A 70,799-nucleotide genomic window follows, 5' to 3' on the forward strand; every position below is an offset into this window, starting at 1 on the left:
CTATGAAAGAAAAACATGACAGAAGTTACATTTAACATGTCAGCTGTTCAACAAATGCTGTTTTCAGAATGAATTTACATTTACAAGGCAGTCTAGCACTCAGGTTGGTCATTTTAGATTAACTGAATTAACATACAGTAAGTGATTCAGAGCAAAATTAAATTCATTATGCATGTAAGACAATGAAGAATACAACTGAGTTATCAGAACTAATCAAATATCATAAAGGCATTAATGTATTAATAATAATACATTAAAAATACTATAAAAAAAATAGCTATGTATTTCACATAACGCAGTCATTGGCTGAAACCCACAGAAGAAGTCAACAAGTCCAATATCAAGTCTATAGCTACACCTCTTCACAACTGTCTACAGCTAAACCTCCTTACTTTCCATGAAAGCAAGGCCGAAGTAGAAATGCTCGATCAGGCTGGTGTGGGCAACCACCAAGTCAAAGACATCACCCACCCTTGACTTGATGTCACACTTCACTAAAATGGAGAGTCCGCTGGGCATGATGACACTCAGGTCTCTCTGAGTTGCACATGCCTTGCCTTTCTTAAACCACATGGAAAGAAAAAGAATCATTCACAGGCGCTGTTCCATTATCATTTTCCAACTATTATTGAAAAGCAGTCTGAAAATTGTGGGACATTTATTATTATTATTATTATTATTATTATTATTATTATTATTATTATTATATTCTAACTTCATTGCTCAAAATTTAACTAAACTTTCAAATAAGACCTGAAAGGTTTTGAAAATCAGCTCGGTAATACTACATTTGGTTTTTCTAGGGAAGTCACAGAATGTGTGTTTTTGGTGCATTTTTGTATTTGCAGACTCAGATTGGTCTTGAACTAGAAAAGATGAACAGAAAACAATATATTTCTGTGACACTCCAGAAAAGATTCCTAGATGGATCCCCTGGAAAAATGCATAACAAGGTTATTCAAAGGTGAGTAGCTCATAAGGACATTTCTTGACATTCACAGAATTTTACAACATCTGTACAGTAAATCTCAGTCTGTATTCCTGCCACCAACCCATCCTAGTACCACTGAGATCTGCATCTAGACCTACTGTCTATGGTGACTGTGTTAAGTGAGAAAAAAAGATGTGGTTCCTTTTGTCACAAGGAGTCATGACAGCAGTGAAACCGCTCATGTAACCTGCCCGTTTCCATGGAAACCATTACACTTCTTTATTCTATCTCTCAAAACACAATTTAATTGTCCTCCAGCAAACACAAAGCTCATCACAGCTAATTTAGCTGAGCCGGCAAAGCTACATGGCAAGAGGAACAGCAATCGCAACTTAACACTGCTTTACCGCTAAACTAATTTCTTAAGGATACCGGGAAACATTGCAATGCAAAAATACAGCATGTCGTTGTGGCAGCTGCTGGTTGAACACCGTGGCAATAACAGGTTCTATGTTGCTGTATCATAGAAGTTAATAAATGGATGTGAGTGGATTATTTCACTGTTTTGCTGTGCGAATTAGGTTTTAGTAAAGGGGCAAAGGGATACTGTGAATTGGGTTCAGGTGAGGGTTGAAGCACATTCCATGTTACCACAATGGAAGTAGGCATCTCCAGTGTGATCTGGGGCTCCCCCAGAATACGGATGAACTCAGGTCCCAAATTCTGCAGACACAGAACATGACAGAGAAAGGCAGCAATTACTAAGTGACTCTGAGTGGGCATCTCTCACTAAATAAAATGAGAGGCATTGCTCAAAACCCTGATTCTGAAGAGCTCCAATCACAGAAATAGGGGTAAACATGGCATATTCAGGCACAACAAACAATTTACTATAACAGAATATAATGACTACAGGAAGAGAAGAGATTTAATTAAAACATGCTTATTAACACACATTCTCTGTATACAACGATTGGCAGTACCTTGATCTGGGGACTGACACTGGTTCCTGGGAGGTGGGAGGATCTTGGGTTACCATGGCGAGGGACAGATAAGTATAAGCTTTGGGTTCGACAGCTGTATTCATTGTCTCTATGTAGTGGCTCACAAGGCATTCTGGGTAGGGAAACAGTCATAAAACCTTGCCCTTGCATATTACAAGCAATCTGTAGTTACATTAACTTATCTGCTGTCAAGCAGCTGTATTGTATTAGGTTATATTTGCCATCATGTTGAAGGAAGGTTATTAGTAAGTCATTACTCTTTGAAGTTGTTGAGGAAATGGACCCAAAATCATCAAATTAAAGCTGTTCCTGGACCTTTGAAAAGCATAGAGTTCTGATCCTTCAGCAGGGAGCAACCTGTGCACACTTTTTTTTTTAAATATGTGAATATGCATTCGTTTTAATAGCATTTACTTTATATGGGAATGTAAAGAGCTGTTGATACAATGAAGGAATGGAAGAATTCAGCAAATGCTGTTAGCTGACACTGTCTCAAAGCTGTGCACCGTGCATGCATCCCGTTTTCACGGCAGGTCAGCCTGATGATGCTCTTTGCTGGAGACTATCTAGTCTGTTAACGTGGCTCCAATCCAGGATCACTGCCTGCGTTCCTGTGCCAGACCCCTGTATACTGTCCTTGACTCCAGCTTGGCAGACTAACACTGGGATTCTTGCCAGCCTGAATACCAGGAACTAGGCAGATGAATTAGTGTCCGTTTTTCAATGCCATTATGTACTTGCTCAGCAAAAGCCCACATCTAGACTGGCTCACATGTTTTAGACATCTGTTCCTCACTTAAATACCTTCCTTGAGGGAGTTCCTCCTTCATTTTAAACCTACATCCTCCTGGGCACAAACCCAACTCTGTAACCAGCATGTACCCTGTATTTACCTTCTGGGAGACAACTGGTGAATGGCGGGTGGTAAGCCCTTGCTGATGTGGGCCCAAACTGATGCAAGATGTGAATGTCCTGCCAAAAAAGAATTTACATAATTAAAATTTGGGAAGAACTTCATGGTAGCGTGACGGAACACCTAGAGAAGAAAAGGATGCTGAACAAATCCAATATGCTTCCAGGCAACACGGTGGTGCAGCAGGTAGCACTGATGTTTCATTCCATCTAGACTGTGTGGGTTTGATCCCTGAACAGTGTGTGTGAAGCTTTCGTGCTCGTCCTGTATTTGTGTGTGTTTCTTCCCGCAGTCCAAAGTGACATGTGTTTCATGTGAATGTGTGTAATTGCCCTGCAACAGACTGGTGTACCATCCAGAGAGTATCCTGACTGACCTAGTGCCCTGCGTCTCTTGAATAGGCTCTAGACCACCACAACCCTTCACCGTATAAGTGGTAACTGGAAGTGAATGGGTAAAATACTTCTTGGCAGCTCCCTTCTATCAGAAACTAAAATGTCCAGAAATTCGCTTTGACCTCATAGTTCTACCTTCCTTCCTATTTCCCATAGTACCCTTGAATGAATGATTGACAGTGGAACCTCTGTTGCCTTCCGGGCCATTTGAAAGCCAGCAGCACTAAGTAAGTAGAGAATAAGCAGAACAGGTATCTCAGCTGTGGAAGCCAGCTGGTTCATCTGGATTGACTTCACCTTTGTGCTGCATTATCTGCTCCTGCAGATGCAGCAGAACTCAGACACAAGACAGGTAAAGCAAATTTCCACCAAAAGGTCTCAGTGGCAAGCTCAGGAGGACATTCTGCAACAGCACGTCGTATCAGCGAAATGTCAATGGCAGCTCCAGGGCGCCAGACGCAACCACGTTCACGCGGACACTTTGGAAAAGAAATTTCTGGAATGTGGGCACCTGATGCAGGTGAAGAAGGTGACATCTTGGTTTGCGCTATTGCAATGCAATCAAAGGACCCGGATTTGAATCTCCTCCTGTTGTAGGACCCTTGAGCAAGGTACTTACCGTGAACTGACACAGTAAAAATTACCTAACTGTATAAATGTGTAAATGTCTGTAAGTAGCTCAGTGTACAAACCAAACATTGTAAGTCACTTTAGAGAAATATATCAGCTAAATGAGATTCTGAATGGAAGGTTTTTGCACCAGTGCACCTTAACACACGGCTGTAGGCATAGCCCTTCCATACTGATGGATGCACAGTCAGATGCAGAACAACACAGCATGCGGTGTGTAGGTCTTTCACCTTGCTTGGTCTCTGTGTCTGTTGACAATCCTGAGCTCTCCCCTGATCCACTGTTGGCATCACTGCACCCAGAGAGGGGCGTTCTTCTGTCTGCTGCCACAGAAGGACAACAGGATAAATCACAGAAGGTTGAATGCTACAGACACGGCCAGTTGCAGGTTGCTGTCTGCATTATTACTCCATTAATTTCTTCATTGCCGTATTAGTTTCCGCAAGTTGTCTCAAGCTGCCTGAGAAGAAATTAGGAAAAAGACATGTGGAGCAAGGCGGCCATGGGAGATGTTCCTCACCATGTAATCTGTCTCTGATCGCCTGACTGCGGTGGTTCAGATGGGAAGTGTCCTTCAACAAGGACACATGGTTCACCTGTAAAAGAACACAAGGAGTCACCGGCTTTCCTAGGAAGACCGGCATTAGTATTACTGTACGTTTTCAACCATTTAAATCATTAGGTGTCTCTTCAAAAGCTCTTATCCCTGAAAGGAGATTCGACGACTGAGCAATGTGCGGACAGGGCGGTTTTCGCTCATTGCTGCCAAGAAGCGGGTCTCCTTCTGAGAAAGGTGCAGAGCCCAGGGATTTGATGAACCAAGAGAGAGGAGCTATCAATATCCCGATCGCATTAATCCATTTCCCCTTCGGCGCTGCGGGAAACCTAAAGAGCGCAAGATCTGCCTGCCTATGCCCATGCAAAGTTCAGCGTTCGAGATAAGCCTATTATTATTATTATTATGATTATTATTATTATTATTATGCTATAGGAATCTCAGGTTCAAATTGCTCCACCCTGACACATTCTGATGGAAGTGCAACTCACAGCATCATGAAGGACCTCTTCCACCAGCTGGCTGATCACCCTGCTCGGGGGAAACAGCAATGCTGCCTTGTGGTGATGCTCACACATCTCGCGTACACGGAGCAGGTCGGCCCGCCGCAGGGCTGTGTCCTCGCACATGCTCAGTAGCAGCGAGTTCAGGTGTCCGCTGAGCTGGACAGGCTGCAGGGACGAGGAGGGTCAGACCCAGTCGTGGAAACGAATGATCCTTCATTTGCTGAGAAACTATGAATAAGCGAATGTGTAAACAAACGAACGACTATATACCTCGTTCTGTGGAAGCTGATAATCCACTGACCAGTACAGAGTCATTCCTAAGGAATATATAAGCACCTGAAGATAATAGAGAAATGATAAATAAATGTAATAAAAATAAGGACCTTGAAATGAAAATCACAGTAAAGTCAAATGGACACCGAGAAATGAGGAAGCCCTTTTTCTGGTTTTGGTTCATATTTGGGAAAATCTGTAGTCCGTGGATAAAACTTCTGTAAAAAATACGGGGTATTTGCCTTTGAACGTGCGATATGTGGAGTAGCTATATACAGAGAGGACAAAATCATTCCTCTTCGCACATCATGTCTGAGTTGTGACTTAACCGTGTGGATTATGGGATTAGCCTCAGTTGATTGTTTCCATCGTTTTGTTTGGAGTTGATTTTAAGATGCGATCCCACTTAAAGCACAGTCCTTCGCAATCCCCTTTCCATTACTTAAAATCTAATCTCCGTGCTGAGCCGAGAGGTAAGATGCTGGTGAAGAGGATATAAAAAGAATAAACCTAGAAAAAAATTAATTAATTAATATGAAAGACACAGCAAACAATGGATTTCTTAAAGGCAGCCCTTAATCACAATATTTCAATAAAATTGCAGAAATAGGTAGGGGAAATATTAGTCTACCTTTTCACTGGAATTTTTTGGCTTTGATTTATACACAGCATTTTTTAATAACGTATCGGTGGGATTTCGCTCTGACTTGGTGCTCAGTGCTGACTGGATGACTGCAGCTGAAAGCACAGCTCTGTTTCCGTTGCAGGACGTGAAGGCCTCACCTTCTCGACCGCTAGCCTCGTGGTGATGGCTCGGCCCTGCAGCACCTCCGGGGCGGTGAAGGAGCACATTTCCTCACTCCAGGCACAACTTCTGAAGGCCAGGCCCCCACTGGCAGAAAGCAGGAGGGACCCAGGGCTGATGAGGCTGCACATGTTGACTGCACCTGGGGGGGCAAGGTATATCACATACACCCACAGATATATGTCTGCGCATATATTCACACACAGTCAAACACACATGACAGCATAAAGGAAGGAAGCCACAATTTGTCAATAGCCAATCCCAAACAAGCTGAAGCAGTCTCAACCAATCACAATCAGTCTCAGACAATCTCATCTAGTCCCACCCAGACTCTATCCCAATCAATCCCAGCCAGCCCAAAAATCTGATCCAATCCTCATTAGTCTTAAACAACCACAACCAATGCCAACCTAAACAAATTTCAACCAATTACATTTACATTTATTTATTTAGCAGACGCTTTTCTCAAAAGCAATTTACAATGGATACTATGTAGTGTTACCAGCCTACGCACCTTATTCACCAAGGTGAATTACACTGCTAGATACACTACTTTCAATGGGTCACTCATTCATACATCCATACATCCCAACCAAGCATACAATTCCAGCCAATCCCACACAAATCTCAGCAAATCCCAGACAAACAATATTATTCAATCACACTCAGTCCCAATGAAACCCAGAAAACCTCTGCAAATCCCAAAAAAGTCCTTTACAATGTAATCCAGCCTCAATTTCCACCAATCTCAACCAATCATAACTAATCCCAAACTCAACTAAACAAACTAAATAAATAACCTCAAATAAATAACCTCTGTCAACTAATGTCAGCTAATTATAACAAATCCCAAACAACATAAATCTAAACCAATCCCAAACAGCTCTAGGCAATCAAGGCGATTCCTACCATTATTAAAAATGTATTACAATTATTATTATACAATATTTTGTTATTCTACGCTTACTGTATGTTTTTATCACCGACAACAGAAAGAGACTATTCTCAGGACCCCCTTAAAGCCCATACCTCAACACGAGTGAATGAGACCCGCGTGAGCAGTCACAAAGCAAGCAAACAACATATGGTGCCATATACAAATGCTAAGTGTTCATATGACCTCTATGGTTAAGGAATCATGATATAAGAGCTACCTTTGCAGGAGGTGTCCAGCAAGGACTCTACAGTGCCCAGCAGGAGGGACCACACCTCATCCTCATCCAGGGGGGCTCCCCTTGCTTCCAGCACCTCAGCCAGGGTCACAAAAGTGCTCATTCTGCAAGATGAGGGCAAAACTCTGAGACCGTGGCCGTAATGGGTTAGCCGACACAGTGCACCGAGAGCTTTCGTATAACAAAGGCATCATTCAGATTAAAGGAAGCTGTTCTTATAACGTAAAGGTTACCATAGTGAGTTCCACTCATAGCTTCTGCTATAGTACCTTCAAGCAAGTGCATAAGAAAATGACAAATTTATTTGAACAAAAACAGTGTGTCTTAAACATCTGCATTTGTAGTCACCAGCTCTGTTTTCCATGGGCCTGCATTCAAAGTACATTTATGACCTACTGTCCTGTAACAATCTGTTAACATGTTTTTCATGTCCTAGTGAAGCCTTGACAAACGATGATTCGCTATCAACGTACACAGCTGTACAGCTCAGTCTGAGCTTTCCTTCCTCACACCGGCATGTGCCCTGTGGGGCATGACCCCTGTGCTCTTGGTGAGTGCTCCACAACAACCAGCGCGCCTCCAACCCACAAGAACTCTTTGCAACCCAACAGACATCTGCATCTTATTCATAACTTACGTTCATCTTACATTCGTAAATTCCACATAATTATTAAAAAATAACGATTAAATTCTCCGATAGACATCCGTAGTTTAAGTATGCAGCACGGTTCATTCTGAAGTGACCGTGAACCTGCAATCTAAATTTTTCAGCCATTATAATCAAGTTATTTATAAACATCTATTCCAATATAAAAGGCATCTGGGAGGAATGTCCCAGTAAAACACCAGTACCACGGGGTGTAGTAACAGCGTACACATTCTTACCTTGCTGCATGGGACACCAGCAGGAGTGAGATGTAAGGACCTATACAATGTGTGGCAGCAGCATCCTTCACCTGTGTGCATCCAGGTACAGCAGCTCCATCGGTGTCACATGTAACTCCTCCAAGGGCGCTCGCTCTAGGTGCTCATGCAGTGTGTGCATTGTGTTGATCTCTGTTTTGTGTAAATTAGGCCTATTCTTAGAAAGCAGCCTTAAGAACTCAATTGGATTACGGGGGAAGTTTGACCAGCGTCATGACAGGGCTGGGGTCCAATAGGCAGGGCAGAGACGTCTGATTACCACTTAATCTCTGTCCACCTCCAAGTTAAACTTCAGCATCTAAGCCAGGGTTCCAATGATGTCACGCCTTCCATCTACACACAGGTGTGCACATACGCATTGAGTTAATTCATGGCTGAACACGAACACACGCATTTTACCTCCATTAATTATGCTTTTCCACCCAAGGATTTCTTTTCATCGTACAATTACACTATGGAGGTAAGACCGCAAATCCTCACCCTACAGCTATGCTTAATGCAATCTGATGGGCTGACATTTCTTACACAATACAGTTCAATGTTTTCTTAGTATAAAATATATTGAGCTTTGTGAATAGATGACAGGATCACAGAGACTCCTCAATGTACGTACTGTAAACCATCGTTGTGCGGACGGGACCATGTCGTTTGGACAAGGTGCATTGGCGGACACTTCACACTCCATTTCTGTGACAGGGGTGTTCTGCATACACTTTACACAGACATGTCTCACAATAAACACCTCTCTTGCTGTCCCCTGAGGGTCGGTATGTTGTGCGCAAAAAATTGCTTCTGTCCACCCACCATCCCACCCATCTGTCCATCATGATCAATAAATGTTTGTCCAATTCAGGGTCGCGATGACAAAACACTGCATATATAGCAAGAAATTACACGTTATACTTAAAATATACTGTTTATGCATTTACTAGACAATATAAGTATACTACATCCAGTTTCAATAACTGCTTATGCTGAGCAGAGCCACGGTGAACCAGAGGCTATCCTGGAAGCACTGGCTGCAAGGCTGTGGGGGCGACACCCTGGATGGGATACCAGTCCATCGAAGGGTAGCTAGCCATCAATTCACATACACACACACACACACTAAGGGGAATTTAGAGTTACTAATTAACATGAACTTTTTGTCTTTGGACTGTGGGAGGAAACCAGAGCACCCGTTGGAAACTCACAGAGACACGAGAACATGCAGACTCCACACAGACTGAACAGGGGTCAAACCCACATTCTCTCACACCACTCAGGTTCTGTGAGGCAGAAGCATTACTCTCTGTATCTCCGTGCTGCGCTTAGATAGGTATACTATTGCAACTATTACTAAGTAATGTATAGTCACAAAAAAAACATCAGAACAGATTTTCATTTAATGTTTCATGTAACTCAAGGTAATTAGCACAGACAAATGTAGTGATAAGTTCTGCTTGTCAATGGTGCCACAAGACCCGATGGATAGCTCTGCCAAATTTACATTAGTATGTTACATTTATTCATTTAGCAGATGCACTATATTTACTGACCCAACAAGCTTTTTTTGTCCCAGTTACAGATTCTGTAGGAGTTACATAAGTATAAACTTAAATAACACCGATGACATAAAAGCTTAAATATGTTTCTCAAAGTACACACACCCACACATTTTCTGAACCGCTTGTCCCATACGGGGTCGCGGGGAACCGGAGCCTACCCGGCAACATGGGGCGTAAGGCCGGAGGGGGAGTGGACACACCCAGGACGGGACGCCAGTCCGTCGCAAGGCACCCCAAGCGGAACTCGAACCCCAGACCCACTGGAGAGCAGGACCTGGTCCAACCCACTGCACCACTGCACCCCCTCTGTTTCTCAAAGTATTTCATCTAAATTTTATAACTTGCGATCTGTGAAGGATAATCACAGTATCCCTAATTAGCGCAGCAGTGCAACTACAAACGTCTACTAATGAACTGGCATCTTCAGGTTCAAATGTCACCTCCGTCCCTTACAGCTTGACCTTGAGCTTCTTCAGCTCAGTGGTAGTAAGCGCCTGTGTTACCCTGTGTTACAGGTGCTCTAGGAGCTTCCATTGTGCTCTGTGATCACAAATCTATGGTGTTACAGCAATGACTCAAAAATTGAAGGACAAATCTCTTGCCATCCTGTGTGGCCTTTTCTCCAAAGACTTCAGCACATTTGCTTCTTTGAAGGACACATTGATTAGAACATATAATTTTCAATAGACTGTCATTTACTTTAGTCATGCTTTTTTAAGCTGTACTTACCATAGAAATATTAACATGATTGCGCAGGGACACGTAACGCCAATGACATTTTCAAACGACTTGTCCACGAATTGTCCAGCGGAAAAGGGAACCGCTGGATTTGATATTGTAAACCCTTATTACATCTAACTATAGAAGCAAAAAAAAACAAAATCCTTTTCCACGTTACTGAATCATTTTTTTTTGGGGGGGGGGGGGGGGGGGGGCAGCATAAGTGATGCATAAGTACAGATTTTACTTTAATGCAATTATTGCTACTTTAATGGACTCCTTTGTGCAAGGGGACTTACAGTACAGTAACTATATGGTGAACTTTACAGCAATTTGCCCATTTATACAGCAAGGTAATTTTACTGCCAGGAATGAGTGGCCAGTGTGCGCTACATCACTCAGCTCCGGACGGGGGCGCTGAGAAACGACACAAAGTGTCGATGTCACGTCGGTGGGGGGGAACATTACGTGACGTGGAGCGCAACTCCTGCACAGAGCGACGAGGACCCGGGGGTGTGTACGGAGAAGGAGGGGGGGGGGGCTTGGAAGGGGGGTCGGATCCGCTGGATACAAAGTATCATTTTTTTTGAAGCGCCGTCTCGTGCGGAGTGTCGCGTGCAGCGCGAGGCTGGGAGCTGCTGTTGGACCGCGCGGACTAGTCGCGTTGACAGGTAGGTGAGTGATCTGCGCGTTTATTGTGTCCTTGTGATCCGTGTTATTGTTTGCAGTGCGGTGGGAAGCGGCGGGGGAGGGCCGAGGGGGGGGGATTTCACAACACAAGAGTGTGTGCTGCTCTTACTCGCCCGTTCCCGCAGGCTGCGGTGTGTTTCTTCAGCACACACACACACACACACACACACACACACACACTTATAATATGCTGCAACGTGCCGATTTGTTACCTTTTCAGTTCACATCGGCTACAGAAACAGCTACCGTTATAATATGCCACATCATGGCTAAAATAATTAATAATTTCGTTACAGAGGGGTTTAAATAAAAGCTTATACATCTGATTTTCAAATAAGTAGAGATATTAGAAGATTGTGTTTCACCTCATTGTCATTGATCAAAAGGCCAGTCGGACATATTTCACGATATGCCCACATCGTCTGTGGATCCTGCATAATCATTATATGTCCCGTTATTTACTGCAGGAGGTGGGGATGTTTTGGGGGATTCTGGGGTCTGACACTTTTCAACACACACTGATGTGAATAATATAAATAATGATATAATTGCACAGGTCCAAAAAGTCCAAAAGCAACACTGGATTTTCATTATATTAAACCGGCTGGTACTGGTACTGGTATCAAAGGAACCTCTGAATTCACCATCCATTCCTTCGCTAAATCTGTGTGTGTTTTTGGGTATGGAGGCATATGGGTGACATGCTTGTTAAGAAACTAATGTGCCAGGCGATGGGCTTGGATATATTCTTATTTTTTGTGCTTCTGTGTTTTTGCATTCCCATCCTGGATGTGTCCCCTCCCCCCTTCGGCCTTGCACCCTGCGTTGCCAGGTTCGGCTCCGGTTCGCCGCGACCCTGCTCGGGACAAGTGGATTCGGGCTCTGTCCGTGTGTGTGTGTGTGTGTGTGTGTGTGTGTGTGTGTGTGTGTCTGTGTTAATATCAAGTTCCTTTTTGTAGCACTGATGGCTGCAATGTGTATGAGGACTCAGCTATCCCACAAGGCCAAGCAGAAGAAACATCATCCTGGAAATTTACCTGATTCAGGCATCTGAATCTTGCTCTTTTTGAAAACGTTGTGTTTTCTCCTCCGATGAGTTGCAAACATTGGATACGGGGCCACGTTATATTACGCTGATAACCATGTTTATTACTCACCGAGTTTCTTTTTCGGTTTGCCATACTCAAGGTACATAGATCAAGGTACTTACCCTGAACTGACAACAAAAATTACCAAGCTGTATGAATGGATAAATCATTGTATGTAGCGTGGTGTATTAACCTCATACCCTAAATTGCTTTAAAAGAATGGTGTAATAAATGTAAATGCAAATTAAACATGCACCCAGTATGGTGTGTTTTTTCGAGAAAGGATGTCAGTATTATGTTTTGTGTGTTCCCATGTAGTGGTTTTAACTCCAACTGGGTTAGTGGAACGCTTTTCTAAGAAGCATGAATTTGACGGAACCTCGCGTTGAACTTTGTTTTTTAACTCATTCCGGCCATAGGTACGATGCCAAGTATTAACTGAGAATAATCATTCGCTCCCTTAACCAAATCTTGCTTACCGCGGCAGATGTGAGCCCCTTGCAGTCTTAACACGGCTGAAATTGTACACAGTGATTTAGGGTGATGGGTGTGATTGGAGCCCCTGTAGGGACTTCAACCCACAGCCTCCTGGGGTCAGGGATCAGTGTTTTAAACGCTTGACACCCTGCTTCCTTCACCCAAGTGCTGGCATAAAGAGGGGAGTCTGTAATGTGACACCGCTGATGAATATGGATGGTGGGGAAAGGGGTGCTGCCAACACAGAATAGCCTTTCCGGAATCTGTGTCTGTGCACCTTTGGCAACACCGCTCAGCCGAGGTGCATTGTGGGTAATATTTACTGCATCGGTGCCCAGAAACTGGTGAAGGTATTGTCAAGGGCAGTGAACTGCATTGCTTCACTTTTAGCCTTAAATTCTGCATAAGAGTAATCTTCTATATTTTGATTCTGCAGTCAGATTTTAATTAATTGTAAAGGCTTGTGAACTTAAGCAGACGGAACAAACGGACCTTGTGGCGGCTCTGTCATTCTGCATCTTGTGATCTTTTTCATAGTAAAGCTGCCGTTATTTTTTGTGTGGGACTCGGCAGCTGCCCTTCCCAGCATGCCTCGCTGATGTGTGTGTTTGAGGCATTATCCTATCGATGGGCAACAACCCACAGTCCTTTGTATCCACTGGTCATCATTTGCATAGTATACAGTATCACTGATACGCACACACACACCTGAGGGTTTGGTCATTTTAAATGTTACTGGGCTCCGGGTGTTTCTTGCACAGAATTGCTGCTCAATGAGCTTCTTTAATTGTTCCTGCCCCCATTTCTGGAGGCCTTATGACAAAGAGGTTCCCCCTCCTTTGTTTATCCCCCTCCTTCCTCAAAGGGATCTGGGCGGAGCTCTGGTGTGTTTCCCTGTGGGATTATGGCATAGCACTATCCAGAGGCTATCCAGGATTACTTTAATTAATCTCCTCTTTTCCATATGTTCTCCCCCTGGATTCTAATATGGAAGTTGTCATGATGGAACTTCATCTGAATAGTTTTTTTTTCCCATCTGAGAAATGTTTAAGAGAGCGTAGTGCTCTCCAAATTTATGCCGATGACATATCAATGCCTATTTATGGCGGCACGGAGGCACAATGAGAAGCGTTGCTGTCTCACAGCGCCTGGGTGGTGCGAGAAGACATGGATTCGGTCCCTCGTGTTTGGAGTTTGCATGTTCTCCCTGTGTCTGTGTGGCTTTCCTCCAGGTGCTCTGGTTTCCTCCCACAGTCCAAAGACATGCTGTTCAGGTAGATTGGTGACTCTAAAATCACCCATAGTGTGTGTGTGTGTGTGTGTGTGTGTGTGTGTGAGAGAGAGAGAGAGAGAGAGAGTGACAGAGGGAGTGTGTTCCACTGATGTATGTATGAGTGCCCCAGTGTAAGTAGTGTATCCAGCAGTGTAAGTCACCGTGGTGAATAAGGTGTGGCCTGATAACACTAGATAGTGTTCACTGAAAACCACTGTGGAAAAAAGCATCTGTTAAATATGTAAATGTATTTCATGCGCAGTATCCTACTGCTGTTCATTCACTGTAAGTAGTTTCTCTAGTTCTCACGCAGTATTACAGAGCTGAATATGGTGTTTTGCTTTATGCACGTCCGCAACAATGCGCAGTATGTGTGTCCAATAAGGCAGAATCACAGCGCACTGGACTTTTTTCTAAAATGTCATAGGCTTTAGCACATTTCAGACATTTCAAAGTCTTTCATCAGCTATATAACTTTGCTGCAATGCCCCTACTTGAGTTAAATCTCCTTCGACTACCACCCGTGATATCTTTCTCTGCTGAATTTATTATTAAATGATTTAATTGCTTAGCAGATACTTCTAATTCAAGTACCTTGCTAATGGGTACACATAGCACATAGTGTCCTACTGAAACTTTGTAGGTGAAGTTTTGATCATAGAAGTAGTTGTTATATATGTATATATACTGTATATATCTAGATACATACCATATATGGTCATGCTTCCTACATAAAATATTAAAATAAACACATCTAAATCTGAAATCTTTAAAAAACAACAAATAATTATGATTTACATGACTGATTCTTACCTGCTTAGTTTAACCAATGCAACTTGAGGTTTATGTATTTTTGTACCTGCACTACTTTTGTTTTTCATCTGCATGCATTATTTATTCTAAAGCATCACATGTAATTGGTTTTTACATACCTTTTATGTAAAATGAGAAATGTTCGACCTGATTAAATGAAAATTTTGTGGTAAACCTAAAGAACAAATGGGGTTCACGTAGTTTTAGTAAGCACTTTGTGTATATATATATATATATGTATATGCGCGCGCACACACACACACACACACAGTGTGGTCCAGAAGTGTGAGACTACTTGTGGAAATGCCTCTGTACCTCCAAGCTTTTCAAGAAGTACTTGAAGAGCAAAGAAGAGCAAGGAATATTGACTGTCATGGACTTTCCCCACAGTCACCTGGCCTCAACCCCATCGAATGTTCATGGGGTCATTTGCAGACCGAGGAAGCTGAGCATTCGATAACATCGCAAGATACTGGAACATTCTCAAATCAAGCTGGGACAGAATGCACCATTAGCTTTTCCAAAAACCTTTTCAGTGATTTCCAGCTTGAATACATTGCTGTCATTAAAGTAAAAGCGGAACATATGAAACACTAAGAAATTCTGAAATTCATGTAAATTCTTTCCAAAGATTCTACTTTTCACTTAAGTTGTTATGCTGATAACTCATACTGAGACATTTTGTATTGAATTACAAAATAATGCAGAACAGAAGCATTTCCACTGGTGGTCTCAGTCTCCTGGACCCCACTGTAAATATACATGTATATGTATGTATGTATACATGTCCAGAATTAACTGTGCTCTCATTTTTTTGTCTTTTAGATTTTTAGGAGAAAACTTCGTTTGGATGCCCAGAACATATAGCTCTTCTGTATTTCAGCATGAATCGAAATAAGCGAGAAAAGGAGTTCTACAGTTTGGACGTCGGTGACTCAACTTTTACCGTCTTGAAACGCTATCAGAACTTAAGGCCCATTGGCTCAGGGGCACAAGGAATTGTTTGGTAAGTAGTACGATGTGAGAATAATGAATCAATGTGAAGACAATTTCTTGTATGCTTTTGAAGACTAAATGAGAAAATCTGTATAGAAAGTAGAAATGACCTAAGCATGAAGTAAAACCTATCAATATTGATCTTAGAATACAGAGCAGTTGTATTTCTATGAATTATTTGTCTGATGTTATGAGATGCTGTACAAGACCCTACTATGATTTATTTTTCAGTTATCTTCAAAATACACCTTTAAGTCTTACAGTTTCTTAACCATTACTCTGCATGTTTGTCCTTTATATTTTGAATAATATAATGAGATGTTAGCCCAACTGGCCGTGCACAGCACGTATTATAGAATTGAATGTGTGACGCGGGCAGCTTTCTGTTTGTTTTCGTTCTTCAGCTCAGCGTACGACCACAACCTCGAGCGAAACGTGGCGATTAAAAAGCTCAGCCGTCCGTTCCAGAATCAGACCCATGCCAAGAGAGCGTACCGAGAGCTCGTGCTCATGAAGTGCGTCAACCACAAAAACGTAAGACCCTCCTGCTCGCTCCCTTCTGTGACACCTGGCTAATTCATCTCAAATTAAATTTGTTGTTCACCTTTTTTAAAATCTGTTTATTCCTTAATATCATCCATCGGGTTGTCCGGTGTTATAATTATGAATAAACAATAAAAATGACCATTTTTTTCTGCTTCCCCAGATAATTGGCTTATTGAATGTATTCACACCACAGAAAACCCTTGAGGAATTCCAAGATGTGTAAGTGTTGTATTTTCCTCAAAAATGACAAAAAAGCAGATTTTAAAGGCCTGTGAGAGTAAGGAACATGTTATTGCCACCATCTCCCCCCACACCCTACCACCACCAACCTTGTGCGCCACTAGGTACCTCGTGATGGAGTTGATGGATGCCAACCTCTGCCAGGTGATCCAGATGGAACTGGACCACGAGCGGTTGTCCTATCTGCTGTACCAGATGCTTTGTGGGATCAAGCATCTTCACTCAGCTGGGATCATCCACAGGGTAGGCTGTCTTCTCTCCCCTCTTCTTACTTCTCTCTATCAAAGTATGAAATTCAAAAGGGCGGAAGGGGCCTAAAATTTATCATCCATTTTGGCGCATGAAATATTTGTAAAGACCACTTTCTTTGTAGTCCTTCTGAATGTGTGATAAAGCCGTGGAAAATGCTATTTAACTGGCTCCGTTAGTAAAAGCACTAGAGAATTGCCGCAAGGAAGAATGAAAGAAAAGGCTGAGAGCACAGGATGCTAATTCTGGCTCCGGAGCTCGTAGTAGATTTGAAAGATGTCCGAAAGGTTTACTGTCAGCGACTCGCCGGCTGAATGACTCCACCTGAGAGCTTCTTCGGCTCTTGACTCTGCCTGTCAGGATCTGAAGCCCAGTAACATTGTGGTGAAGTCCGACTGCACCCTGAAGATCCTGGACTTTGGCTTGGCGAGGACAGCGGCCACAGGGCTTCTCATGACCCCCTACGTGGTGACGCGCTACTACCGTGCCCCCGAGGTCATCCTCGGGATGGGTTACCAAGCCAACGGTCGGTGGCCTGTGAGCTTCGGCATGCGCCATGTCCCACGCACCCCTAGCGTTATGCATGCTCAGTCCCCCAGGGTATCCCCACAGGTGCACGGACAAGGGGAGGTGGTGGTACTTGGGTTACCTGGGGTTCTCTTACCCATCACAGTTACCCAGGGTGATGCTTGTAGGCAAAGCCTGTGTGTTGAGGGAAGGTCAGGGATTCCCTGTTGAGCCCATTCACCCTCTCATTGAATTTCATTGATCTGTGAACAATTAAGAACAGAAAACACACATGAATGTTGCATATGCAGAGCCCTGACGACTATCTCATTCTTCTCAGCAACGAAAACATCTGTTGTATCAATAAATCCTCTTCGAAATCCTCCCTTCCACAGCCTCACTCACAGGCAGGCTTTGCTTATATGCTTAAGGGGTCATCGGTATGTGGAATCCTCAGGGTTACTCGGTAAATGCCCAAGGTTCTGCAGTCACGAAAGCATGCTCTCCTTCATGTGTTCGACACACACATTTTCTGCAAGAATGCTCTGCATGCGTGGATGCTGGACTTCACATTTCCAGACTGTTGAAATGCTTTGAATAGCTTGGAAAAATTTGGCCTCAGACTAAATTTAGATTTATGAAAAATAAGAGTTTTAAAAAAAAAATGCCTGGATTTTTAGATAAGCGTGAAACGCCCTAAACATTAGCGTCACTAAACTGAGACCGAAACATTTCCCGCTCACTTGTTGCTTTGCTTGTGTTCCCCTGCCCACCCCCCGCCTCTCCTGCCTCCTGCTGGCTCTCGCTCTTAGTGGACATTTGGTCTGTGGGCTGCATTATGGCAGAAATGGTTCGCCACAAAATCCTCTTTCCAGGAAGGGACTGTATCCTTGGGTTTCAGATTCCTCTTCTGTGATTTCGGATTGTCACCCATCTATGGAAGACTCTTTCTTGACCGATTCTGATGGGCAACAGTATTACAGCCACTAGTTTTGAGAGGAAATACATAAAGCAAGCAGTACAGGTTGCATTGCTCTAGGCATACAGCCAGCTTTCAGCTTTTCCTCTCTATGAGGTCTTACAGGCAGTAGTGCTTTGAACAGAGTTAACCCGAGGATAGCTCAATAGAGGCTTTTGAAATAAATTCTTCTGCATTTTTGACTTCCCAGGATAATTATGTAACTGTTCATGCTGCATAAATGCTTTTCCTTTTACCATCGTGAATTTTAAAATCTGCAGAATCCTTGCCTAATGTGGGTACAGCGACAATGGCTGCCTTGCACGGGGTTAGGGAACTGCTGTCGAGCACATTGTACCGCAAGTGGACAGCATTTTAAAGTTCCATCTGCTTGTTCATCCCATACTCCTCGTGGGAGAGATGGCACAAGGCCGTTTCACTGGACCGTTCACCGGGAAAAACTTTTTTAATAGCTGCAGCACACCGGTCAGCCGTTTCGGAAAAACATTTCCAGAAAAGTACTGCATGTACTCAAGAACAGGTAAATTTTGAGTAAAATGCTTGCAAGCTCTTGAACTGGTTTGCAAGTTCAGGGTGTGCATGCGGACAGTTTTCAGCATCGTAAGATGACCTGTTGTAAGCATGCGAAGACTTTCGATGCATTTCTGCCATCGCAAAACAGCCGCCGCAGGCCATCCGATGCCAGTGTCTCGGCTGTATGCTAAGATGAGTTGTAAACCGCTGCCGTTTGATGCTTGTCAAACTTGATAACCCCCTGAAAAGAAATCTCACTGAAATAATTTTATTTTCCCCACTCGACCTGTGGCTTGACACTGACAGGGTTTGCATGCCGGTCAAGTTCTGTGTTCACTAGGCACCCATCGCTGTTTGTCTGTTTTTTTTTTTTGTTATTATTTATTTTTGGTTTTTGGTTCTGCATGTTAATTCCATGTCATGTCATTTTTCAGTTGATGTCTGGTCTGTTGGCTGCATCATGGCAGAAATGGTCAGAGGTAGCGTGTTGTTTCCGGGCACCGATCGTATCCTTAACTTGTACTCCATAGTGTTTGTGTGTTTGCGTGTGTCTGGCCTCCTCACCTCCCCATCAATGTCCTTTATCAAATCTGAATCTGCACTAGCCGATTCTGTAATTCGCTTCCGGGGCAATACAGAAAAGAGTAACATAACAGAGGGTAATGGTAATAGACTTCTGCTGATGTGGTATACCTTATGGAGTACACCGATCTGTATCAGGATCAGTAGGTAGTGATGTTCGACAAAATTCCATGTATGTTAAATTATTTGGGATTGCAATTTTAGAAGATAAATACAGGTGGTCCCCGATTTACGATGGTTCGACTTACGATCTTTTCGACTTTACGGTGGTGAGCTGGCAATAGGCATTCAGTAGAAACCGTACTTCGAATTTTAATTTTTTCCCAGGCATGCGATATGCACCGAGATACTCTCTTGCGATGTTGGGCGGCGATCCCCCGAAGTGTATTAAATACATTTTCGACTTACGATATTTTCGAATTACGACGGGTCGCACGGAACGTAACCCCATCGTAAATCGGGGACCGCCTGCACACACGGTGAACTGTACATTCTTTAGAAGTGTGAAAAATCATGTGCTAAGCTCAGGTTTTGAAGCTCTTTATAACTATAGATAGGAGATAGTAAGAAAAGAGCCGTGGTGCATTGTATTAAATTATTAATGCTTAGTTTATTATTATTTGTTATTAAAGGATATTTAGCTTTCTGGGTGTTCTCATTGTAAGTCAGCTGCGTTATGGAGCATCTCAGGAATGAATAATCATGAACACGGCTAATGCTAATTTATTTAGCTGTTTTATGATGTATTTATTTGCTGGCTTGGCTCTATTAGGAGAAATAATGAGAATAGCAGTCTTTATTTTGCCGTTTATGGGTGTCTCCCATGTGCAGCGTTACCGCTCTCGTACTGTGGTACTGTGTCCTGCCACGAAAGAGACGGTGACTTGGTCACCGAGAGATGTGCACGCTTAACGCCTTTAGGCCCCTCTGAGGGCCTGCCCAGTGTGTTGTGCTTTTACTTACATGTTGGACCCTAGACATTGACCAGTGGAACAAGGTGATTGAGCAGCTGGGCACTCCGTCTCAGGAATTCCTCATGAAGCTCAACCAGTCGGTGCGAACCTATGTGGAGAACAGGCCACGTTACGCGGGCTACAGCTTCGAGAAGCTCTTCCCGGACGTGCTGTTTCCCCCAGACTCGGAGCACAGTAAGCTAAAAGGTGCGTGCGTGTTTTAAATAATCCTACCTGCTTAAAGATTTCTTTTTCTTTAGTCGGGGAAGGGGTTCGTTGTTTGGAGTCCATGTCTTTATTTGTTTTAAATCACTGCAGTGACCTGGCATCCTATTTAGGGTGTATTCTGCTTAGTTTAGCCCCCTGTATTTCTGGCATAAGCTCTGGACCACCTAAGTAGTTGTCGATAATGAGTGAGTAGGTTTTTAAATGCCAACATTTTTCTTGCAGCAAGCCAAGCTAGGGACCTCTTGTCCAAAATGCTGGTCATTGATGCATCCAAGCGGATATCTGTAGAGGAGGCCCTCCAGCACCCTTACATCAATGTGTGGTATGACCCGGCTGAGGTGGAAGCGGTAGGTAGTTCGGGGGTGACAAACCTTTCAGTGACACCAGTATGTGGTCCACCTTAGTTGACCACAGGTGACCTCACTCTTATATCCTTAGGCCATTGGTTACATCAGACTCATGGCCTGACCTGAGCATCACAGCCAGCCTCTTGAAAGAGGACATTCCCTCCACTTTAAAAATTGGAACAATTAATAGCATTTAAAGTGGAAGGTCCCACACAGCTAATGTGACTTGAATTACTGGTTCTGTTTTCCAGCCATTGCTTCTGTACTGCAATAAGTTTGAAAGATAGTCGTTCTGACCTTCATGGTGCCCTGGGTTTCAGAATGACCTATGACCTATTGAATCCTGTTTTTTTCTTGTAGCCCCCGCCACTCATTAGCGACCAGAAGCTGGAAGAGAGGGAGCACACGGTGGAGGAGTGGAAAGGTGCCCTTTTACCCTCCGACATTCTGGAGGCAAATCTGAAATGCACTCAGTACACTTGAGCACTCCTTCCTAGACTGACAGATTAAAGGAAGTTTTTCCATCATAAAACCAGATTCAGTTTTTCTGGTAGGATACTGCAGAAAAAACTCCCATCAGCAGTAGTGCTTTACCTCCATTTTTGTAATCATGGGAAAGACAAAAGATATAGGCAACCAATACTGTCATTTATACCGTATGGCTGCATGGCGGCACGGTGGCACAGCGAGTAGCGCTGCTGTCTCACAGTGCCTGGGTGGTGTGAGAGGGCGTGGCTTCGATCCTCGCTCAGCCTGTGTGGAGTTTGCATGTTCTCCCTATGCCTCCATGGGTTTCCTCTGAGTGCTCTGGTTTCCTCCCACAGTCAAAAGACATGCTGTTCAGGTTCACCCATAGTGTGTGAGTGACAGAGAGTGTGTGTGTTCCACTGATGTATGGATGAGTGACCCATTGTAAGTAGTGTAAGTCGCCTTGATGAATAAGGTGTGTGGGCTGATAACACTACACAGAATTCACTGGAAGTTGCTTTGTGTCTGCTAAATAAGTAAATGTAAATGAATTCTCAGACCAATATTGTGATCCAGTGTAAACACACCGATCTTGTCTCTTGCGATGACTTGCATATCACAGTGATTTGCTGTGATCTTGCTTGTCTTTTGTCGTCCGAGCAGAGCTCATATACAAGGAGGTCCTGGACTGGGAGGAGAGGACCAAGAGCAATGTGATCCGAGGACAGCCGACGCCGTTAGGTTAGTTAAATGGTTTTCCCTCAGCAGAGGCACAAATATGACTGGTTTTAGTGAATCTTGGTTACCGTGTTTGTAAGTCTGTTTCTCTGTTCATTGGGAGGCTGGCCTGGAGTTTGTGAGCTGGCTGTAATGTGTGGACTAGAATACAGGTGGTACTCGATTTGTGATGGGGTTGTTTCGCAAAACCCATTGTAAATCGAAAATATTGCTAAGTCGAAAATGCATTTAATACACCTAATACACACCTCTGCGTGACAGACCGGGAGATGCGGATCGCTGCCGCTGCCCAGCATCGCGAGAGAGTATCGCACCGCATATCGCTTGCCCGGGAAAAAAATCAAAATTCAAAATTCGAAGCGTGGTTTCTACTGAACATCTATCTCCAGCTCACCATCATAAAGTCGAAAAAATCGTAAACCGAACCATCGTAAATCAGGGGCCACCTGTATATCAAAGAAAGAGTCCTCTCTTTTTTCTAATTTGTGCAATTTCTCTTGGGATTACATTGATAGTGTCTCTCTCTCTGTCTGTCTGTAAGTAAGGTAGCCCTTGAGGGTTACCTTGGTTACTAAGTGTGCACGGGGCTGAGTTTAGTTGCAGATGTTTCAGCATCTTGCAAGATGACTTCATCAGTGCATTCGAAGTTATGAAAGAGGTAAGCGGTGCGTGCAGCGTGTTTAAATAGGTTATGGGTGACATTGATAGGTGGATGGTCGTGATTGGTAGATCGGTTACCTCTGACCTTGACCTTCCGCTTTTGACGCCGTGGGGATTCCTGGAAGTTCACATCCAGCTGGTTCTGGCGGGGATCCCCTGTGTGCATTCCTTACCTTGCGTACCTGATTGGACTGTAAGCTGCGTCACTGTCCGCATGACTCTTGATTGAGTTTGATCTGGAGAACAAGGCTTCCAGGAATTCCCTACTTCGTCTGCAGCTGGTCCCGGTGAGAATTTTCACGTTGTTCCAGTTGAAGGGATGCCCTGTGGTTTCTTCATGTACCAGTACGAGTGACAGCGAGTTGTGTTTCCTCTCTGCCAGCTGGTGTTCATGCATCGGCATCGGCGGTTTTCTGCTAGTTTGTCCCACATACTGACACAGTTGCTACATTGCATTTTCTAGGTCACGTTCCTCTTATCGAGCTCAGCGTTGGTTTACTCCTGGTTCGAGAGCGTGGTCCGCAGTGTTATCTGGTTTGTGAGCCAGCGGTATCCCATGTGGGCGGAGAAGCCAGGACGTAATCTCGGAGATGTTCCAGATGTAAGGCAATCGAATCTGCCGTATCTGTTGATATGTCTTCAGCCACTGGAGATTTGCCATGAGCACATCTTCTGACAAAGCTGCATGGGTAGCCGTTCAGTCTGAATATTTCATACAGGGGTTTCTGTTCAGTCCTCTCTGTCCAAGATCACAGTCACACACCCCTTATTAGCAGGGAGTATCATTACGCTACAGAGCGTGTGCAGGGCATCCTGTTCTTCAAATGAGACCGTGTTCAGTGGGCGGTTTTTTCTGATAGCTGGTATAACAGCCTGTTGGATCCTGGCAAATTTTCTGTCTGTCCGTCCATCTATTTGTCTGTCTGTATGTCTGTCTATACATGCAGAGTGGTGATAATGTGTTTGTAAGGATTGTGGATGAGGGTGTTTTTTCTAGAATCTTCTGTCATTCGTGGTGAGCGTTGATTTGCTGCTTGGATAGAGGTGTGTAAATACCTTTCAGGTTATTATCTTGCTGGCCACTGCAGCATCCCGAGAGGCCCTGGGTCCTTCTCACACCTACAGAGTGTGAAATTGAAGCAACTCAGAAATGTGTCTTTTGAGAGCTGGGTGTGGGGAAGGTGCTGGACTGCCATGTAGCTGGAGTGTAGATGCTGTCAGCACCTCCTATATATATATATATTTTCCCTGTCAGCACCTTCTATATAAGAGATCACGAACCCTTCAGGTGTGGTACATTTCTAATTTAATCCTTTGTTTCTCATAGCACAGGTGCCGCAGTGATCAATGGCTCCCAGCCCTCATCATCATCATCCTCGTCCGCCAATGATGTGTCCTCCATGTCCACCGATGCCACTCTTGCTTCTGACACGGACAACAGCCTGGAGGCCTCAGCTGGAGCCCTGGGCTGCTGCAGATGACTATCGCCTCGCATTGCTGCCCATCTTTCTCTTCTGTGGTATAGGGTATAGGCCAACCAAAAACAAACTTCCTTTGGGTTATTATTATTATTATTTTTATTATTATTAGTCTTATTTTAATTTATGGAAGGAATCTCAGAACTCAACAAGTTTAAGCACTGAATGTGACTATTTTAAATACAGTTTTGTGTTCTTATCTGCTATACCATGTTACTAAGTTAATTTGTAAAATGTTTTGATGAATATAAATATATTTTTAGGTTTCTTTTTTTAGTTTCCTTCTTTACCATATTTCAACCGATTGCACAGTCAAAAAAATGTTTATTGCATTAGCTTGCTGTATTTAACGCACACGTTTCTTTGGTAGACATCTGGAATACATTTGTCTATAATGCACCGACTTATTTTTGCTCATTACTGGTTCCTTGTAATAATTAAGAAAAAAAAAATGTTTTAAGCTGTTTTAAGGCAATTCAAGATTATACTTGGTTCCTAAGTCTACCGACAGTCTCTCAGGCAGTGTAATTCATAGATTCCTGTTTTTTTTGCTCTCTTAAGAGTCACTCTGTGTTCGCTTCAACTTCCTAAATGCTATGAGAGTGTGTCTTCACACAAAGCCATGGCAGGTCTGCTTTTGGGGTAACTGAGCTTTTTTCGAGCGGAACGTGGCCACATCTGCTATGTTCTTCAGAGGGATCTTGATCGGAGCTTTGGCAAGTTTCCTAGCCGAGTTTTGGAGCCGGGAGAATAGATATCCCTGAAAGCAGCGTGTGATCAGGAGGTGCTGGGCAGGGCTTTGTGACACGCTGTGATTCGCGTTTGAGCACCGTGCTGCGTGATGGACGAAGAAGTTGACGGTTCCTGCAGTTCGTGGTTCTGGACGGTGCTCCCGGCGCACGTCCTGCACGCTGCTGAGATGTGCAACACCACCCAGTTAGTTAAGGCTCAGTGTAACTAATGCTCGTATCAAACATAAAATCATAACTTTTTGTTTCCTCCGCAACATTTTGTAAAAATTTTATCGCCATCTTCCACTTGCAGGATGTTTACATTATAATAAGCGTGTACTGCTTTCCTTATCCGGTTACAACAGAAAATACGAGTTCCAGGGGAAGGAAGCTGCGGTCAGAGAAAGACGAGGCGGACAAAGCACAGGACAAAAATGCATGTACAAGTGTACTAGTGCACTGTAAATCCACTCTGTTCGGATAAAGCCGAATAAATGAAACAAGATGAATTGTCCGTTTAAAAAAACTAGCTATAATATATGCAATAAAGGCATTCTTTCAGAATTCATCATCATCATTATTGTTACAATTATTATTACTTCTAAGTGGAAAGTGCCTGTAGTTCTGATGCTTTTGTTCTTCAAGTTCTAGAGGGTAAAGAGTTCCTGGACAGGATTCCTACTGGTTTTGTGAAAAGAGCGTATATTTTCTCAGTCGTTGATAACTTTTTGAGGTGGCCCTCGTCAAAAGTGGAGTTCTCTATTTTTCTACTGTATTAATTTGCCCCAGTATTCAGAAAGGGATGTTCCGTTGGTGAAAAAAGTGTGGTTCGGACCGTTATGCGCGTGGTACTTTTGAACATTGTCATAAGCGGTTATTAATCACGGTTCTTCTCGTCAGTGTTATATCGCTAGTGGGATTTCACATTGCAGCGTTGAAACACACGTGGTTGGACAGCAGGTGGCGTAGTGGTTAGACCTTGTAATCCGATAATCTTGGCTTCCAATGCCTGCGCTTGCTCTAATACCCTTGATCAAGGTATTGACCCTTTATTGATAGAGTAAAAATGCCCCAGCTGAATGCGTAGGTAAATCAGTGTAAAGTTTTAGGTGCACAGACCTAACATTGTAGGGGGTTCATGGTATGAAGGGAAACGTGTCAGAGTATATGGGACTATTCTGAGTGTGGGAAGGTTGTTTGACAGATGTCTGCAGTGATTTACAGCAATTCAGCGCATTTGTTGTCCAGAGACGTGAGACAATTCCCCGTGCCGCAGTTTCGTGTCGTTAATTTTATTTGAAGTGCTCTTAATTTTCTCACTCTTCCATATCCCTCTGAAGAAGGTAACCAGGTTTTAGTTTAACTTGTTCTTTTTTGCTTTTCAATGGAAAATCTCAAAACTTGTAATAATCACAATTAAAGTAGGCTGAAGATCTACCTCACACTGCATTTCTGCAAGTTCTTGGATACCTTGGTGCCCATACGATTAAGTATAGAAATGTGAACTGCAATTTTCTTTTATTTATTTATTTTTAAAGCGTAATGCTGTCAGGGTTAGGAGACTTCATGTAAGTTTTCTTTCTGTTTTCGTTTTATACTTGTTTGTGTGCAATACCTTTTTGCATATTGTGCAAGCAGTAAACAGTGGATGTAGTCATGTAGATATCTGTATGAAGGCAATTTTTTGCTACTGTCAATACATGTTTATTTTTTCTCCTTTTTTTTATAAATTACAATTTTTTGTGACTTGGTGCAGTCATGATGTAGTCAGTCTTGCCAGCCATCAAAATCTGGAGCCATGAGACAGAGAGGCAATAACGTGCATGGTCAGATAGATTTTGATTATCAGGTGGTAAGGCCAAATTAATAATCATTAAAAATACAAACGGTTGCCTAAATGAGTAAATGTGGTGCTGGTTTCTAATGTTTGCTTGTGTAACCAGCCGTGCAGGTTTTATTTCAACAGCTCTTCTATGTGGGCAGTCGCTGCCCTGGACTACGAAAAGTGCACTATGTGACGGAGCGCCCTGGAGATCCAGTCCAGCAGTGCCAATGTTGAAATGTGATGCAAATAAACAACCGAATTTAATGCTCACACCAGCTGTCTTTGTGAGGTATATGTGGCGATTCGCTGTCTTTTCGTGCAAATGGTTACGGTAGCAGGCGACCGGAAGGAAGGCTATTTTTCACAATGCTGATTTAATTTCTAAACATATCCTAAGCCAATGATAGTACTAATTTGCTACAAAGTGCGTAGAAAAGGCAGTGTGGAAGCAAGTGCTGACCCAGCACTCGTAGTAATCACATATATATCTTCCGTTTTCTTCAATAAATAGCTGATCTACATGAATAAGACTTATAAGGTCAGGTTGTAATACATGCCGCACCCTGACCACGGATTCTGTTTGATAACCTTCTGCATGGAGCTTCGCTGATGAAATATAAGAAGGTATCGCATTCCTACTACTGGAATCTTTCAACACGCGTAAACATTCTGACAGACCTTCCTCCTCAACATAGCCGGGAAAAAGTGTCCATGAATTGAAGATTAACGTCATGCCAACGTGACTTGTTGTTCCTTGTTAATGACAGAATCCAGTTCGTACTCTGAGCCCTAAGTTGAGGTCCTGGCAAATAGTTGGTAAGAGCGTGAAGATGAACACGTCATGATCCAGTCTCATCGACCATCTATGGCCATCATCTCCTCTCAGCATTTACCAATAATGGTCGTAGACCCTGAAAAGCTCTACAGATTTAATTTATGACAAACACAAAATATTTGTGTGTTTTTTTTATTTGCCTCACAGTTATTCGCAATTGTAAATATAAATATTTTCAAAAATCCCATATTAAATCACAGGAATGAAAAAAAGTCCAGATTCCCAATGATAAAGTTCATGAGAGAATCAAAAAGATCTTGGGTTGGTTCTGGATCTGAGAACGTATCATTAAAAAATTAAACAAGTACTCTGAGTGGCACATTTTTCATGGCAACAAGTCATTTCGCTACATTAAAACTCGTCTTGACAGCAAATAAATAGGACATTGACAATGTGAAAAATCAGGTTTCTGTTTTAAAAGGAAAAAAAAAAAAAAAAAAACACATCCCCATGCAAGAACCCGTAAAGGCACAGTGTGACATGAACACTGTTTCTCTTTGATTCTTTGTGATTTCTGGAACGGAAGCCACTCTTTGCCTACTTTATACGCAGACAACAGGGCTAATATCAGATTCCAGATGCTTCTTCGGCAAAGTTACACTTTGGTATTGTATGGCCTTTGTGAGATCACAGAGGCCAGTTATTTAACATTGTTCAACAAATATATACTTTATATTTAAAGAGAAAAGCCTAATTTGGGCCTGATGACCAGAATGAACATGAAGCTGAGGATGCTGTTGCTATGACAACCCAACACGTAGTCCCCCACAGACCTCACCGAACACGCAGTCTGAAACGTGGCTCAGATGTGGCTCGTACGTGCGCTGTGACTGCAGGCGGGGTCCCCCAGGGTAGAGAAGAACCCCTCCATCTCACGCTCTAGCAGCTGGTTGCGGGTCTCTGCGTCCTGCCGCGCCCGCTCCGAATTACGCAGCTTGATCTCCAGGAGGCGCTGTCTCCGGCGCTCCAGCTCTGCCTCCCGTTCCAGCTGTTCCACCTGGGTGTGCAGCACTGCGCTCGCCTCCTCCAACCTGCCCGTGACAGCGCACCTCTCCATTACCCACACCGAAACAGGATGACTAACATTTACTTGAGGTCCTTTACCCCTTACTTAATGGACTAGGCTATACAGTTGGATGTTGAGTGCAAAATGAAAAATTCTGCAAATATCCAAGTGGTACTGGGCTGCTTTTAACTCACACAGGACACCAGCCAGGTTAATTTGAACACAGGTGATTGTTGGGTCGTTAACAGACCCCAGTCACGTGAGTCTCAAGTGGGCCCCCACCAGTCTTTTAGAACTAAAGAAGCCACTTGGATGAGTGGTAAAATGTCTTCAAGAAAACTCATGCAAGTCCAGTTGCCTTTATTTTAGCTTTGTTTTTAGATATACCATGACCTGGATAATTGAGAATCTTCACAGACAACTCACACTCTTGCATATTTGCATAAATCTGATTTTTAGTTTGGTTTTATTCCAGGGTCTTCTGTCACTATATTGTTGTGTGTGTGTAATTTTCTGCAGCATTCCATAAGGTTTGTATCTGCCTCTGTCTGTCTGTCTAAATAATAAAAGCTCAGTGAGGTACAACAGCTATCGTTTCCTGGGAGCAGCTATATTACCTTTTTCTAAGGCCCTTAACCACACATTCTTACATAAATATCCAGGAGCAAAAAGAGGTAAAGAATTAAACTGTACACAGAATAATTCATAATAAGTAAACATTAACAATGATATTTACATCTCATGAGCACGATATTGCGACATTTTTCCGACAGTAAGTCTAACGCACGTGGGCCGGTATGTTGGTGTCAGACCTTTTCTGCTCACAAACACAGATAAAGTAAATGTCACACTGGGCTTTGTGGATGAGACTCTCCAGAAGCAAAGCACTTCAGAAGAATGTCACCCGCTTTCCGGAGCTGTCAATCTGAAGGCCCTTTGCAAGGGGCAGTGGAAAGCGCGTTAAATGTCCCCGGCAATCTTTCCCTCTGCGACACGGCACTTACTTCTTAATCCTGGCCTCATAGCTCAGCTTCTGTTTCCTCAGCTCCTCCTGCAGCTCTTCAACCAGCCTGCTCAGGGCTTTCGAGCTCTCCTCCGTGTCGCTGGACCACACAGCAGCTTTGCTGCTATCATTGGAGCATCCTCCACCGCTCATGTGGATCTCCAAGGCGTCTTGCTCCAGAGGCTGACCCCGGGGCCTCATCCCCAGTCCCGGTTTATCGCCCTTCCTGCCGTTTGCTGCCGAGGGGTCGCTGCCGGAGTCGGGGACCGAAATCTCGCAGGACGAGGTGGACCAGGGCGTGCTGGTCACGCTGGGCACACTTAGGCTGGAGGAGGTCACGTTGTCGTACGTGGACAGTCTCTGCGAGGAGGCCGAGTCCCGGGCGGGCTCTCCCGAGGAGGTGCGCCTGTGGCCCCGCAGGGACGAGAGCCCGCTTATCAGCCAGCTCCCACCCGTCATGCCGGACACGTCCCCGGTGGAGCCACCCAGCTTGGCCCCAGTGCTCCTGAAGGAGCATTTCCAGGCAGGGAGGGACTTGACCTGCTTGCTGGGATTACCTTCGGGTCGAAAGGTGACTGTGGCTGGCGTGCCGACCTGGACGTCCAGCGACGATCCCCCACCCCCGGGGTCCTCTGGACCACTGGAAGAGCCCTTGCTTGTGGCACAGCCGCTTTGAAGATCCTCCTCGGAAATCCAGCACACCATGTTACGGGGCCCCAGGCTCCGTATTTCTGGCTGGGCCTCCTGGGCTTCCAGGCTCTCAGTGTCCTCACCAGTATACAGCCGCTCGTGTTCACTGATCAGCACGGTCATGAGGTGCTGCACCAGGGATGTTCCTGCATGGGAGACAGAAGCAGAGCTGGATTAGACAGCAGCAACTTGTTGTATAAAACCGTTGAAAGAGGAAACACACCTTCCATTATAGTTACAGGGTCCTCCATTCTTGGCCGCAGGATGTTTGGTCCAAACACAGTGGCAAGGTTCTGAACGCTCATTTTGTTCTCATTTGAATGCGTCTGAACTTCGTCGAGGAATCTGAAAAATCAAAAAGGAGCACGGCCATGTCCTCGAGCTACAGAGCGACTCCTAGGGGCATCCCCGGGATATGATATGAGTGCGGAGCAGCAAGGCGCACCTGCATATGTACTTAAGCAGGTTGTAGTTAGCCTGGGGAAGGGTCTTCACCTGCCTCCCCAGCTCCTGGATGCCCTGGTGGTTGTAGGCACAGATATAAGGAGCACATATTCAAAGCAGGAAGAGTTACACTTCAAAGTCTGGTCTGGGTGAGGAGGACATCCCCAGCCTAAAACATCCCTTAAAGTTCTGGACACTGGTGTATGATCATTATGTGGCGCTTGGCGCTGTCACGAGAACCAGACAGGACACTTCAAACCTTCATAGTCTGAACAATATATTTATCACGAGCATGGAGGTCAAGAGTCCAGCCTCATGTCCTCATTGCGGATGGTCCTTGCTGTTACAGGTCCCTGTCCAGAGACTGCTGTACTTTCCTGGGGGTTGTTGTCTCTATTATTGGACAGCAATGTTATTGGACCAAGAAGGGGACACCGCCCCAGGGAAGCCTCTGTCTTTCACCTACCTCTTCTCCATCCTTAGCCAGCAGCTGGGCGCAGGTGAGGAAGTCGTCGTACTTGGCAAAGGGCACCACGGGCTCCGGAAGTTCCCGCAGGTACAGCTTCAGCAGGGAGGCCACCGTGTGGACGTCCGTGTTGCTGCGCGCATGGAGGGGGTGCGGGGGACGGCAGGAGGTGCAAGAGCATGGCAGCCCAAATTAGACAACAGCCAACCATCTAGAGTAGAGAACAGTCCCACCCCCCCCGACCCCCGCCGGCTCCCACCACCGGTGTCTCGGCAGGAGGCCCCGGAGCAAACAAATCAAAATAGTCACATCTGTCACTAGAACAAGGACCGAAGCCAAACCTCCCGCATTCCTCACGCGTGTCCCAGCCAAAAACGGGCAGCACGTCCTGTGCTCTGCTCTGTCTGAGTGAAAATGAGCATCTAATAAACACAAGTACGCTTCACTTGGATATTTACACCCTGGCTCCTCATATTACAAACCGATGAGTTATGAGTTTTCAAAGGTGCACGCATTTTCCGCTTTGTGCATTAAATCATTAACCTCTCATCACTTATCTGCTTTAGTACTCATTATAATTGCATTTCCTTCACATATCTACAACTTCTGCTTGTTGTGGATTGAAGGAATGTGTTCGCACTGCCAGCCAACTGATGACAGTGAAGCATGCCCAAACAAAACAGGAGCATGGGGCCACCTTTATTCAACTCTCTTCCACAGTGTTTACAGCTCCGGTCTGCTGTCCAGAGTGTCGGAGATCATTAACAAGAGCAGAATGTTAAACACATTTACTGGATGAACTGGTCAACAAGCACTACTACACAGGAGTTTATGGAGAAGGGTTTTTTTTTTTTTAATTAATTTTAATTCAGCTCTAAGTTAATGAAAATATTGAAATGAAATGTGTTACAATTTTTTGGCTATGCTGAGATGGCCTGCGGTCCCATCCAGGGTGTACCCTGCATAGCCTAGTACCCTCTACCTTTGGGATAGGCTCTGGCGGTGCCACAATCCTGCTTGAGGATAAGCGGTTATTCATCTGAGTGAGTGAGTATTTTACATTTATTCATTTAGCAGATGCTTTTCTCCAAACCAACTTACAATGGATACTATGTAGTGTTATGAGCCCACACCCCTTATTCACCGTGGTGACTTACACTGCTAGATACACTACTTACACTGGGTCACTCATCCATACATCAGTGGAACACACTCTCTCTGGGACACTCACACACTTAGGGGAACCTGAACAGCATGTCTTTGGACTGTGGGAGGAAACCAGAGCACCTGAAGACTTACACTGCTAGATACACTACTTACACTGGCTCACTCACCCATACATCAGTGGAACACACTCTCTCTCTCTGTCACTCACACACCTTTTATAGCAATATACAAAGTTTTTACACAACTTACCCTACACCTACGTTGAAGGATTGGTTTTCATATCCTTTTATAGGTTGTGACTTAAAAGTAACTTAAAAGTGAATTTAGAGTTATGAAGAAACCGAGGCCCGAAGAGACTTGCAGTCCCAGCTGTCCCAGTTTGTAAGTGGAGAAGCAAGAGCGTAGATCTTACAGGGAATTAGAATTACAATTATCAACAGAATTAGCGTGAAACAGAGCAGTGGCGTGTTCCACCTCACGCACGCGGACTATTCGACGCTCACAACGGACCGAGGGGTCGATAATCATCTTTAAAAGAGACGCGCTGAGTTTCCAGTGCCCGGTCACCTGTCGAAAAGAGGTTTGTCTCCACAGTCGAAGGCCTCCTGGAGATCCTTGACCAGATTGGCCTGGCCCGGCATACGGAAGAGGCCCTCCTCGTGGAGACCGCGCTCCCTGATGAAGTCCACGCACTGCTCCACCAGGAGCGGCGCGAGCCGTGGGCCAAACTTCCTCTCGTACCGCACGGTGTCCTCGAGGCGCTGGCCGAATATCCCTGCGGGAGCACCGAGTGGACGTGTGGAGACAGTGCACTGGTTCAGGACACATTGTGGATGTTTAGCGCCTTGTCTCCAACATGGCAGATGCACAGAAGGTCATGATTCAGCTCTTCCGGAAGGGTCTCTCGTAATGACAGTAAATATATTCACCTTTATTCATTTAGCGTGTGCTTTTCTCCAGAGCAACGCGCAATTATTTACCCATTTATACAGCTGGCTAGTTTTACTGCAGCAATTTAAAGTAAGTACCTTGTTGAAGGATACTACTGGCTGGAGGTGGGACTCAAACCTGCGACCTTTGGAGCCAAAGACAGCAGCAGTAAGAGCTATTCTTGATTCTACCATGATGTACGTTAGACAAAAAGCACGAAACATCCTTATAAGACAGTATCATAATAAAAATAAGATATTAGGTTGCTCAAAACACAAAATTGTAGTAATATGCCTAAATAGGTAAGTAAAACTGTGAAGGAAAGGCGAGGCTGTAACATTTTAAAAGTTCAGGAGTCCCTACAAATCCCAAATAAATGCAAAAAAACGCCCAAGAGACCCCCCCCCCACCACCTCCCGGCTCCTCCTCCCCCCCCCTTCGACTCCCACCCCCTCCCGGAAATCCATCAGCGTCTCGACATTCGCCGGAGTGCCCCGAGCGCGCGCCGCGCTTCCTCCTACCCCGAGACTCCTCGCGACACACTCGCGTGGCGCAGTCGCAGGCTCCATACCGCGCGCAGCGGTCGCGGCGCTGCAACAGACACGAGCTGCACAGCAGCAGCGCGCGGACGTCCGGCACGAGACACATCTCGGGGCTTCCCCCCTTCGGAGGAGGGATCCGGGTCGGCAACGCGCCGTGACACATCTGTTCCCGCGAGCGCCCGGGCCGAGCCGTAATCACAGCTTCTCGAGGAACCAAATACTTAATTCATGAAAGGGCTCGTGCGGGCGAACGGGACGGGACGGGACAGGCACGTGCGGGCTTGTCCGCGCGGGCTCTGCAGCGAACGCAGCTGATTCGGAGCGGCGCTGCGCTACTAGTGCGCGCGCGCATAGACCTCCTGCAGCGCCGCACCGAGCCGCGCGACTCCCCGCGTGTCGCGCTCATCAGTACACTTCCTCGGCGCTGTACTGGGACATGAGTCTTACTGTGGAGGAGCGGCAGAACCGTGCGCCACGTCACGTGCCACGTTCAGTGGGGGGCCTGGGGGGGGGATCCACGACCAAAGTAACAGTCCACACCCACGATCGCTCGTAGTGCTTCACTCGTTACATGATTTTTTTTTTTTAAATTAAACTGTTTTTCATTTTTATTATTAAAATGAAAGTACAAAATTTGAGAAATATTTGTCTGTAGTTGCCAAAAGTAAAAAGATAAGTTCGATTATAATCAGGGACTGTAACTGATTTAAAATAATTTTTTTAAAAAACATTCTTGGGTTTTGTGCGTATATATGCAGTAGAGAATGTGTCACTTGCAATATAAATTTAAATTTCGATTTTTAAAAACTTTTCAAGGTAAGTTTCTTTTTCTTAGTCGTTCAAGAAAGTTGCTCACAGGGAAAAGTGAACTTTTATCTTTTATACTTTTAACTTTTTAAAAGTGAACTGTTATCAGTTTTTATGCATGAATGGTTCCAGAAGTGTGATCTGATATTCCTCTAAGTCATAATAATAAAGACTTAAAAAAAAAAAGAATGCACACAACATTTCACGCTGTCATATCTTTATTGAAAAAAATGGATAAAAACAATCATGTTCGTTGATAGAAAGAAAGTGAACTCTAGTGGAACTTCCTTTATTGGCAGTGACCTCAACCAAATGCTTTGTGTAGCTGCTGATGACACCTGCGCAGCAGTTTGCAGGATTTCGAACCATTCCTCTCTACAGAACTTTCAGTTCATGTATGTTTCTGGAACGTCTGGGTTGAATACCCTAATCCACATCACACCACAGCATTTAAATGGGACTGAGGTCAGGACTCTGACTTGGTCATTATTAAATACATAATTTCTTCTGTTTGAGACATTTTTGTCCAAAGCAACTGCCAATGAACACTTTGTAGTGTTATCAGCCCACACACTTCACTAAGGTGATTTACAATGGGTCACTCATCTGTACATCAGTGTAACACACTCTTGTCAGTCACACACTGCAGGGGAACCTAAATAGCAGGTCATTGGACTGTGGGAGGAAACCCACACAGAAAGGGGTAGAACATGCAAACTACACCGACTGAGCAAGGATCAAACCAATGTTCTCTCACACCACCCAGGTGCTGTGAGACAGCAGCACAACTCATTGTGCCACCATGCTGCTCTAGTCATAGTGCATGACCCAACTTCTTTTGGGTTTTAGGTCACAGACAGGTCCTTGACATTCTGCTGTAGAATTCCCTAATACAATTTTATTCATTGGTCTGTGCCGACTGCAAGCCATCTGGGCCCTGAGGCAGCAAAGCAGCCCCGCAACATTGTACTCCCTCCGCCACTTACCAAAACCGTTCTGAAACCTTTCATACGAGGAACAACTTCCCTGCTACAAGAAATGTTTCTAAAGTTCTATTAATTATTTTATTATACAGCTGCAATTTCTTTTAAGGGGAAAGAAATCACTTTCTCAAAGTTTGGATGTCTGCAAACATACAGGATAAACATATATAGCATCAGTATACCGCACTAGAGGAATGTAGACGGAAATAGATTTAATAACTTCCAATACCTAAGAACAGTGTCTTCCCCACTCTACTAGTTATTGTCTCTGTTATACCACGGTTGTTTTTGGCTGGCAGTATGAAATACCTTTGACACCCCTGGTTAAAAAATATCTGTTTGATAAAGACATGGAAAAGGAAACTGTTGTTGTATGTTGTTTGTTAAAGAAGACTCTCTTTTCATTAATATGACTTAGATGAAGATCAGATCACATTTGAGGAATCATTCATGCAAAAATCCAGATTGTTTCAAAGGTTCACAAATCTTTTGCTGTTTTTACTCTCTGACTGAAATGACTCCCTTTACATCATTTCCATAACCTCTAAGACGTATATACTGTAGAAATGGGAAATGTTCTCCTTGTAAGAAAATGCTTCGAAACAGCACTGAAGGGCAGGGCTGTAACACTTTGCGCTTTAAAAAAAGTGTTTCTCGGAGCTCTTCCATCAACACATGCAGTGAGAAACCTGTCGTAAGCCGAAGCCTTGTGGTTTACACCTTTAATAACCCAGTTGGACAGGATAACCCAGTTCCAGGACGTCCACTATAAATAACGTATTCATTGTAACAGAACACCTGTAACACCACACCACTTGTCTTTCTTGTACTGGGAAACCTTGAAGTATTTTTGCAAACCCTCTTAACCAGCAACTGAGGCTCCATGTTGTAATATAAATACGTTTTTATACGCAAACCCCCGCCTTTCCCATGTCTAACTATGTTATATAAATAACCCTCTGTGAGTTGCAAGTTTTATTTTAAAATGTAAATGTTTGTCATGGAGAATACTTGTATGCTTATTTGTGTTGAGAGTCCTTTTTTAAGAAACTTGGCATGCAATGTCTACAATGCTCTGAGTGATATATGTTGCCATGGATACAGGCCTATCTCTCTCTCTCTCGCTCTCTCTCTTTCTGTCTTTCTCCTACCCTGTCCAGCATGGCTTTTCGCTGTAGGTACCTCCTCCGAAGGGTGCCCAGATGACCCGGCGAATGGCTTTGACCCAGTCGTCCACCTCATTCTGCGAGTTGGCCATGAGGAGTATGGCTTCATGGCTGATGGCAGTCCGGTCCTTGTCCGCATTACCGCCTGCAAAATGGGGACAGTTGTTGAGAAGAACAAGATTCCATATGAACTAGGGCTATGCTGCACTCCGATATCAGCTCTTTATCTTTGTGACACTGCACTGAGAAATTTATAGCCCTGGCACTGCAGTTAGACAAACATCAAAACATTTATTTATTTATCTGATACTTTTCTCCAAAGCATACAACAAGGTTGGCCTGGTTGACCTTGACCTCTTTCCGTTATGCTAAAAGGCATTTATTTTGTTTATTTATAGGCAAAAAGGCCACACATTTGCTGTTATTTAGTTTAACTGTGATATAATTATAGCAGAGAATGAAAGCCATAGCACCACCCTTTGGCCCTTCAGGCCTGGTTGCTCCTGAGGTGCCACACACTGCTGCATGCATCTCTATATACCCCTGCACACACAGACACACAGTGGGTGAGGCTGCTTGTCCCACATGGGGTTGTGGTGAGCCAGGGCCTAACTTTGCAACACAGGGCGTAGGGCTGGAAGGGGAGAGGACACACCCAGGACAGGACGCCAGTCCATCGCAAGGCACCCCAAGCAGGACTCGAACCTCAGACCCGCCAGAGAGCAGGACCTGGCCAAGCCCCCCTGCACCACCATGCCCCCCTTTGTGTAGTCCTAGATGTGAGTTAATATTGTCTTAATTGAATCAACCTAAATACCCCCCTATATGTTTCAGATACAAGGGCCTTATGGGTAATGCTGCTGTTGTGATTTCCTCAGTTGCCCATGTGGCTGCAATGTGTGCTGAATTTAAAAGCCTGACAAAATGACTCCCTCACATTGAGTCTTGACAGGGACGAGGTGGTTAACCCTTTAAAGTAACATGGTACATGTGACTTTTTCAGTTTGCACAGGATGAAAACGGTTTGAGTAGAGTAGGGTCATGACAATGGCTACTGAAAATATTGACGGGGTGCCGTGATTAAGATGCTCTCTGTATGCACAAGCACATCGTTGCACATGTTTTATAACTCACAGGTCTCCTTTAAATGGTCATACCCGATATGCAAATTCCACAGCTCTAAAAGAGCAGATAATGGGAGTAATTTCGTTTGCACAGCAGCAGAAGCCAATTCAGTTTCAAGTCTTCAGACAAAAATGTGTTATGAATGTAATTTTTGGTGTCTGAAAGTAATTTTTTTTTACAGTATTTTCTTTGTAATTTAGCCCACGGGGTTGAAAAATAAGTCCAAAAAATGACAAAACAACTCTCAGTTCACAGGTGACCATGAATCAGTCCATATTAGCGTGAATATTCTTTATCCTCCGTCAACAAATCAATGTGCTATCAGGGTGAACAGGGGAATAATAATTACTGTACTGCAAAATAGGCAGATGGCCTGAGAACAACTGCCGCACTTCCGCTGGGATCGTGCATGGGATGTCTGCTTTGCAGGAACTGCTTTGAATCATTGCTTTGAAAGCGGCGGGGTCTGCGTCGCACGCATGAGAGAGGAAGGTCAGGGTTCTGCTAATTGACCTCAGTAGCTGAAACGACTGAATGGTGAATAAAGCCTTTTCAGAATAGCGGGGAGACGCAGGAACCCATAGAATGAAATCAACTCCCGCAATTTTCATATTGACAGAACACGGAGGAAATACAGTCACATATCTGATATTCTATATAACTCATCAGCTGATGCATTTCCAACAAAACGGCTTCTTTCTCAAACACCCTGTCCATGGGATTGATGTGGAATGGCTGCAGTGCCTGCGATTTGCTTGTACACCACCAGGTGGCATGACCATCTCTGTTTGCAGTTTGCCTTTAACCCTTCCAAACGTACACCGTCAGTGTTCGAACTGCAGTTGTGTGTTTTCTAAGTGCTGCAAAAAGCCAGCGCTTGTGTTAATGTTTCTTTCTATGCAGGATGAAGCATCCCTACAGCAACCACACATGAAGGTCACGTGGTCACGGCGCTTGAAATGCTATCTCCACCCTGGAAGTGTTATCACTCCCGACTAAGAGCCTGTAGGGGCCACATGAAGATCTGCTTTAGATCTGAGTGGTCTTCCTTTCTTCTCCCAGGAATGTGGGTTGGTGTTGCTTCTCTGCCCCCAGGACATCTGTATTGGTGGACCTGGGCCTTAGTGCACCTCTCTATGCCTTTCCACTTCAACTGTGCTGCACAGTGGAAGCATGAAGCATGTGAGAATGAGCCTCATCCTGCACATTGCGGTTTCACTGTTGTACTCAGGATGGCATACTATATATCCCCACATACTGTACAGGTAACTGTGTGGCATTGTGGGAGAGGGGCGTTTTTATCACATGGAGTGAGGTAAAGTCAGGACAGCAGGGGCCCGCTTGTCAGGTGAAGCCGCCCCTCCGGCATGCTGACATCATGCATGCTGGAGGGAGTGGATCATGTGTCATTTCAAGCTAGACTGCCCCCTTCTTCCCCTGTGTCTCTGTGCGTCCGAGGGCCCTCCGTTTGTTCTGTGACAGAGGGCCTATGAGTTATGGAGCGTGCCCTTTATAGAGGGCCAGGAAGGATACGCTGGTCCTGCGTGAGGGATCGAGTTCTGCCTCAGATCTGCTGTTTTAATGCTCCACGCGGTGCAATCCGATGCTGGTGACTTTGAAAAGGTGAGCCAAAAATGCGCCCTTGGGCCTGAGCTCCTTGAGCTGGGCAGCGCATAACTTTACCACGGTGCTCTCGAAGCGCTGCGGGAATGCTGTCACTTTGTCACAACGGTGCAACAAAACCGAAGATGTGCGCCCAGAACCTGCGAGAGTTTTATCAACGTCCTTGGTCTCTCCTACTTAACGATGGGGTGGGACGAGTCAAAATTATTTATGAGCGTTATCTTAAGACTGTCATATATTCAAGGCCATTTAATTAAGTGGAACTAAATCCAGGGACAGATGATATGGTATGACAGATGAGCTGTCACCTTGTCCTCTTTCCACTTTTCATGGTTGTCAAAGCTATGCATTGAAGAAGGAGAGCAGGAAAACAAAGGCTACAACTGCAGTGCTGGAGGAGACTTAAGGACAACATGGACCACTAAGAAACAAACAATGGAGCTTGGATGAAATGAAACCAGAACTTGCACTGGAAACACAAATGATGAGACTGAGGTTACCATGCTTTGGACACAACATTAGTCCGTAATGCCTGGAAAAGGTCTGGGAATGAGAAGAGTAGGATGACCAGCAATCAAGACTCAGTGACAAGTGAGTATGTTTCCAGCCTAAGGACTATTGAAAATATCCTCGGATGTTCATCAGTTGACTGCAGGTTGACTGCAAAAGTGTATTGTTGATAATATGTGAAGTGTCCTGAATGTTTGAGGACTTAAAACTCACTTAAAAAAATCACTTCTTGGAGCTTTCACTAACATGTGTGTGTTTAGCCACATGCTGAAGTCAACTTCTGTCAGTCTGATGGAGTCCTCTGAATGAACTCCAGATAAGTCCAACATTTTTATTTATTTAGCAGATGCTTTTCTCTAAAGTGACTTCCAATGAACTCTATGTAGTGTTATCAACCCACACACCTTATTCACCATGGTGACTTACGCTGCTAGATACACTACTTACACTGGGTCACTCATCCATACATCAATGGAACACACTCTCTCTGTGTCACTCATACACTATGGGGGAACCTGAACAGCAGTTCTTTGGACTGTGGGAGGAAACCCACACAGACAGAGGGAGAACATGCAAATTCCACACAGACTGAGAGGGGATCGAACCCATGTCCTCTCGCACCACCCAGGCGCTGAGAGACGGCAACACTACTTGCAGTGCCACCCGTTTGAAATGTTCTCAATTCTGTGCCTTTCCGATGTCAACCGAGTCACATTAAAACTAGTGAATCTGGGCAGTGTCTATAACTTGGAATCCAAGTGTCAAAGATGGAGAGGAATTGCCCAGTTGATGAGTTGCTAACAAGCTGATACCTCTTGTTACAAGCTTCCCTCAAAACAGTGGAAACACCTCATTATAAAACAACTGTCATGTAGACTGTTGATCCAGCTGCCAAGTGTCTCCAGCTGTGCTCCCTTCTTGGGTTTGCACATTTTAGAGAGCAGAGAAGAGAAGAAAAGCACGTTGCAAATGGTTAAATCAGGTAAAGAGGCCTGACAGTGTCAGTAATATGATTCAAGGGAATCCATCATGAGCGTTCTGAAAAATGAGCACTATTATTGAGTGGAGAGCAACGTTAGGCTGAAATTTTGAAGATTAAGCAGACCTGTGAAAACACATCTTTCTAGACTGTGCTGGTACCCCGGGAAGATCGCGGACAGGGTGCACTTCCAGAACTCTTCACGCGTCATTCACACTCATCGATGGAGAGTTTCAAAGGAAAGTGTCTTGTTGAGAACAGCCCTCGAGACATCAGATACACGTAAAAGCTGAATCCTGTCATGGCCTCCGGTGAAAGTAGAAAAAGGGTCTAACTGAACTTACTGGAGGGAAGGCAAGACGATGGAGGGACGGCACTCCATCCAAAGCAGCTCCAGGTCAATAGACAGATACCATAGAGTTAATAGACCTGAGGCTTCAGTTGAACCTAAAAAGTTAAGGAACCTGTGAAAGGTGCACTCAGATCAGTACAAAGTATACTACTCTACTCTATCTTTTTAAAATGATAAACATCTGTGTCTGTGATTTTTGTTCAGTTTGACAGCATTCAGAAAAACACAATATTGTGTCCAAAAGTACAATATTACGGCTTTTCATAGGATTCATAATTCATGGGTGGCACTCAAACACTACAGTATGCCGGCTCCATTTTTTCTTTTTTTTTTTGTCTTTTCAAAGCTGTTAAAGTTGTCATGGCAACAAAAATCAGACACCCCCCAAAACTCCAACCCTGCATCAAAGCCGAGAAACATGGGTTTGTTGCTTTCGTAAGTTTTGCCTGATTTATGGACATCTGCAAAGACTTGACAGTTTCAAGTATGAATGTTCCTCACATTTCCATGCCATATAATTAGACCAGGATGGCTCTGCATTACACAGCAGTATTTATGCCTGCGTGTTTTGCTGATCTCCAGTGGTTACCAGACAGACAGACAAACGGAGGTCCTCGGAAACAAGGATGGTAGACGCACTCTCTCTGGGGGGTAGATGGGTCATGCTGGTGGTGTGCTGATCTTGGAGGTTTTACAGCTGTTTGCTCATCACTGCTGTGGCAGTCTTCACGAAAACAGAGTATTTTGTTCACAATTTTATCTGAGTCTTTTTCAGGTTATTATTTTCTGCTCATTGCTTTTTTTGTTTCTTTGTGTGTGTATGTGATTTTTTTTTTTTTTTTTTTTAACACAAATCACTGCATAGGTTCTCTCATGGATTTTCCCTTACATCAGCTGACTCTGACAACAGGTTCCAGGGTTTGTGCCTCTGAGTTGGACTCGAGGCTACAAAGAATTGGCTGGAATTTCTAGCAAACGAAAACAGTGCAGAGTTCAGTAAGTTTTAAGTGCATTGTCTGTAAAAGTGCTCGCTCACTCACAGGCCTATTGTTAGAAAATCAAACCAAGTCCCCTCCTCACTTTGAAATATGGGCTTCTTTGTAGAATTCCTTCAGGACTTCATAAGACCAGAGGAGCAGCCCCCTCCCACCAACTAGTATGTGGTCAGCATCCGTGCAACCCCCCACACCCTATTCCACCAGGCCTGTTGATTTATTTACACTGGGAGGTGCCCTGCATGGCCAGAGGCTATCAATGGCCTGTGTATACATCTCTCCCTGGCCCTGAAGACCTATATAATCTTCGGGCTTTTGGAGATTCTCTTACACTCATTACTTAAACCAAAAAGTAACAAATCAGCCTCGGAAATGACAACGTCCCTTACTTAGTTAAAGTGAACAATTATTATCGTTGATATATATTATTGATTAATTTGATGGCTTTCTGCAAAGCCACTCGTAACATTAGGTTTGTGTGTTAAGTTAAGGACAATTATTTATATGCTTATACAGTGCAGTAATTTTTACTGTAGCAATTCTGGATAAGGGATGTGATCAAGGGTACTACAGCCGGAGTGGGGATTTGAACACAGAACAATCCAAATTCAAGGCTATGCTTCAAACCACTGCACTACCACTGTATTTACATTTAGGAGTCACAGTCTAATGTATTTTCTATATTTTGTTCTTTTTACCAATTTCTCAGCTTTAACTGCCAGTTGAACTGCTGTGCTGTCTAGCAGTCATCATATCATATCATATCATATCATATCATATCACAGTCACCCCTTTGGCATTTCAACTATAAAACCAAAGCCACTGTGGAAGGTCAAGTCAGTCACGCAAGTGCAACTTCTAGCACTAGGAACTATGCGACAGGAATGACACTGATTTCATTTTCAAACCTCTAAGACATTCATTCCTAGGAGCCTTAAGCCACCTGTCGCTGGCATTTTGTACAAAAGCAACTTAAATGAAACTTCTTTTCTTTTCTTCCAATTTTGCATGACCGGTTGTTAAAGAGGGGTCTGTTAGTGTAATGGTCAGTGCTGTTACGGTGATGAGAGGTTCTCCTGGGCTTCACACTCAGTCGTCCGAACCAGTGAAGACCTGGACCTTCTCCACTGAAGACCCTTGTCCACTCTTGTCCTATGAATCTGCAGACTGATCCACTTAAACTGGACAAGTGGCAAAATTATTGCACAATAGCACAGTCACACATGTCCTGAAATGAGTGAGAAATGCTTTCCGAAATCTGAAGATACTACAACCATGACCTTGCCGGAACGACGGCAACAGTAACAAAATTTAGACTCTTGAGAGATGTTCCACAGATCAACCCCTTCAACGATTACTGTCGACAGGAAAAGGATTTCAAAGCAGCATCAAAGTTGCATCTGAAACATAGCTTACCATGTGTATTGCACACCTCGTTTTGTTTGCAAGCCAAAGTTGAATTTAAAGACCCGGCATTTGTGCACCTCAGTTTTATTCACAGTGCCACTGTCCACAAGTCAGGGCATCAGAAATGTGCTCTTAGGGGATTTCACCAAGTGCTTAAGACTCCGATGTACAAGATGTCCAGATCATCCCACAGCTTCGGCCAAACATATTCGGCACCTCGAGTTTTCACAACAACAGAAACCCAACCAGGTAAGTTTTCCTCCTCTTACCTGCCGGACTGTGAAAATCCAGAGGCCCTGCGCACATTCGGCTAATGCGGACATAAAAAGCGATCTGTGGCCAAACAGCTATTTCAACAATACATGCAACTTTCATTCTTTAAAAAAAAAAAAAAAAAAAATGAGCAAGGTCAAACTGCATAGTTGTGTGTCCACCATGTAGCTGACCATCCCACGGGTACCTTGGATGTGACTCTCCTCCCTCTCCCGCAACGTGCAGCAGCTGATCCCCATGTCTCGTGCCTCACGTAGTTGGAGGCGCGGCCCTACTGCCGGGCTGTGTCCACCGTTGCGCCACCCGCCGGCCCTCCCCGGAGGCCGGATTGCACGTGCAGGTATGAGGGCGAGGGCTTCCCTGAACCAAGGAGACCGAGGGGGACCATTGCAAAAAGCCAGAGAACCCGAAAAACAAGTCCCTCTCCTCCTTCATTCATTGAAAGGGGAGGGAAGAAAGAGAAAAAAGAAAGAAAGACATAAAGGAGCCGTTTTGTTTCCTGCCCCCCCTCCTTCAACCTCCACCCTCCCACCCCTTTGCTGCCACCCCTTGGCGGCACCAAGCCCCTCTCTGGAGCACGGGGTCTCCTGGCTGTGTGTGCCCCACAGCCTGCTCTCCTGCCTGGGGGAAGGAGACAGGCTGCTCTGCTCATCCCTGCCAAACAATCACCCCACCGCGGTACAGGAGGACACACAGACCGTGCTAATCAATCCGCGAGCCCGGAGCTACGTGTCTCGCAGGAACAGCCCCTTTGAATTACCTCCCCGCGGCAGCCACATATCTGCCGGCCGGGAGCACATGGATCTCGGCACCTCATTGGAAATCCCTGGACCCACCCATGCTATCCAATGAAAGCTGAGTGCAAGTTTACAAGTGACCCCCCCCCCCCAAATCCCCCCCGCCCCTCCCCCCTAAGCATGCTCCAGCCTCCCCCCGCTGTTTGAAGGGTGCACTGGTACTGGGGGCCTGAGTGTGTTAAGGAGATACTTTGGCCCCCAAAGGTAGGAGTGCGGCAGCCCTCCCTCTGTACTGGCCATGTCAGCGCGTGCAGCTCCTTCATCCCAACGCCCCTGGCAGCCCCAGTGCGTACAGTTTGCCTATAAAGAGCCTCTTTGTTGAAGTTTGACATTTTATGCATATCAAGTGAGTGGACCTTAGAGTCGGAGGCTCGAAAAGGGGCCCTGCACAGCGCAGGAGCTAAATAGGATTACCTCGCAGAAAGAAATCAGCTCTGAATGCCACTATGTAGAGCCTTACAATAGGAAAAGCTGCACTGTTAGTCATGTATGGAGAAAATCACCGAAGAAGCACTGTGCACTTTAAGTGGAGGAAGCTGATGGAAATAAGGGTAGTGTGTGGCTTTACTGTAAAATGTAGGAAAACAGAGCCTTGTCTGGGCGGTCAGCACCACCGGTGGCAGCGGGCTGGCCAATGGTCACTCACGCCTTACTTGGCTCCAGCGCTCAAGGGGAAGGTGGGCTGGATCGTAGGCGGGAAGCTCTCCTTTTGTGGGGCTGGGGGTGAGCATACACATCCTCATGGAGCTCCTTGTGTGCTTCTTAAACAAAGCAGCTGCAGTTGCTAATTAGCCACTCTGGTGCCGTTTGCTCAGGCCTGTGATCCAACTCCTGCCTCCATCCCAGACATCCCCCACCGAGGTTCAGGTGGCCAGGAAGTGCAGTTAGGCCAAACCCGGAATGAAGGCCCGTGCAGGCGCTGCACGTTTTGCTTTGCCCTCTTAACATGCCAACAAGTGTAGCATCATCCAAATGCCACTGTTTGCCTTGATTTGGCCAAGAAACTGGTGCAAGAGCAACAAAACAGCGTGTTACTCTTTACAGTTTTGGCCTCGTTCATTTTTTAAATTATTCTCAAACTCACATTCGCATTTATTCATTTAGCGGACTCTTTTCTCCAAAAGCAACCCAGAGTAAAATAAAAGTACGTGTCAAAAGAGATGAAAAGCATAAGGTGCAGACATGTGATTGATGAAGCGCGGTTAGTTTGCCCAATATCACATTATTTTTGGCAACACATATTACACAAGTAGCCGTGTATAGAGCTATGCCTGATAGAAAGCGCAAAGGTGACCGTGACAGGTGATGGAATGTAAGTTTATGGAGCTGCTAGGAGATCTGCAGAGAAGTGAGTCTCAACAAGGTGGATTTTGAGACCCTTCCTGAGCACTGAAGGGGATTCAGCAGTTCTGAAAGAGAGAGAGAGCTCATTTGACCACACTGGAGCAAGAAGCGAGAAGTTATGAGGTTTCGATTCTGGGCCTCTAGCGCTAGAGACTACTAAATGGCTAGAGGTGGAGGAGCGTAGTAGGCTGGATGGGGTGTAGGGTGTGATCAGGAAGTGTTTGCCTTCCACGTACTCCATTCACAATGTCCTGCCAGTATACTCCTGCCAAACAGAGCTAGCCCTGGGTCAGAGATCAGAACGACTCTCTCTGAAGTATGCAGGCTTTGGAATGGGCACTAGAACGTGACAGGTCCCCAGTAGATTGTGGTGGTGAAGCAGCATGAGACCCCTAGTATGACAAAACCCATCACTTATGGTGCACCCATGGGCTCAGTGGGTTATGTCCTTTTCTTTGATCAAAGGAAACTCAGCAAATGAAAGTCAAGAATGCAATGAAATAAAAGCAGCAGTAAACTTAAGAAAAAGTTACTGTTTTCGTCTTTTCCTAACACACTGTACTGTTTTAATTTAATGGGGACATGGAAGTGTTTTTAGTTAATTCAGTTAATTTTCTTAAAGCACTTTTCTCAAAAGAGTGACAACGTGATGACTACTGAGCATCAGTGACACAGGAGGGACAACGGAAAAGCAAAAGACAAAGCAGAATGTCAGTAAGGCAACTGACGTCTGAGGAGAGGAAAACAAAAAAACCCCAGAACTGAAAAATGGGATAAAACTGGGACAAACATAAAACTCTGCAGGTCCAAGTACCAGTAGCCACTCGTTCTTCCTGGGCAGAAAGTGCTTATTGGTTCAGGTTTAGAAGGTACTCATATCATTCTTTATCAACAGACCGACAGATAGTGAACCACCGCTACCACGACCATCATCATCATCAGCAAACCCTGAAAAATCTATGAAAAGCAAGAGGTTCAAAATGAAAGTAAGCAACAGTTGTCCTGCAGATTCTTTCTGCCCCATGCAATGGAACTAGATAGAGGTTTAAATAAAGAAGCAGGAAAGACACCACCTCAGCATTTTGGGACAGCAGAACCCGATCCAGGCCGCAGCACCCCTACTCTACCCTTACCATGGCACCTTTTATATACATGACATTTACATTTATCCATTTAGCAGACACTTTTCTCCAAAGCAACGTACATCTCATAGAAAATACAATGTGTGCATTACATTAGCGGAAAGAGTGACATAGATGCAGACGAGTGATTCTTAAGTGGAGTTATTTTGTTTTGTTCCACCAAATGAGCCAATGTTCGTCGCACGAGTAGCTGCATAAATCGTTATCAGAATATCCGCGATTCCTGATCACCTTCCTAGTAATATTTTCTTTTTTGAGATACATATAAACACATACAAGGAAAGCTGAAGGAATCTTAATCTTCCGCTCTTCTCTGGAACCCAAACAGCAGAGAACTGAAGGAGGTCAAAGAGAAGAGAGCAGTCCTTGAATTTTGTCCCTGAAGGAATTATCACTTAGAGCTGGAGCGCTCAGACCAACACACTGGACACCCTTGGACGTAATCTGATTATGATATGAAGGAAAGAGTCGGGAGGGGGAAACGTCTTAGAATCAGTTTTTTCGTACTTCTAAAGAACCTGTCGGATTGTGAATGCGGAATGCCATGTGTTTAGGGGCATTCAGAGGTTGAGCACAGTCTTGGCTTAACGGTTATTGTTAGAGGTGTTGCCAAAAATCCGAAACTGCGGCGCTCAGAAGGGAAAGGGCGTCCACTTTAGGTAAGTCCCCATTGACAGATATGAGTGATTCGCAACGTTTGCTGATCTTAAATGGAACACGCGAGTGCACAGAGCCCAAGTAAACAGACCAGGGGTGAAAGAGCAGAAGGAAACGTTGGGTTAACAGCAAATATTCCCAGTTGGAGAAGAGCCCAAGGCCACAGGCTGTCTGCGGAGGGGAAGTGTGGCTGCACTGCCGTGCCCCTGTGTGCACGCCTCGTCTCCATGTGCGCTGCAAGTGTCACGGGCCACAGTGAGGGCTCGACCCACCGTGTTCACATTTTTCACTCCTTTATCCAAAACTGACCTTTTAATGTTAACCTTTACTCAACTGTCAACGAATGTCAATTAACTCAACAATGAGTTACCCATTTATACAGCATGGTATTCTTACTGTTTTGATTCAGGGCAAATATCTTGAAGAGGGGTACTACAGCAGGTGTAGAATTTGAACCAACAACCTTCCGGTTGCAGGGTGATAGCCCTTAATGTTCCTTGACCATACTAAAGGCATCATGCACTTTTAAGTGGCATGCAGATGAAATCACTGAAGATGAGTGACATAGCTTATAGTTTGTCACTTTGTCTATTTAGTCAACCCAAAATTTTACCTTAAGTGGCTGAGGTTGAGGGGGTGCGGTGGCGCAGTGGGTTGGACCGCAGTCCTGCTCTCTGGTGGGTCTCGGGTTCGAGTCCTGCTTGGGGTGCCTTGCGATGGACTGGCGTCCCGTCCTGGGTGTGTCCCCTTCCCCCTCCGGCCTTACGCCCTGTGTTACCGGGTAGGCTCCGACTTCCCGCGACCCCGTATGGGATAAGCGGTTCTGAAAATGTGTGTGTGTGTGTGTGTGTGTGTGTGGCTGAGGTTGTGTACTGACCTGACAGAAGGATGCAACAGTAAGACCCCTTGTGGGATGTAAACCTGCCACCTTCTAGTTACCACCAGAGTGCCTTAATCATGTTGGGACTTGGTGAGTGAAACTGCAGTGATTTTCTGACTGATGCTGCTGTCTCGCGGCGTGGACACGAGACCCACGGTCTCACAGAACACCACCTGTCCCTAACCTTCAGCATTACCATGGACACAAACCTCTCCACACTAAGAGCACATTTGCAAAAGTCCTTAAATTTAAGCCATGTTTTAAGAGAAAATGGTACGCTGCTCCAGCAAACCTGTCAGTGATCTGTGGCAAGGATCTGCATCGCACCCAAGCTGGACTGTCACCAACTTTCCAATCCTTTCACACCCTTCCATCAGTCTCTGTGACTCGTTGATGGGTATCATGACAAGTTTGCGAGTGCCCAGTGATGGACAATAGTGTAAACAGCGTAACCCAATTTTAGGAAAACAGTCGCTACAAAGGTCTATTTCCATTTATTTGGAACATGTCACAATCCCGTGGGGACATGCAGCATATTAGCAATGGAAATTAATATGTTATATTTCAGCTTGTAAATTTTTCTTGCAAAGTGAGATGTGAGCAACAGCGAGCAATATGTTTTAAAATTTGTTCGTGCGAGGAAAAAAGTGCCACACAGACCTCTGAATACTGTGTAAATATTGGTCTGCAAAAATATTAAAAGGCTTAACAGCTCTTTTCTCCTTGGTCCTGCCTTAGTGCGCCCCCTACTGGCTGGTAGTAGTACTGAGGGAAAAAGGAATTTTTATTGGAGCTACATTTTCCATAATCCACTTGTGGCCCATCTTGAGCAGATCTTTAACCTGTCTGTCAATAGCAGGAGGTTCTGGATCAATGCGCTGTGAGGACAGCTTACCTGGAATGATCTCCAACAGGTGACGCGCGGGTTCCTCCGCAGTGGCGCTCAGCTCGTGGACCTGACTGCCCTGCAGTGGGATGATGCCCTGAGGGAGAGAGGACAAAACTCGAGAAAGATGCCCATAAGCCATAGTGCTGCGAGAGAGACGGGTCTAGATGTCACTGCACTAATTGTACCCTTCATCAACATATTAACCATGAATTACTTCAAGAAAAATAACCCATTGTATGAATGGAGCAGTCACTAGCATAGTGGTTAGCACTGCTGCATTTGGCTCTGAAGGTTGCTGGATTGAATCCCACCTACTCGTTGCCCTCAATTGTGCTGGAAAAAGTACCCTGCTGTATGAATGAGTTAATAATTGTAAGGTGGTTTTGGGAAGAGTTTCTGCCGTGTTTGGCCTGCTAAAGCGTTCCCTTGTTTGACTCCTCCTTGTCCCTGTGCTGTCTGGCTAAAATTCAAGGCTCTCGTTATGACCTATAAAACCATCGATGGCTCTGCTCCCCAAAACCTACAAGAAATGATCAGTCGCTACTCTCCTCCACCTCTTCCCACTTGGTTGTTCCCACACGCAGAAGGTTCAGAATCAAAGGAGCAAAGCCTTTTGGTTTGACTTCGATGTGGTGGAATGACCTCCCCCTCTCACTCAGAACTGCTGAATCTCTCTACATTTAAAAAGGGTCTTAAAAGTCACCTCATTCAGACTCACTTCTCCGACGATCTCTTCAGTGGATGTTGAATGTGTAAATGTTTATGCTCAATAATTTTACACACACACAGACTGAAACCGCTTGTCCCGAGCGGGGTCGCAGTGAACCGGAGCCTAACCTGGCAACACAGGGCGCAAGGCTGCAGGGGGGAGGGGACACACCAAGGACAAAATGCCAGTCCATCACAAGGCACCCCAAGCGGGACTCGAACCCCAGACCTACCAGAGAGCAGGACCCAACCAAGTCTGCTGCACCCCTTCAATAATTTTACACTTATTTATTTAGCAGACACTTTTCTCCAAAGTGACTTACAATAATTCACCCATTTATAAGGTCAGGCAACTTAACTGGAGCAATCTTTAGGGTAAGTACCTTTCTCAAGGGTGTTACAGCTGGAGGTGGGGATCAGACCTGCAACCTTTGGATCCAGAAGCAGTAGCTGTAACCGCTATGATAGCGGCAATAATTTTACAATTATAACAGTTGAACAATGGATAAACTTTCATACAGCTACTCGTGTGATGCACGTTGGTTTATATAGTGGAATGTGAAAAATTAACTGTGCTTTAGAATCATGTGTCTGCATCCAAATCTCTTTCTGTTGACTCAGTGCACTCATTGTATTTTTAAGTGCCTGCTAAAAGAATAAAAATAAATGTAATATAAATGAATAAATGTAACTCACTTTGGAGGAAAACATAAGCGGCTACTTAGTAATAAAACTAACAGGGTCCTGTTTGTCTTGATCTGCCTACTTATGTTTCTGTGTCACGTCAGCCTGGTTTGTTTAATCTGGGGGATTACTGCTGAATCTTTATAGCAGGGTGAGGGTGGGATGGCATTGATTTGTCGCACTAGAAACCCCAGGGGGACCCTGGGATTACCGTTATTGTGTCGAGATTCCCTGGAGAACCATATGGCAAATTACGGAAGACGTTGTCATGATGGGGCTTAAAGACTGAAGAGGTGGGGACTGGTGTTGCACCGTCATCCCACCACCCCACTGTGCCCACTCTTTTCACTGGATTGGCCGTCCTGAAAGTCATCCTGTTTTCACAGAGGAAATTTCTCTCCACAATGGTAAAAGAGTGGGTGGTCCAGGAAGGAGTGGTCATCACCAGGTTGTCATGGCAACAGAGTGTAATGATATACGAGTAAACCTGCTCAGCACTAATGGGTTGAGGTGGGCTTCTGGAAGGGCAGGGGATACATAATGGGAGGGGCTTTTCATAAGGACAGCACTGATTTTTTCTCTTCGATGATGTCTGGCAGCTCACAGTTACAAGCCCATCATCTCAGCAGGGTAGTGTAGTGATCAGAGGTCCTGCCTTTAGCTCCACAGGTTGGACGTTCAAGCCCCCCCTCTGGCTGTAGTACCCTTTAGCAAGGTACTTACCCTAACATTGCTCCAGTGAAATTACCCAGCTGTATAAATGGATAAAAAAACTGTAACCTTAATACTATAAATTGCTTGGGAGAAAAGCATCAGCTGAATGAATAAATGTAACAGAGCAGACAATATATGCAGACACGCTGAGGAACACAAATAAATGTTGAATACACGCAGCTCTGAACAGTGCACCGCGTTACACTCCTCCGTCTTACTTGTAATGCATTTAGCTTGTAACCGTGGAGATTAAGTAGACCATAGAGGGCCCATGCTTTCACATTCACGTTGATCCCCGGGCACTCCGTTCCCTGGGGATGACCATTTTGCTCCTGTATGTGCATCAGCCATCCTTCGTTACGGGAGGGCTTGCTAATTGAGGCTGCTCTCAGCTTCAGAGTGGCGAGTTTCCATTTCCACGAAGCCACTGATTCACTGTAGCAGTGGAGCAGCATTGATTTAATACGGTCACAGGGTTCCGGAAGCTGTTTCACATGACAAGCACCAATTATCACTACCGATGAGGCATCTGCCGAAAATATTTCGCTTGAAATGAACTGAAACTGAATTTCAGGACATGTTTTATCAGGCTTTGACTGTGCAGGTACACTTTGCAGGTTCACCGGACCCTGTGGTGCTGCACGTAGTGTAATAGCGGGGGTCAAACAAACACAATCCCCCAATGATCTGATAGGGGTCTGTCGGAGGGGCGGGGCTTAGGGAGAGGGTGTGGCTCGGGGAAAGGGGCAGGGCCTCGTGGAATGAGGCACGCACCTGTGGTTTCGTCTCCTCCTCGTCCTTGTAGAAGTAGAGCTGGTCGGTCCGCAGCACAAACCAACGCAGCTGCCAGTTCTTCATGATGCTGCGCTGTTTCTTGAGCCAGCCGGCCTTGAGCACCTTCTCCTGTGGGCCCGGTGAGCTGGGCCGGCCGGAGCTCCGGGACAGCTCCCCCATCACCATGCTCTTGGACCTGGCTGGGGACATACAGAAGACAGCACAGAAAGCGAACTCAAATAGGGCCAATGAACGAGTGCCGCAGTTGCCGTTGGGGCTCGCGAAAGAAGTGGGGACAGCTGATCTCAATGTCGTTAACGTCAAGGCGATCCAGAAACACAAAGTCCCGAAAGGTACGGATAAGATGAAAACTTATTCATGAACCCAATTCCAGATAAGACAGACGGTCGGGAAATCAAGCGAGATGAGAACAAAGAAAATATTTATTTTCGATCGAGGGCTGTCAAGCGTCGGAGGTGGATAATAAAAACACAGACTTGAGAGTCATACAAGTGAGCTTTTCATATGCATTTAGTCAATTATTGAAGACACCAGGTGAGCTGAAAGACAGCCTCTCATGTGTATTTCTTCTTATATCCAACAGTGTCAAATCCTTTTCAATAGAACATCCCGGAAATAAAACAGCAATCATTAACATGCGTTTCATAGACCTCAGTCCCGGCACCAGCTCGTTTTCCTGCGGAGCGAAGCCATTGTATCATGGATTATTCATCGGAATCAATGCCAACGCAATATTTCTATAGAGCCTCTTTGTCAGAGACAGCAGATCAATTGTGTAAAAAAGAAAATCAATTGGAATTTCTTTTCTCACTTTTGCATTTCCTCCTGATGACAGAGGGATGATGAGAAAGCAGCAAGGAGGAGTCCCGCCATGCCAGGCTGCTTATTCCACTTCTACACATTTATAGTGCTGCGCATCGCAGAAACTGTTTAAATAAAGGGCGTTCATACATTTCTATGGGTCTCCTTCCTGGGATCTGAACCAACAACATTCCCTGCCAGATAGATTCCATGTCTCACAGTCAATATAACATCAGCTTCCCACACTGTACAAGGATAAAAAGAGCTCAGTCCTAAAATACCACCCACCCCCAGCTTCTTTATTGACAGGTGTCGCAGACAATGCAATCAGGTCACCTGATCAGGTTACTTACCCTGAATTTATACAGTAAAAAGTACCAGGCTGTATAAATCTGCAATTTGTTTAAGTAGGTTAAAATTATAAGCTGGTCTGTAGAAAAGTGTCATCTAAATGAATAAATATATATTAATATTGGTTTTATGAACAGTGCAGGGTAGAGATAGTACACCTACACATAGGCTGAAACCGCTTGTCCCGAGTGGGGTCACAGCGAACCGGAGCCTAACCCGGCAACATAGGGCGTGAGGCTGGAGGGGACACACCCAAGACAGGAGGCCAGTCTGCACACAGGACACCCCAAGCAGGACTCGAACCCCAGACCCGCAAGAGAGCAGGACCCAGCCAAACCCGCGGCACCACCACGCCCCCCATTCCAGGCTCTTGACACTGTCCCCCTACAGGCCTACAGTACACCTAGAAACTGCAAATATGTCCATATACATAGAACAAGAGCTCAAGGTCAAAAGGTTACAATATGTCACAGGTGTGATCAAGCCGCCCTTTCTAATAACTTCAAATATATAATTATGATGGAAATCTGGACGTAGAGCTGCATTGTTTCTTCGTGGAGCTGCTTCCAAAAATATGCTAACCTGGCACCAGTGCGGTCTAAGACTTGTTAAACTTACATGATGTACCCCTGAAGGAGGAGAAAAAATGTTTTAATATGAATATTTAAAGGCGCTCGACCAAGTCGTGTTTACTCTAACCCCTCGTGGCGGCTGCGCGTCCTTAAAGGGTCGAGTCGAACCCTTTTCCAGCTTGTGTTGGGATCACAGGGGTGTCGCTCCGTCTCTTTTCCTCTTTCCCATCATTCCCATCATGTTTCATATTTCTACCTCGGACCTGTTTTCTCTCCCGGGACGGACTGCTGTACAGGGGCTTGGTGGCCGAATCCAGACCCGCGCCGCCCCGGTCCGGCCACGTTCGCTCATCACCACGAGTCACGTGTTTCCCGCTGCCACGTGTGTTTAGCGCACGAGTGTGGGTGTGTGCGTTGGGGTTGGGGGGCGCTGAGCTCGACGGTAAAACAAATTGACTTTAAGCACTGAATACAGAGGTTGATGAAATCAGGGTGTTTTGCCACTCCTGTTTATTCGCTGTTCCCATCATGTGTTAATCGTACACGTCCAACAGGCTTTTTCGATCATCCCAAACGAAGCGCTGCAGCACTGCCTCGGGCTCGGCGGCCGGGTTTATTTATGCATCCAAGAAGCCCCGTTTCTCACTTACTTTAATTTTAGCTTTGAATTCATGGCTTTTCTCGCCGGCCTTTATGCACGGCTCTGCCATCTGCTCAGGTCACACGCCGCCTTTTCAATCTCCCTGGAATTCGCTGTGAGTCATTGTGCCGGGGGGACGAACGCAAGGATGGATGGGGGGATTTATTGAGCGGGGTGGACAAAAGCCAGGGGCTCCTAATAACGCAGAGTAAAACACCAGCCACGCCGCACGCTCAAACGCAGCTGTCACCCTCCGCCGAGGCGCTGAGACGATGGCGATGCCGTCGCATCAAGGCCGACAATAACTGATGACAACGGCGCTCACCATCGCGCTTCGAAGGAGAGCGAAAACCAAGCCAGGGAAGAATGGTGCTTTCTGCAAACCTATCTTTATATATTCCATATAGGCCACAATCGCACTTTAAACTTCAATAAATGGTCCCCATTTGGAGGTTATGAAAGAAGTGCTCAAAAAGCTGGAGGCGCTTAGAAATTATGGGACGAGAGAACTCATCTTTTTCGGCTAAATAAGAGCCAGTTTGCCACCGATCGCTATCTCGTGTGTTCTCATTGATCGCTATTGACAGCGTCTGTGCTGCACGAGAAAGGTGAGGGAGCCGTGCGTCACGCCGAGAGCGCCGCGCTCTCGCATCGTCAGCTGTGTCAGCGCCCAACGCATTTTGCACCTTTCGCTCTCCTGTCTTTCCGTGGTGCCGTTTAATTACGTTCATAACGAGGAATTGCAAGGCTGAAGAAGCGACGTGAACGGCACCGTTACGTGGAAAAAAAAAAGAAATATTGTAAAGTTTCTAATTCTTTTAATTTAATTGCTCGCTGATCTTGAACGTTTCATTTTCACTCCTGATGTGATCAGCCAAGTCCCTTTTCACGGAAAAGTTGTTCGTTCAGGAAACAAACCAGCAGGACCGGTGAGCGGAAGCAGCGCTGGATGGTAAGCAGATACCCCCCCCCACCCAACCCACATGCCTCTGTGCCACGGCGTCGAACCCCTCGCGCCCTGCGGAACGGAGGAGGCTGCGCTTACCTCTCCTGGTCTGCCTGATTTTGGGACTGAGCATCGCTGTCATCGCTGCGCCACCCTCCCCCCTGCCATCAGGCTTGCTCTTCCATCAGCCCTAGAACTGTCGCTCCTCATCCTCTCTCCCACCCTTGAGTGAGAGGGTGTGTGAGCGTACGCGAGCGTGTGTGTGAGCATGTGTGTGTCTCTGTGTTGCCCCCCCCCCCAGGCACTTCCCACTGGCCTCTAGTGCCAGAGGCAGGAAGGCAACACTGCCGTTCTGGGATGGCCCCGCCCACCTGGCCTCACTGCCCCGCCCATCTGCCCACTACACACACTCATGCAGCCCCACCTACAGCCACGATCAATTCCCCTCCAGCCTCTCCGATGAACGCCCAAAGGACAACTCCCAGTAATTGGCCAGAGCTGAAACTGAAGGTCCGTCCTCCCCCGACCCACCCCCCCTCAGCCCCAGCCCAGCTCCCCGTAATGTACAGATGCCTTTTGTCTCTCCCTCGACTGCCCCCTTCTCTCTGTTTGCGAGTGCGCCTTTAGCCGAGCGCCGAATGAGCCCCCACCCCGCGCCCTCCTACCAACCCCCACCCACGGGGAACAGAGCGTCTCAATCTCCAGCAGCAATCGAGTCGGCGCGGCCCTGCAGAAGGCAACAGCCCTCCTTATGAAGGAAGGAGGGGGGGACGTTGCGACACGCAGCCACAGCTGGCCAATCCAGGGCACGGCGCATTACTTTCTCTCCTCCTCCTTCAGCTCCAGAAACCTGCCCAACTGCACGTGGCTGCGCACCCCACGGCATACAAACAGCCTCGTGTGTAACATCCCGCATCCTCTTTCGATGCATTTTATTTCTATTCTCTTTTCAAGGGTCTCATCCAGAACTGACAGAGTAAAAACTACCCAGCTATATAATGGGGAAATATTTTTAGAAAGAAGCATCAGATAAATCTTGCCAGGTGGTTTTGTGTGACTCCCCGCCTTCCCCTCAGCTCTATTTTTTTCAACTGGTGTTCCTCTGGGCTACGTGCTGGGCTCCCTACTCTTCTCCATATACCCCTCTCCGCTTAGCTGTGTCCTAGCCTCTCGTGGATTCGCCTATCTGCTTCACCCACTCAGAACTGCTGAGTCCCTTTCAGCACTCAAGAAGGGCCTCAAAACACATCTCTTTCGTACCCATTTCTCTCCCGATCCCCTAACTGCCTGTAAATTTACATTAAATCATCTCTCACAATCACTGCTGTACTTTCAGGCTGGCAAAAACAGTGGTGTTGGATTAATTTACTGTACTTCGAGAATCGCTTGTCTGCATCTATACTCCTGTCTGTGAAATTCACTTTTATTTACTCTTGTACAGTAAGTTGTACATCACACACACACACTTTCTGAACCGCTAGTCCCATACGTGGTCGCGGGGGAACCGGAGCCTACCCGGCAACACAGGGCGTAAGGCCGGAGGGGGAGGGGACACACCCAGGACGGGACGCCAGTCCATCGCAAGGCACCCCAAGCGGGACTTGAACCCCAGACCCACTGGAGAGCAGGACCTGGTCCAACCCACTACGCTACCACGCCCCCCAAGTTGTACATCACTTTGGAGGAAATCAAATAAAAATATACAAATAAAACTATTACACAATTTTTAAAAATTCCTTCTATTTTATTCCTGTACAATTATTTATACAATTGTACGAGATTCTAGGAGTCAGGTTTGGTTCTGTAAGATGGATTAACATTTCGGTCTGTTTTTTGCCTCCGTTTGGCAGCAGTTGAGACCAGTGTATCAAAAAGTGAAACAATCACTATCAACACAATTTTTAACCCTCATATCAGAAACTGGTCTTTATGAAATTTCTTTTACCCCACTGCAATACCATGTCTCTTTCTGAATACAGGACAACTGAGAGTACAGTATAATTTTACCGTTCTGCATTTCACAGACCACATACTGAGGTTCTCTGCATCTAAAGCTTGATAAATCACAGGAAGAGAAATGCTGGACTGGCGCGTGCGTCCGTTTCCTGCTCACGTGTCTTGTACAGTGAAGCATGCAAAAATATGTTTGCAGGTTCTAATTTTAACGAAAGCGTCTCAGTTGCTTCATTGGGGGTAGAAATACTCAAGACTGCAGTTGCACCTACACAGTTGCATGCAAAGTTACAAGTAATGCCTGGCTAAGTGTTCATTTTAATTTTCAATATCAGTAAATATTCAAAATATTTCAACAGCTGTGGTAATAATAATAATAATAATAATAGGGGGGTGTGGTGACATAGCAGATTCAGCCAGTACCCACTGTGTGGTGGGTTTGAGCCTTGCTTGGGGTGCCTTGCAATGGACTGATGTCCCATCCTGGGTGTGTCCCCCTCCCGTCTTAGCCCTTCGCCCTGCACTGCTGATTAAGGCCACGACCCGGCTTGGGACAAGCGGTCGTCGTTGCATAATAATAATAATCATCATCATAACGACAACAACCTGTGCCTTCAAACTCAAAGATCTGTTGAGCAAGTTCCTATAGGAGATTGTGTTCAAGGGGAGTTGTTCATGACCACAATGGGGTGTTTTTGTCAACTGCATGAAGCTGTGGTTTGTCACTCAGATGATCATTTGCAACAGATATTTGCATTTTCAGGAAGTCTTTTCACATCTTTCCAGCTGGTCGAGTTTGACCCACAGAAACCTTGAGAAGTGCCTTGAAGTAAATCTCATGACGAAACACTTCAGCCACATAATTTCAATTCATTTCTACCAGCAGCATCCAACAGCTGTACTTTCTGTCTTAGTAAATGGTAGTGATAGAAATGAAAGGGCCACCAGAATAAAAACAGGAACTGTGTTCTGGTTGAAAACATATGGTGCTTTTGTGCTTAAGATGCTGTGAATTCTGGTGCCTTATTAGTTAGAGCTACTGCTTTCAGACCCAAAAGGCAGAGGTTTGAATCTCACCTCCAGCTGTAGGACTCTTGAGCAAGGTTCTTACCCCGAGTTACTCCACTAAAATTACCCAGCTGTATAGCTGGTATTATAGCTATGTGTGTGTAATTGGTAAATAATTATTGCGCAACTTTATAAGTTGCTTTGGAGAAAAGCGGCAATTGACTGAATAAAGGTGAATATTTGCAGAAAGTAAAGGAAACATACAGCCATCAACCGCTTGTCCCAAGGAGGGTCACGGAGAGCCGGAGCCAGACCAACACAGGGCGCAAGGCTGGAAGGGGAGGGGACACACCCCGGACAGGATGCCAGTCCGTCAGAAGGCACCCCAAGCAGGGCTCGAACCCCAGACCCCCCATGCTGCGGGCACCAGCCAAACCTCCTGTGCCATCGCACCCCGAAAAGGACACATCAAAATGTGAAGTGAAATTAATTCACAGCTGGCTCTTATGCTATTATCAAATACACACACACACACACACACACACACACACACACACACACTTTTCTGAACCACTTGTCCAATACAGGGTCGCAGGGAACCAGAGCCTAACCCAGCAACTCAGGGCGTAAGGCTGGGGGGGGGAGGGGACGCGCGCAGGACGGGACGCCAGTCCATCGCAAGGCACACCAAGCAGGACTCAAACCCCAGACCCACCAGAGAGCAGGACCCAGGCCAACCCACTGTGCTACTGCATCCCCTTATTATCAAATATTATTGTTTATATCAATAGATATTTGCGCTACAGAGAAAGGCACCTTCAGACAGTTCGGCACATATGAGCACAGCTCTTTAAACGCACAACAATGAGAACACGCTGCAAGGCTCCTTTAATAAAGCATCTACAGTACGAAAATAAATATCATTTCCAGAAGCGGCATTTTGAAATGAATCACACCGAAAACATTTAATCACTTCTGAGAAAAGTATTACTCAAGAGCTCAGAAAGATATTCAGAAATGTTGAAGTGTCACGGTTGCAATAGTTGAGTCAGAGTCCCGACACAATGGGTAGATTTGCAAAGAGAATGTGTCTTACCTTGCGGTGATGCTGTCTCTCCGAGTGACATCTGGAACATCGGAATCAAGTAGAATGGGAGACACGAGATCTAAATGAGAAGAAGCAAAACAAAAAAAAGGTACGATTTCTCAACCGTGGTAGAATACCACGGTGGACCGCACATGGCAAGGGCCTCACAATGCAGAAGTGAAAGCTGCGCTGCTTGGGCGAAGGAAACACAAAACACACACACGCCCAGACCCTGAGACACGTAGGTGTGTGATTTAATATTTTAAACATCACAAATTTGAGCCTGTGATTAATTTCTGGAGACGGATCCATGTCTGCTCACGCGTGTTGGCTGCTTATCATCTCATTAACTTTTTATGTATTAGCTGGACTGTTTCACTGTGTTGTTCTTTATTGATGAGCAACCAGATCGAATTTAATGATCTATTATCACATGAAGCACAAAATTCAGGTCCAACACGAAATTGCTTCCTGCTGCCCGGAGGCCAGAATATGCGGAAAGCTGATTGCCGGAATACTCAGCAGATCTGAACCCGCAAAAAAAAATAAAAAATAAAAAATCGACTTACTACGCAATTTGAGTGAAGCATTATTTAATTTGCTAATGGATGAGGAGAGGTTTGCACGGCACGGAGAGCAGTTCCACACAAAGCGTCCATTACAGGCCACTAGAACAATTAAGGCTTTTAATGATTTGTGATTAACAGGCTGTAGGAAAAGAAGAACAATCCGTGGATCTTTAGGTTCCGTGTGTCTTAAAACCCCATGCGATCACGTGATTTTCACAGGCGTCTTTTTCACATTCAACAATAAAAATGACAAACTGGCCGTGCACATCAGGAATGAAAAGGTGAGAAGACGTGCATAACTCCTGCGAGAATTTGCTAAATGAATGAAAAGCTGATTCCATTATCATAAATTGATTCTTTTCTGTCCATAGTCAGCTACGTTTTGAGGCCACTAATGAAATTCGGATGCTGTCTCCGAGCGGCCTTCTGTGAATTTATACAGCTTGATTGGTATTCCAACGGCGAACCCGGGCTATACTAACAAGAAGCCCAGGCCGTGGCATCAATTAGCCGATTCCACCAGCCTTAAGAGCAATTAATATTGATTGAAAACGTACTTCATACAGCTCGTGACAAAGTGACCAGTATGAGCATATGCTGTTTCTAACCTCTTTCCTCTTATCCATTTCCACACAATACAGAGTGTTGCTTGCTTTAAATGCTGATCAGAATTATCAGTTTTTTTTTCTCTTTTTTATATAAAGTTTTTTTTGGAGAAGCGGTCGAAGAGACTAGAAGCAGAATGACTGTGTGTTTTAAATGACCATTTTGTCACCCTTCTCCAGCTGTGTTTGACAGCGCTAACTCAACCTCAACGCCCTTCTCTCCACGTTGCACAACAGCAGCAGTTAAAATGTACAGGACTGGCGAATAACAAAAAGTATTGACTTAGCAGGTGATGTTAAATCCAGCCGTGATCCAGGCTCCTTTTAAGCATGCCCAAAAAATATTCACATATTGAAGTTATGTATAAAAAATGACTGAGTTATACACACCTTCAAACCCTTTTACATTTAATATTCATATTCTGTAATAATCTGTCTGCAGGAGGAGCATGAAATTCTGAGTTCATTCATCTTGACAATTTATTGCTATTTTCTTTGTTATAGCTGTTGCCAGTTCCTCCAGAAGAAAATAATTTCCCATTGTTATAATAATAATAATAATAATAATAATATAAAAAAAAAACAAAAACAAAACAGGCACAGTAGATACCTTCTCAAAAAATTCCACATATGAAATGAAGTTACATTCTAAAATAGAAGGTCTGACCAGTTGAAAAGGGCCCCATATATTGAGTTAGGAGTGATCTCCTGCTTTTTTAGCCTTTATTCTTTTAACATTTTTTTTTTAAAAAAAACTTTATTTATTTATTTATTTATTTATTTATTTATTTATTCATTCATTCATTTATTTAAAACAGCAGGTCTAACCTGTAGAAAAACACAAAAATAGCAATAATAATAAATATACTGAGAGCTGAGATGATCAATTGCTGCAGCCATAATTTAAAATGAGTAAACACATCCTATAAGCAGCAAATCCAATTGTATGACAATGGATGCAATAAAAGGATGATCCTGTTACAGAAGAGGAGGGATAACCAGCAGCACAATTACTTCCGGTATCATGAGGTAAATCATAAACATGGGTCGGAGTTAGTAGTTCATTAATGCACTTAATAGCATTATAAATTTGGCTATAATTTAAAATTCTTAAAAACACCACTGTGAGATCATGATCATGTATGAAACAATGTATGAAATAATGACGTTGACTGACTTTGCTGTAATGACTGATTATTTATTTTTGTCTTATATTTTATAAGTAAGGGTGCCACTGTGACACAGGGAGTAGCGTTGCCACCTCGCAGGACTTGTTTGTGGTTTGCATGTTCTCTCCGTGTCTGCTTGGGATTCCTCAGGGTGCTCTGGTTTCCTCACATACTCCAAAAGCACACAGTTGAGGTGCTGTGGGTGGGTGCGTGTATGTGGCTGCTCTGCAATGGACTGACATCCTGTCCAAAATTATATCCCTTTAGTTTCCCACCCACTGATTCCAAGAAAGGCTTCGGACCCTGGCGATACCGATCAGGACAAATGCTTAATGAAAATTAATGGATTTTGTAATTATAAAAATCATATATTTCATATATTTACTACATCCAGATATTTCGTTATTGTGAGAAGCTATCTAAAAAGTCCGATGACGGACTTAAGAAGGTCTGATGCAATTTTGTCAGACATTTTCAATACGTAGGCTTATCTTTAAATTATAACACTTCTTGTGACGGACAGCACTATTAAACGGAAAAAATGCATATATCAGCCTTGGAATTTGTAGAGATAGTCTAGTTTTCGGCCAAAATGAGCAAGGAAAAACCGCTGAAACTGGTTTCATGTACGTCCGCATTAAATTATTTAAATTCTGCTCACAAGCCTTTACCATAAATGATAAAACAAACAGCTTTTAAGAGCCGAATGGGAAGAGAACCCATCTGGATTTAACAGTGTATACTGAGATACTGTATGCAGCCGTTCGAAACCGACCCTGGTTTGAGCAATGTAATTTCACACGCTATAAATGTTTAATGCAACGGAAGGCAGTGGCAGTTCCATTTAAAGCAGCTTTAATTGAAATGTTTTAAAAGCATTCTGGTCAAGTCTCTCAGCGTTAATTAAATGCTGCTGGCAGTTGTTACGCACCGCCCACTTGATAAATGACTGTGTCACAAAGCTGTAAGTGACTCTATTGTCTATTTTTGCTGCTATGTTGTATTTGGAGGGTGCAGGTAGCAGAGGGATAAGGGAGCTCAACACAACCTCAAATGTTGTAGGTTCCAGTCTTAGAAGGGTGGCTTCATTTAATAGTCCATCCTTGAAAACATTATAACAGTTAATTTGAATTGCTTCAGTAAAATACCAGCATTTATCACTGAGTGTATTTGTAAACCTACATATATTACCTGTTTTGGACACCTAGAAGAATGTGCACACACACATTGACTGAAATCGCTTATCCCAAGCGGGGACACGGCAAACCGGAGCTTAACCCGGCGACACAGGGCACAAGGCTGGAGGAGGAGGGGACACACCCAGGACTGGACACCAGTCCATCACAAGGCACCCCAAGCAGGACATGAACCCCAGACCCACCAGAGAGCAGGACCTGGCCAAATCTGCTGCACCGTCGCACCCCCCATCCTAGTAGGATGGAAAAATGTGATAAATAAATAGTGAAATAGATAGTAGTTTCAGTTGAATAAATAAAGGCATATCTCTATATGCAGAAGTTTTGGCGTAACAGCTCTTAGCTTTTACATTTGCATTTAATCATTTAGTTGAAGCTTTTCTTCAAAGCGACTTACGGTGTTGTTACCTACGATTGTTCGCCCATTTATATAGCTACCCAATCATTGATTTCCAGATGAAAACTCAGTATAACGGAGAAAAGTCAAGAAAGAAACTAGATTTACTTAAGAATCCCATGTCTGCAACTATGTCTCCTTCTCCTAATGTGATGCACAAATTGTATTTTCTATGAAATGTCGCTTTGGAGAAAAGCATCTGTTAAATGAATAAACGTAAATGTAAACGTAAATGCATCGTGAGAGTGAAGAGGAAGTGTAGTACTGTGCTGTCATGCAGTACTAACATACCACCAGCTGTTTGCTGTCTCATGTTCTCTTTGTTTCCATGTAGTTGTGCAGTGGCAGTGCAAGAATGACTGCCAATGACAAGAAAATAAGGAAACACAATTACCAAGCCTCCTTCCTCCTCCACCCAGCACAACTCACAGTCAACTGTTTTCTTCACTCAGTGAGTACAATTGCCTTCTTTATTTTCAACTGTTGTCTCTATTTATTTTTTAACATAAATTTCTTTCTTGAATGTTCATTGCTGTCTACTAGATATAACAAAAACACAGTTGCTTTTCCAAAATGTGCAGTCTAGAAATATACCCATTGATGACTTCATTTAGTGTTTCATAATCATGAAGTGATTCACATGTCTGCTTGTAGATCTTCCTCGGTACTTTTGTGTTGTTTTCTGAGATGTATTTATTCATTTAGCAGGCACTTTTCTAAAAAGCGACATACATCTCAGAGGAAGATACAATGAGTTTATTACATCAACAGAAGGAAAGATTTGGACGCACACATTTGATTCTCGAGTAATTAATTCAGTCAATTTGTCACATTGCACCATGTCAATCAGTGTACATCACACAAGTAGCTGCATAAAGGTTTACCCATTATTCAACAGTTGTAATCACAAAATTATTGAACATAAATATTTATATGTTTAAGATGCACTTAAAAAATCAAGGGAGAAGAAGAGTCCAAAAGAGATGAGTTTTGAGACTCGTCTTAAATTTAGAGAGAAATTCAGCAGTTCTGAGTGACAGGGGAAGCGGGGTCATTCCACCACATTGGAGCCAGAACCGAGAACCTTTGTGCTTTTGATTTTGGAACTTTCATGTGTGGGACCACCAAGTGGGCAGAGGTGGAAGATCATAGCAGTATGATTCGGGTGTGGAAAGTAATCAAGTCTTCTAGATATCAGGGAGAAGATTCATTGATGGTTTTGCAGGCTGTAACCGGGGTCTTGAATTTGACTGGGGCAGCTGTAGGTAGCTAGAGTGACAAGGATGGGTGACACAGTGGAACACTTTGGTAGGTCAAACACAACTCATGTAGCCTTCAGTATCAGCTGGAGAGGTTTGATGGGAGAGGCTGGAAGGCCAGACAGGAGGACAGGAAAGAGTAGTGCGGGTGGGATGTCACTATGGCATGGAAAAATAAAAATGTGTTTTCCATCATGGAATCATTGTTTTATTGTTACATGGGTGTTTTGCAGTGTTTTAGTGATTTATTTTTTTTTTGGATGGGCTGGAAATGCATTATAATTCCCATTTAAAATAAAGGGAAATAGACTATCGATATCCAAAATTTCCATATCTGCCCCATTTTCAGGAACTGATTCATTTTCTAAATCGAGGGATTGCTCTACTAGCGCATATAGTTAAAAAAACAAATACCAACTTTCTTAACATTTAATCCTCTGAAAACTTATCTATTCCATAAATTCTTGAAAGTGAAAACTTATTTTATTCCCTAAATTCCTGGAAAAAGGCACAATAGTGCCATAGGAATTTAAACGCATTACTTTAATTTTTTGCAACCAGTGATCCACACAAATTTAATTGTGCTGAAATCTGTTTCCTCTGTCCTGGAAAAATGCAGTGAAAGCATGTAGTTTTCTGCTGAAGGTGAAAGCAGCATCATTCATACTTTTCATGGGTAGAAAGGTGAAGTAGAAGTATCTTCCAGATATGAGGGAAATAAGGTGATGTTTTACTACTGTACATCATACCTTTTTGATGGCACAGGAAATTGCGAAAGCAACCTCAGACAGCATGACTCACAGCAGCCTGCTGTGGCTTCCACTGAGACATCGCTCGTTTCAATTTGTTCCAAAACATCATCAGACTGATTGGAAGGCTTCCACTTTGACAGCGTATTTCCAGTGGCAGTGCCAGTGTGGACCTCAGTTGTTTTCTTTGCTGAAGCACAAGAGGGTGCTATATTTCTAAAGAAGTTTCATGAAGACCCCAATGCTGTTGAAGAGCACTGGAGCCTGTAGAGTTCTCTTTTGTAAAAAGGTTTTGACCAAACAGGGGGTGTGGTGGTGCAGCGGGTTGGCCCGGGTCCTGCTCTTCAGTAGGTCTGGGGTTCGAGTCCTGCTGGGGGTGCCTCGCAATGGACTGGCGTCCCATCCTGGGTGTGTCCCCTCACCCTGTGTTTCCGGGTTAGGCTCTGGCTCCCATATGGGATAAGCAGTTCAGACAGTGTGTGTGTGTGTCTGTCTGTCTGTCTGTCTTGATCAAACATCAACAAGGACTTTAGGGCAGGCAATGCTTAGAGTGGTTTCTTTTGGCTCCTGAGATTGCAGGTTTGAATCCCAACTCCTCTTGCAGAACCCTTGAACATGGTTCTAACCCTGAAGTGTTACAGTAAGAATTACTGTATAATACCTCTTTAAATGGGTAAATTAATGTAAATGTCTTAACATTGCAAATTGATTTTGAGAAAGTTGAATGAATAAGAAAAGCTAAATGGCTTATTTACTCATTTTTCATGCTTTATCTTCGATATTTATGTGCGATCAGATTTTATACTGGCTGGAGCTACACTGTCACACTTGAAAGAACCAGGTTCATCTCCTGCTATAATAACCCTTGATCAAGGTTCCTACTATGAATTGGCACAATAAAAATTACCCAGCTGTACACATAAGTAAATCACTGGAAGTCGCTGTGGAGGAAAGGATCCGCTAAATAACTAAACTGGTTTCGGTAGGATTGCGAAAAAGGGCTTGGAGTATACTGTAAATGTTCATACAATGTTCTTTCACACTCCGCTCCATTCTGCAGCCTTCAGAGGACTCCTAGACTGCTAGATCAGGTGTTTCTGTCTTATTGAATCTGATAGTGTGGTACTCTTAAAATGGTTCACACTGGCAACTGTGAGCTAGAAAGTGCCTTAAATAACTAGGTGAGCTTGCCGTGTCCCCGCTTGGGACAAGTGGTTTCAGTCAATGTGTGTGTGTGTGTTTACTTTATATATTCTCTGTCTGTTTCTGCAGTGTCTCTTGATCCTTTGTTCAGTGCTCTGTGTCACTGGGAGAAGAGCTCTCTATGAAAATACAGCAAATTGAATTGAATTGAATAATATGAGGGGGTGTGGTAGCACAGTGGGTTGGACCACAGTCTTGCTCTCTGGTGGGTCTGGGGTTCGAGTCCCGCTTGGGATGCCTTGTGACGGACTGGCATCCTGTCCTGGGTGTGTCCCCTCTACCTGCAGCCCTATGCCCTGTGTTACCGGGTTAGGCTCCCGTTCACTGTGACCTCACTTGGGACAAGTGGTTCAGAAAGTGTGTGTGTGTGTGTGTGTGTGTGTGTGTGTGTGTGTGTGTGTGTGTGTGTGTGAGAATAATATGAAACGATCACCCAGCACTCTTGGTATTGCCTCTTTGGTCGCAGTGACCTGTGGTGCACAGATGTCTTTGTACTGAGGAACTGTAGCTAAGTGCAGGGTCAAATGAGCGATGGATGGAAGAGTGAAAAAGACACACACACACCTTCTGAACCGCTTGTTCCATACAGGGTCACAGAGCCTACCTGGCAACAGAGGGCATAAGGCCAGAGGAAGGGACACACCCAGGACAGGACACCAGTCCATCACAAGGCACCCCCAGCAGGACTCGAACCCCAGACCCACCAGAGAGCAGGACTGTGGTCCAACCCACTGCACCACCACACCCCCTTGAGTGAAAAAGACCTGTGGGATATTAACCTGTAGCTGCTGCACCATCAGCGCTCCTGCTTATCCTCCTCGTTCTACCTGCAAATTACCGCTGTAAGTTCTAAGGTTTCGCTTCCGGAGAAAGGTGAGAGATCGGCTGAAAGCGGAGCCCTTTTCCGATGTTCGTAAAAGAAGTGCGCTTGTGCAGCTGTCACTGTGCTGATTGCCCGTTTGGTCTTGACTCCCTGGAGACACTGGGGGATGTTCACTGACGAGGGTGGGTGCTGGGCAGTGTGCGGTGAGCCATGGTCTTTCGCTCCAAACTGCCGTCTGCTTTCCTTTTTATTGTCACTGCTCAGGTGCAAAGAATGTTAGACACGCTCGGCTTCATGCGTGGCTTCCGGCTGGGCGTTCACACAAACGTGGGTGCGTCCCGTCGTATGGAAAAAATGCCCCGATCTCTCAGCTTCCTCTCACACACTTGCGACACAAGGGCTGATGTTCTGGCTGGAGAAAAGATAGAAAAATTGTTTCCCAGATGTTGGCCTAACTGCTTCCCCATCTTTGCTTACCGACCAACAAAAGCCGTTTAATCTGAAACGCTGTTCGGTTTCAGCATAGAGTCGTCTGCTCAAGACATTTAATTATGGTAACTTAGGTCCATGTGACACAGTGGAATATGATTGGTTTGGGGACTGGGACACAAGAGGTGACAATGATTTCATGGGTTTTATCTCCCAAACTATACAAAAATCAGCAAAGAAATAACATCTAGATAACAATGAAAAAAGGTTTTTAGGGTCAAAGAGAGCAAAACAGAAAAATGAAAAGAAAAGCACAAATCAAGAGTGAAAAATACTAACCCTCATAAACTCAATGCCTGTCAAGCAGGGCGGTGCGGCTTAGACTTCCACTGTTAAGCTCTCAATCCTACTTATATTCCCTATTTATTTTTTAATTTCTTATTTCCTCTCCTTTTATATTTGTGTGTTCTGACATATGAGTTTAAATGTCATCTACTTACAGCGCATCGCTGCTTTCTTGTATGTATAAGAGCGTTGTGCTTTAAAAGGTGTTTTTACGTAATTGAAGAACATTGTTGCGTTTATAACTTTCCCGGAACACACTTTTAGCTGAAGCTTTTCTCCAAAGTAACTTGTTCGGCTCTTACAGTTATTTGCCCATTTATGCAGCTGGGCATTTTTTTTTTTTACACTAGAGCAGTTTAGCAAACACACTACAGGTGGAGGTGGGACTTCAACCCGCAACCTTCGCATCCAAAAGTATAAGCACTAACCCCTGTCGTTCAAGCTGTCTGAATGTAAAAGCTGCAATTTATGCTGTAATGCTATAGAATCTGCTCTTTATATTGTAAATTTATTTCATGGTGGAGAGATAAAGATTTTTGATTGATGTGGTGGAGGAAGGAGGAAGGAGAAATGATACTCAGTTTTTTTTTTTTTTTTTAGGAGTGTGTGCTGTTGTTTTTTCTAATAAACATGTTTTACAGTAAGGGGGTGCGGTGGCGCAGTGGGTTGGACCACAGTCCTGCTGTCCGGTGGGTCTGGGGTTCAAGTCCCGCTTGGGATGCCTTGCGACGGACTGGCGTCCCGTCCTGGGTGTGTTCCCTCCCCCTCTGGCCTTCCGCCCCTGTGTTCCCGGGTAGGCTCCGGTTCCCCGTGACCCCGTATGGGACAAGCGGTTCTGAAAATGTGTGTGTGTGTGTGTGTGTTTTACAGTATTGTCCGTCTCGGTCCAGTAACAACATTAGAGTAAACCAGCCTCCACCCTGTTGAACCCTGCAGTTTGAGGCATACTACTGTAGTCTTGCGTAGTTTCCTTTAGATCTGATGAAGTTGTAATCTAATTTATTCAAAAGTGTTTTTTTTTTTTTTTTTCCTAATTTAAGGTGTTATTGTCCAATCCAGGTTTTAGATGTTGTCTAGGCTAATGTTCATCATCTCCACAGCTCTTGGTCCTCCAATGCCACAGAATTTGGAGAGACGAGCCCTGAGAAGGCGGGCTTGGTGTGGACATGTCCACTGACTGCTCCGAGTCTGTCCAGCTTCTTGAGCTCTGATGTGCACCTCTCATGGCAGGACTCACAGAGCCAGTCCATGTCCACCAGGTGCAGGAATTGAACCCTCACGATGGGGTCCAGCTCCTTGCCATCGCCTGGCTCCACAATGGGGTTGGAGCTGGTGTTGAGCTTGCAGAGGTGGGGCAGCCTGTCTAGGAAGTCCGGCATGCGGGTGAGCAGGTTGTTGAAGAGGCCCAGCTCCCGGAGCTCCCTGAGTGCCCCCAGAGAGGATGGGAGCCTCTCTAGCCTGTTCATGCCCAAGTTGAGGCTGCGCAACCTGCGCAGTTGGCCCATCTGGGTGGGTAGGCCAGCGGCGGTCAACTGGTTATTGCACAGGTTCAGGTGGAGGAGGCCCTGCAGGTTGCCGATGGTGGCCGGCAGCTCCTCCAGCTGGTTGCTGTGCAGATCCAGCCAACGCAGGTTGAGAAACTGCTCAATGCTGTCAGGGATTCTCTGCAGAAGGTTCCGGCTCAGGTCCAGCTCATCCACATCAGCCAGCTTCAGAAGGCAACGCGGGAACGTGGCGATCTGCATGTTGCTCAGGTCCAAGCGACGCTTTCCATCGACAGTCACTTGTAGGGCGTTAATGGCCATTTTCAGAGTGATCTTTCTGCCCTTGGGCTCCAGCTGCTGCTTCTTTCTGTTGGTCATAGTCCTGGAAGAGAGAAATAGCTGCAAGGCAATTCATGATAATGAAGATGAGGATGATGGGGGGTATTTTGGCCAAAAAAAGTACAAGTTGGTCATTTATAGGACATAGATGCCTCCAAACCCTATAAGGATGTTGTAGTCACAGACCAAAAGAAGAGAGGATCA

General features: G+C 44.9%; 4 protein-coding genes across 10 annotated transcripts in view; 1 reads left to right on the forward strand and 3 right to left on the reverse strand.

Moving 5' to 3' along the window:
• Window positions 1–7,288, reverse strand: part of frmpd2 (FERM and PDZ domain containing 2) — a 15,665-nt gene extending 8,377 nt beyond the window's left edge. The window contains exons 1-10 of the mRNA XM_029248912.1: window positions 7,168–7,288; window positions 5,992–6,155; window positions 5,206–5,271; window positions 4,921–5,100; window positions 4,394–4,469; window positions 4,104–4,193; window positions 2,829–2,907; window positions 1,915–1,957; window positions 1,583–1,654; window positions 393–561 (exon numbers count right to left, since the gene is read on the reverse strand). Of these exons, the coding sequence (XP_029104745.1) occupies window positions 393–561; window positions 1,583–1,654; window positions 1,915–1,957; window positions 2,829–2,907; window positions 4,104–4,193; window positions 4,394–4,469; window positions 4,921–5,100; window positions 5,206–5,271; window positions 5,992–6,155; window positions 7,168–7,288 (1,060 nt within the window). The remainder of the gene's footprint in view (window positions 1–392; window positions 562–1,582; window positions 1,655–1,914; window positions 1,958–2,828; window positions 2,908–4,103; window positions 4,194–4,393; window positions 4,470–4,920; window positions 5,101–5,205; window positions 5,272–5,991; window positions 6,156–7,167) is intronic.
• A 3,588-nt stretch (window positions 7,289–10,876) lies between these two features.
• On the forward strand, window positions 10,877–27,017 carry mapk8b (mitogen-activated protein kinase 8b). 5 transcript variants are annotated; one of them, XM_018726523.2, is made up of 12 exons: window positions 10,877–11,051; window positions 15,543–15,723; window positions 16,118–16,247; window positions 16,420–16,478; window positions 16,604–16,742; window positions 17,109–17,274; window positions 19,182–19,253; window positions 20,307–20,489; window positions 20,733–20,857; window positions 21,218–21,281; window positions 21,989–22,066; window positions 24,056–27,017. In XM_018726523.2, exons 2-12 carry the CDS (start codon window positions 15,602–15,604, stop codon window positions 24,202–24,204), a joined length of 1,287 nt encoding a protein of 428 aa, XP_018582039.1. In that variant the 5' UTR covers window positions 10,877–11,051; window positions 15,543–15,601; the 3' UTR covers window positions 24,205–27,017. The 5 variants fall into 5 exon arrangements, with proteins under 5 accessions (XP_018582039.1, XP_018582040.1, XP_018582038.1 ...); XM_018726524.2 differs by lacking the exon at window positions 19,182–19,253 and adding an exon at window positions 18,068–18,139 and having other exon boundaries at window positions 10,877–11,047; XM_018726522.2 differs by having other exon boundaries at window positions 10,877–11,047.
• Window positions 27,018–27,736: 719 nt separating this feature from the next.
• Window positions 27,737–56,113, reverse strand: arhgap22b (Rho GTPase activating protein 22b). Of its 3 annotated transcripts, XM_029248616.1 has the most exons (10): window positions 56,080–56,113; window positions 52,650–52,849; window positions 49,776–49,863; window positions 36,813–36,941; window positions 32,936–33,143; window positions 31,202–31,334; window positions 30,737–30,810; window positions 30,515–30,636; window positions 29,603–30,437; window positions 27,737–28,623 (listed from the first exon to the last, which is right to left on the reverse strand). In XM_029248616.1, the coding sequence occupies exons 1-10, from the start codon at window positions 56,111–56,113 to the stop codon at window positions 28,395–28,397; spliced, it is 2,052 nt and encodes a 683-aa protein (XP_029104449.1). In that variant the 3' UTR covers window positions 27,737–28,394. The 3 variants fall into 3 exon arrangements, with proteins under 3 accessions (XP_029104449.1, XP_018581958.1, XP_029104448.1); XM_018726442.2 differs by lacking the exons at window positions 49,776–49,863; window positions 52,650–52,849; window positions 56,080–56,113 and having other exon boundaries at window positions 36,782–36,971; XM_029248615.1 differs by lacking the exons at window positions 36,813–36,941; window positions 49,776–49,863; window positions 52,650–52,849; window positions 56,080–56,113 and adding an exon at window positions 33,820–34,354.
• A 13,747-nt stretch (window positions 56,114–69,860) lies between these two features.
• Window positions 69,861–70,634, reverse strand: lrrc18b (leucine rich repeat containing 18b). Its single transcript, XM_018726488.1, has one exon. It carries the CDS (start codon window positions 70,632–70,634, stop codon window positions 69,861–69,863), a length of 774 nt encoding a protein of 257 aa, XP_018582004.1.
• Window positions 70,635–70,799: the final 165 nt, after the last annotated feature.

The sequence above is a fragment of the Scleropages formosus genome, chromosome 24, assembly GCF_900964775.1.
Source record: "Scleropages formosus chromosome 24, fSclFor1.1, whole genome shotgun sequence".
NCBI lineage: Eukaryota > Metazoa > Chordata > Actinopteri > Osteoglossiformes > Osteoglossidae > Scleropages > Scleropages formosus.

Bases quoted from the DNA above. Each gene is read 5' to 3' on its own strand.
- mapk8b (XM_018726523.2), top strand. From the start codon at position 15,602: ATGAATCGAAATAAGCGAGAAAAGGAGTTCTACAGTTTGGACGTCGGT. The intron at 15,724-16,117 runs GTAAGTAGTACG...TTCGTTCTTCAG, and splicing joins GGGGCACAAGGAATTGTTTG to CTCAGCGTACGACCACAACC. The intron at 19,254-20,306 runs GTATCCTTAACT...GTTGGACCCTAG, and splicing joins GTTGTTTCCGGGCACCGATC to ACATTGACCAGTGGAACAAG.
- arhgap22b (XM_029248616.1), bottom strand. From the start codon at position 56,113: ATGCTCAGTCCCAAAATCAGGCAGACCAGGAGAG. The intron at 33,144-36,812 runs GTACCTACAGCG...GTGCTCCCGCAG, and splicing joins CTGGGCACCCTTCGGAGGAG to GGATATTCGGCCAGCGCCTC. The intron at 31,335-32,935 runs GTGACCGGGCAC...CCATGCGCGCAG, and splicing joins GACAAACCTCTTTTCGACAG to CAACACGGACGTCCACACGG.
- lrrc18b (XM_018726488.1), bottom strand. From the start codon at position 70,634: ATGACCAACAGAAAGAAGCAGCAGCTGGAGCCCAAGGGCAGAAAGATC.